The sequence below is a fragment of the Calypte anna genome, chromosome 6, assembly GCF_003957555.1.
Source record: "Calypte anna isolate BGI_N300 chromosome 6, bCalAnn1_v1.p, whole genome shotgun sequence".
NCBI lineage: Eukaryota > Metazoa > Chordata > Aves > Apodiformes > Trochilidae > Calypte > Calypte anna.
Window position 1 is genome coordinate 5,580,139 of NC_044252.1, and position 71,373 is coordinate 5,651,511.

Below are 71,373 nucleotides of genomic sequence, written 5' to 3' on the forward strand. Positions count from 1 at the left end.
GTCTGTATATAGTCCTACAAATTTAAACCTTGAAATGCTTAAAATACTTAACAAGCATTTCAGTTTATTTTATATTAAAGATGCAAATTCTGCATGTAGGAACTGATTTTTTTTTTTTTAAATAGACAGAGAGGTCAGGAACAAGTAGAAACAGAGCAAATCATTTCTCTGTTATTATAGAATAAATAATTTTGATAAAATCTTTCCTTAAAAATGCAATGAGCAAATATAATCTCCGGCACATAATGACCACATCAGAAAATTATCCAGGTTAGGGGTGTTTTGGTTTTTTCTTATTTTATAATAATTTGCTACAGAAATGCAATCTAACAGTATGATCTTTAATTCAGGAAATAACTTATTCACTTCTCAAATGCTATAAAGGCAGATTTTGAGAGTTAAGATATTAGTGCAAGTTAAAAGCTCACAAAAATCCAATACCTTCTGAAGAAAAGGGATTGTGTATCATAAGGGAAATTTGTTATTACACTATTTTTAAAAGTGAGAGTTTTGTCTGGCCATAAAAATTATGGATATTGATTTCAGAGATAATTCTTCCAGGTCTAGAGGAATATCCTCTTTTTATAACTGTATAATTTAAGTGTTACAGCTTAAAAACACTATTAGCAATTCTGAGCACTCAAAAACCTCTCCCCCCCACCCCTGTCCACCCATACCCCATGTAAAGAAATTAACCCCCTATTTGAGTAAATAAGTATTGTACTGTGGGTTTAGGGGAATTTTATTTTAAAAAAGAAAGTCCCATGGTTCAAAATCAACCTTTTGTGATCATAGTGACTGACAGAATGTGACACGGGCTGGCAGGGCTTCCTAATCTTGGTTAAACTGGGACCAGTACATCCTGTGCCTTATTTTTTTCTTTTTAAAGCCAAATATAAAGAAAAATAATTTTCTTATTCCTCTGTTTTCCACTTCTATATATGGTGGAAAAATAAACAGGTTTTGCTCTCCAGAATAACCCAGCAGTGCTGCAAGTAATACAAAACAGAGTGAAGCTGAATCATCTCTTTTACATTTATTTGCAGCTTTTTTTTTTATTATTATTTGGAAGAACAATAAGTGCAAATAGGAGAAGAAATATTTGCCACTACAATATTTGTTAGCTGGTTTTGAAACCAGAGCAGGAAGTGGTAGAAGGACTAATGGCTCTATTACCACTCTCAAGAACCAGAGGAAAACAATGTTCTTGGGAGCATTGTGTAATGGTATAACAGACATGTTTGCCTCCACCTCAAATAGTGTCAGATTACAAGTGATTCTTGTTAGCAGAAGTTGAAATTTACTGGTAAAAAAATCATATTAACCTCCAATTCTGCTAACATACCTGGCTCTAAAGCACAATCGATACTTGATGCTTGGAAATGGGAGTAGCACTTTTAAAAATTATAAGAGGACGTGGATTTCAGTTGAAATCCTTTTTTGGAAAAGAAGTGTTGGGTGGAATTTGCCTTAAGGTTGATAAGCCAGGTGACACCTGGAATGAAACTTTCACCCATCTCTGCCCTTGTGGCCCAGGAGCCAAAAAAACCTGCCCAGCAAGGGTATCTTAACCCTTGAGGAGGCTGCAGCAGTGGCACTTAAGATTGGAAAGACAATCTTAAAGAACAATAAAGCAACAAAAAGAACAATTAAACAACAAAAAGGACAATTAAACCTTCTTCTGCAGCTAATGGAGGACAACTACAAAATGTATGAAAGAATAATTTCATCTGGTTCATAAGCATAAGGGGTTTTCTCTCTCCCATTAGAATGATACTTTATTATCAGCAGCTATTGAAGAGAGGGGGTACTGTCTTGTTTTCTTTTTATAAACCCAAAACTTTATTTTCCTGTGTCTTTCAGCTGAACTGGACAAGGTTACACATCAGAGACATTCAGTGACCTCCACTTGGATCATTCTCAGGTAAGTAACTCCAGCAAGATGGCAGTGGGATTTATGAGCACCAATCACACTCTCTACAGGTAAAATTAAGACTTTCAGCTCTAAAAGGCAGATCACAATTAAAAGGAGAAATGTTCAAGTTTGCCATGTATATGTTGCTGAATACTTTGCATCCTGTTTTTAAAGCTCAGGAAAAAATGCCTTAGCCCTTCTTTGAGGAGGGGAGACACAAAATCCTGTAAAATTTATGCTCTTCCTGATATTCAGGGGCTGGGAACTGCTAGGGACAGTCTGACAATAATTAAGAAGAAAAAATGGAAATGCAGAAAGCACAGGACAAGGTGGTAGGCAAGGAAACAACAGCAGAGCAGAAGAAAATCAATATAAACAGAAAATATAAGTAGGGTTGGGGCCATTTAAAAATAAACAGGAAATAAGAAAATCTTTTTCAAGGTTATGTGAAGTGCGACCAGCACAATGAAGGAAAAAAAGGTAACTTTCAGGAGGTTAAGTATACAAAGGAAAGGCTCACAACCAGGCTCATGGATGGAAGACACACCTGCTTCCATAAACAGAAATCCAACTCTAGAGCCTGTATTTCTTGAAGCAGCTACAAAAGGAGTCTTAACTTTTGTCCTTAGTGTGTGTTGCTGTTACCTCCCTACGTTGTGCAATACAACCTGCTCTCAAAATATGGTTCATTTGTTTCACTAGCACTGAAATTTTAAAGCCTCTTCATGATAAATGTGGGAACACAGAAGTTAACTCAATAGTTAGTTAAAAATTGTTTGTTCTTTACCAGATCTGTATATCTGAACTGTGCTGAGCTTTTGTGATATAAAGCAAGGTCAGAAAATAGTTTACAAGTTATGATAGTTATATAGAACATTCATTCTATTAGCCAATCATAGAGAAGCATGGTAGAAATGTAAATATTTTTAAATATCTCTTTATTTTAGCTTGCTCCAACTTGTCAATACGCTGATGAAAACTGAAAGAAGAAAAGTTGAGAAATTACCAAATCTACATTAATTCTTCTCATTAGTCTATCACCCTCCAGGTTTGCCAGGCATCAGTCAGCACACGAAACCCACTGATAAGAGGCCAAAACTCATCATCTTCTTGCACTTTCCTATCCTACAGTTTCTCCTGGATGCAGCTGAAGTGCTAAAATTGTTCTCAGCACAGAGGCAAAAACCCACATTCTGCCAGTAACCTTTCCAGGACTCCTCTGGATTCCAGGTAATGGCTTGTCTCATGTTCTTTGGTGTGGTTTTTTCCATAAAACAATTAGAAAAATTCAGCCAAAAGAATCTTAAGAGCAGTAAGTCAAACACTTAAAAGGTAAGAAATAGGAAATTTAACAAGAAACTTGAAGCAGAGGTTACTCATGAAAATTTAAAACAGCCCTTTTCTGCCAAGGTACATACAACTGGGCACTGCTTATTTATTTTTCACAGTGTTGGTGCCTTTTCCAGGGCACTCAAAATGAAATGCTGGAGGTCTTAGGCTTCTGCGGGCACATCAGCATCACCACCAAAGGGCTCTTCATCAATTGTTAAGGTAAATACAAAGGTGCAGGGTACAAGTGCAGACTGCTTGTGGAGGTGAACAAGGCTTGCTTAGTTCCATCTTAGACTAACATGGATATTGCTCAAGTTCCCTCAAAGGACCCATTCTCAACAACTGACTCAGCCTGACACCACAGGGATGATGTGACTGCATCTTGTTTGCACTGGAACACAGCCTGAAACTCCTTTCCTAAATCTCTCCATTGACAGAAGCAGCTAAGAGTACCTTAGAAGTGCATGGCAATGAATTTCCACCCCAGCAATGCCCTGCACCTCAAGTCCTCTGTCCTTACAGACCAGGTTTAGAGCAGTTTTTTTTTCTCCACTGAAAGGTCACTGTTCTCTTGGATAAAACTTCCATAATCCTGTAAAACTGTTACTATTTATGACATATATAAGCTTCCCCTAGAATATTCTGTAGGTTACCCTAAGTATGTGCTTCTATGGCTCTTATCTCTGCAGAGGTGCCATTTGTTTCCAGCTTTGCTGCTCCAGCTATGAGATTCTGTTTAGTTACAAAACATCAGGAATTGTCACTGCCAGGTCCTCAGTCTCTAGTGAAATGATGGTGGTGTTCCTGGTGCATATTGTATTGTTTTGACTTATCTTCAACTTACAATTTAACATTTACACAGCTGCTCTCTGGAAATATGAGGTATTTCAAATATGTATTGAGAAATGGCTTTGTTCTGCTCCAGGGCTCATGTGTTCTTTAAATGTGTGAAAGTGCTTCTACAAACCAAGAAAGTACCCTCAAGTATTTTCCTCACTTTTTAAGTATGTTTATCTCTTGAAGAAAACAACCCCCTTATCAACCAAGTTAAATTTGATGACATTTCTATTCATATGCAAATTCATATCACATTACATGCTCTTTGTATTTTCTGTAGATAACAGGGTTAATCTCAAATTACAGCTCCTATAAATTAGATCATTTAATTAGTCTTTATTTCATGCTGGAGCTGCTAGGTAAGTTGAACATCTCGAATTAGGTTTGCATTTGCATTTTATCTTCTTAAACCATATTACAAACCTTTCATGTTATACTTTCTTTTTGTCTCAACAATTTTACAAAACTTTCTATTTTTTCAGACGATATTGCCTCAGGTAAAGACATTTAAAAACTGATGCCACAATGGAAGAATAAGAATTAACAATTGTTTTACTCTTAACCAACAGCTTGTCCCATTTAACCTGGCTTTCTCTCACTAAAGCAGACATGGCTTTTGCTCCCTTGTAACATAAAGACTGAAGCTGTAGCTTTTGCAAGGGAAAAATGGTGTACATCTGCTGTACACACACACAGAAAAAGCTTTAAAGGGGATGGTGGTTGTTGGTTTTTTTCAACTCTGTAGCTTGAAAGCTTAAGTAACAGAGTGAGACTCTTGGAAAAAATTATTAGAAATAACTCAGCTTTGCAACTACATCAGTGGCATGCATGGCACTGAGAGCAAAGCTTAAGGTACATAAAACTTCAAACCCAGACAACAAAATTCTGAAAAAATATCATGTTTATGTTTGTTGTTCATTACAGGATTCTGGCCTGGAGAGGACTGCTGTGGGTTTTACAATAATGCTGCCTCCACAGCTGTTCCACAAAATCCTAGGAGTGGCTTTCTTTGTGCTCCCATGGTGTGCTCAAGGTAAGCCAGCAGAAACTCATTCACTGCCTGATTCTGGGCTCTCGCCTAAATATCAGATAAATTCAGGTTTTATACCAAGTGCATGCAGTGACCATCTCCATTTTTATCTAGATGTACTGCTGTGTTCCATTGGTATGCTCTGTAAAGTCAGTACTATGCTGTATAATCTGATGTGGGTTCTGCTTGATAGAAAGAAGAGACCTTTATTAATTCTTTGTGTTTAGAATGTAGCTTAAATCTCTCCTGCTTAATGATGAAATGGTTAAGAAAGAAAACACCATTTCCATAGACACGTATGAAAAAATCTGTTGCTAGGTGTTAGGTTTTAGCTTCAAGTGCTTGAACAGCCTGAAGGATTCTGTCAAAAAGCCCAAGATACAGTTAAAAATCAACTAAACCTACTGTACAAGTGCCAATGTTTTTCCTGGACTGGCTCAGTCAGAGGGGGAACTCAATTTGCTAATTCAAGTTTCCCATAAACATCACTGCTCTGCAGGTGGTTTCCAGGAATAAATTCCCCATCCTTACAAAGACCCATGTGTAAAAATATCCCCAAGTTAAAACACAGCTGTTTTAGTAGACTAAAACAGGTCAAACAACTTAAATGTTAATACTAATTTCACAAGTGTTATCTTGAAAGCTAAGACTCAAACTGTAAGTGCATAACAGCTCTTTCTATCCATAGCTGTCCCACCACTGGATTATAATGAAATGGGAGATGTTGTTCATCAATTAGAACATCGGGTGTCCAAGCTTGAAGAAGGTAATTTATCTGCCTTTACTTCTGCTGTAGCTGAATTGTTAAGCATTAGCAAAATGAGCAACAAAATGGCTTCTAAAAAAAAATTTCTGCAATTTTATTACATTCCATTTATATTTTGCTCCCTGGTAGACAGGACAAGGATATGAACATTTAAAAACATAAACCAATCGGAACCAGATCATATCTGTGATCCTACCCACTCAATGATTTCTATACTTCATACCCTTGTATTCTGCAAACCATCTCTGAGAGCTTATACAAAGTCCAGGGACTCAAAGAATAATATACTTTTCCCAAATTTAGAATTCCTTACTCCTTTTCCTCCTTCTTCAAACTCTGTCATGTATCACCTGTTTCATTTTCTGTGTATTTGTTTTTCTTTCTTCCCCCCCATCTTTTCAGATCTCTTCTGGCTTTTGGGGGTTGTCTTTTTTTCTATTTTCCTTTTTTTTAATCTTTGTTTTCAAGTTTTCATCTCCTTTACTGTGTTCTGGGCTAACTGTAAAGTTATGGAAGGAAACAGCAGGAAGTACGATTGGCAGCAAAGAGACAACAAAACAATGCATAAAAGCTTAAAGTTTTCACCTCATCTTGCAGTCCTCCACTTGGAAAAGATGATAACAACATCAGGAGAAAAAGTATTTGCTACCAATGGGGAAAGAGCCGATTTTGATACTGCAGTGAAAAAATGCAAAGAGGCTGGAGGGTCTATTGCCAGTCCAAGGAACCCCAAGGAGAACGATGCCATTCTCTACTTTGTGAAAAAGTTTAATACCTACGCCTACCTGGGGATAAAGGCATCTCTGATTCCAAGCAAGTTCCAGTTCCTGGATGGCACCCCACTGACATACACTAACTGGCATTCAAATGAACCTTCTGGCAAAGGAGAAGAGGCATGTGTGGAGATGTACACTGATGGTACCTGGAATGACAAAGTGTGCAGAAAGAGTCGCCTTATTGTCTGCCAGTTTTAGTTGCTTCCCCTCACTTCTCTCTGGCAGGCTTGCTGGAGCAGGCTTTCCTATCCCTTGCCTCTTCACTTGTAGCTTGAGCTCAGCTAATGCAGCATGGAAAAGCCACACTTCTCCAGCCTGATTTGTCTTTTAAACACCAGCCATAAAGAGAAAATTACTTCTAGCAAGAATGGTGGTCATTTTGTCTGTTCTGTTATTCACTGCCCACAGGTTCCTACTGCTCTGTTAACCTGCTGACTCACTGCAAAAGTAAAAAAGCAGTTTTCTTAGGCACATATCTAAAGTTGCATGTGGCCACAAGATCTTCCAGCACCCCTAACTTGTGTATGTTTTGATCCTTCCTATAAATTTCCCTTACCAAACCTACCCATACAGACACTCCTGCTGCCACTGATGTTGCTCAGCCTGTGTCTCCTGCCATCCTCACCTCTAATCCCATCCCTTAGAGAAGAAATTAAGCAGTGCTGCTAAGGGTGACACTGAGCTGTGAGTGCTCAGCTACCTTGTATTTCCTATGGGAAACCTTTAGGGAAGAGGTCTCTAACCCTCACATGCCTGAAAAGTGGTGACAAGAAGTCACCTTGTCCTGAGCTGCTCCATCAACTCTTAATCCCTTTCCTGCCTCAGTGGTAGCAGCACAAGAAGCCAGAGGTCCCATGCCACATGGGATGAGCATGAAGAAAGCACACAGGAGCTGACATGAGTTTCGGAGCCCTGGGGTTTGGTGAGATAAGAAAGCCATTACAAGGCAAATATTTTTTCAAGCTACATTGTAGAGAGATTCAGCTACAGCTGGTTTGTGGGCACCAAAGAGCTGCTTGGCAAAACCTGATTGGAATTCCCATAGAGCTGAACTTGGTGTTGATGCCTGTGTTTTTAAAGCAGCCTATACTCTGCACTCACTGCAGAAGCTGCTCAGAGCTTGCAAACTCCAGGTGAAAATAAAGGATTAAGACAAAGCTTTGCTACTGGTATCCAGTCACCTACTGGAGCTGAGTAATTCCTAAGGCCAAAGGCACAGTCGTGCATCATAACAAGCACATCCAGAGTTGTCTAGGATTTATTTCCTTTCCTCTGGGGCAGTTGATTTCAACATAGCTTAGGCAATAGAGGTTCAGCTCCAGAACATGGTTCAAAGGCTGTCTAGGGCATGCCTCCATGTACAGCAAGCCAAAGGCCTGGCTCTCAGTCACAGACCCACACAAACTTTGCTAGATCCAGCCTGGCCGTGGAGAGTTCAGCAAGGAAACCTTCAGCTCCAGAGCCATCCCTGCTCCTCTCTCCCTCTGAGCTCCAGGAGGGCAGAAGAGCTGCAGTGTGCAGGTACCTGGGGAGGGAAGGAAAGCTGCTCCCATCTGGGGGGAGTGCAGGGCTCAGCACAGGGGCTGCCTGGAGCCTCACAGCTGAGCACATGGCTGGGATTTCAGAGCAGCAGCTGGCCAAGCACAGCATTCCAGCCCAGGCTAAAAGTCACTTACTCAAATACATTCTCACCACCTGCTCTGTGTCAAGGCATGGATCTTCATGCCTTGTTCATGGCCTTTGTTCAGCCCTCTGCTTCATGTCATGGTCTCCAAATCATTCTTGCTGCTATTCTCTGCAAACTAACCAATTTATCTTACAGGTGCTTGCTTAGGATGATGAATGCAGCAAGGCTAATGTCAAACCACCACACCTCTCTTCTGGAATAATTTGGTACCTGCAGGTGGTCTGCTTCACAGGTTAATTATTCACTTTAGCAATATTCACATCCTTCATCACAATAATGCATACTAAATGGGACAGTATTTCCCTGTTCCAGGAACCAACCCTTGCAGAGAGGAAAGCTGGGAGCTAAGTGCTTGGTTTATCCAATGCATCTAACTCAGCACAGAGTCCACAAGCTGTGAACTAAAGCCCTATTTCTGCACACCACAGCCAAAATATAAACCTCTGAACCCTCTATCAGGTAAAGTCTAGGTAGACTCACTTATGTTGCTATGTTAACCCAGCTGAAACAGGTATGTAGAGAGGAAATAAGGAGTTAGGAGTCCATAGAAACTGTTCCATTTTCAGGCTCTATTTTTACTTGCATGTTTTGCAGCTCATCAGTATCTGCTTGCACCCATCAGCTCACCCACCCACCCACCCACAGTCTGCAGCCTTGCATGACTCCTGTTGTGAAACTACTCTGCAACCAGGAAACAGGAACACAGGCATCACCTTGCACTGTAGTTTTCCACTCATCATATTCCAATGAAGATTAGGAAATTTACTTTAACATCAGCCTGAGAATGAGGTTGGACCCCCCTCAAAACATTTAAAGCCACATTTTTGTATATCCAGGAGGTTACAGAGTCATCTCAAAATTACAGTTAATTGTAAGTATGTGAAAGAAAGTGGCTGCCTGTGATGTCAGTGTAAAAGATCACAGAAGCTTTTCTGTGAAGAAAGAAGTGTTCCCCCATCAGCCTGCATTTGGGCATTTTCCCCTGTAGCCTCCCAGGGAAGACTGTGAAGGACTGAATGTGTTACTCCACAGCTACAAGACCTCATTCAGACCTTCTAGCTACCTGTGGCACTAGTACCTAAAACTGAGAGCACCTAAAACTCCAAACAAGGGAAATATTTCTCACACTGCCTGGAGCTGGTCCCTCCAGCAACCCTGCTGGCACAGCAGGTAGGTCCAGAACTAGTGGAGCTGATGGATTTGGCATTTGGGATCTAATTGATTTTGTAAATCTGAGGGCAGCACAGCATCCTCTGATTTGCAGAAAGACTCTGAGGCTGGCAACTCTTTACTGCAGAGTTATTTTCTGAAGTACTTATGAACTTATTTAAAAAGCCTAATCCACTCTATCCTATCCTTAAAAGCTATCTGTGCCTTATAAGACAGCCACCATTTGATGCTATTTACCACTGCTTGTGCATTTACTGGGCCACCCAGCTTGCTGACAAACCAAACTGTGTCATGAGGTTCAATTTTCAGCCAATGCAGAGCATCACTTCCAAAGGTAAGAGCAATGCCACCACTGCCAGGATTAAAATATTATTAATCTTACAAGTTTTTTAAAGGCAGATAAGCAGATTTCTTGGAAAGAATCTTTAAAAGAAATTTGTTTTGGCAAGATCAGTGAAATATTAGTGTCAGTTATTTAGAGATGCATAACTCTACTGGGGGGAAGGGTTACTGAATCTGCCTCGTACAGTTGAAAACTCTTTTTCCCCCCAAAACAAGTGTTCAGAAAATAGTTTTTAATTCTATAAAAATATACATCATGTGAAAAATTATTCCAAGCAGGTTTTTTCTGTAAAAATACTGGGTTTTTGCCACTTAAGCCACCTTGAGGTCTACAGGGACGTGTTTGAAGTCTGAACTTTGGTTTCAGTGGGTGTAAACACACATCCCTTTGGACACAGCCATTCCAAGACAGAGTTGCACTGACTTCAGTGTCACCACTTACAGGTCTTCAAACGAGGCTGCAGTTTGGTGTTCACATCTTTCCTTGGGATCAGATGAGTGCCAGATGCTGTACAGTGTACAGGTAAGAGGGCCAGACCACATAATGCCACCTCCACAACAGGCAGAGATGGCTTAGTAAAGCCTCTGAAAATGTTTGTGTGCTTTTTCACTCCATAAAATAGATACTGACTGTAGCCATGATTTTAAGTATTTGAATACAGCCAGACTTGTAAGTATCTAGTGCCTTGTTGAATATATGTAGTCAGAAGAGAGCTGAAAGTAGAAACCCTTTAAGTCTGCTATAGCATTAGGGGTATTACCCCTCATGCTCTGAAGGATGCATGTGCTACTCATTAAATAACTCAGATTCTGACTGGTTATTATTATCAGATCATTCACTTCTGAGTAAATAAGATGATATAGAAGAAAAGGTCAAGTGGTTTCCTGAAAAAAAAATGAAACCCAACACATTTTTCATGACAAGTGACTGTCTCCTAAAGCAGCTGATGCATGTGGGAGCAGCCAGCTATTGTTTCAGTGATCCTGAGCAAACTGTGATCAGCACACAACAGCTTCACCCTTTCTTTGAAAGGATTGTGCCACTTTAAGAACACCAGGTGGGAGGTGATAGAGGCACCACTGTACAAACAAGTACCTGTGCATGCTGCTCACCTGAGCCTCAGAGCTGAGGGAACACAGTCCCTGCCCTCCCTGGTCCCTCTGGCAGGTTGAACACCACCTCCTCTAACACACACATACACACACACTCGTTGCCTGACAGAAGGAAGACACCTAAAGTGGCTCAATTTTTTATCTGCAAGACTTACAAGACACCCTGAGGACAGTGAAAAGGTAAGAGTGGGCAAAAAAAAAAAGAGCTGAGTGGCTGCAAGACCATTGCATCTTTAGATAGAGCCAGGACACATTTCAAGCAGTCAAGTGGACAAAGATGCAATCAACTCAAATTCAACCACTTGCTGTCCTTTCTGCAAAAATAAGGGTTAGATAAATGATTTCTAATTTGATTACAAGGTTGCCAGCAGGAAGGGGATGAAGACGAAAATATAGAGTTGTTATTCATGTAATTTAAGCTCACTAATAATCAAAATAGTCTGCTTAATGGTTATGGAGTTATGTCTGTTAAGTTCACTGCATAATGCAATCCTTATTTTTCTTTCAAAGTTAGCAAACCATCAGCTGGTATAGATCTATGCAAAAGTGTTTAAGTATTCCAGAAGTAAATTATTTGACTTAGAGGTGTATATAACCCCCAGTGCAATATTCTTGTGAGTCAGAAAACTAATAGACATATGCTGGGAACTCCAAGATAACAAAGCTGCCTTATTAGATGAAATTAAAAAAGCAGAATTTACATGTCCAGAAAGAGAGACTTCAAAGAGCAGTAGAGGAATACTCCTGCTGCATTTTATCTTGCATTGTTGTCACCTGCTTGCTTTGGGAATGAGGTGAAACATACTGCAACTACAGCCATGATCAGCATAATCCTAGCATTATTATACATGTATAGAGTACTTTTGCATTATTATATATGCCCTGTCTTAATTATACCTTTCTTTTAAGATCTTCTCCCAGATTTTATACCTCTGATTTCAGCACCCAAACTTCATATTGTTTTTAAATTTTTAAGGTAGATTTGCACACTGTAGTGACTTTACTCACAGAAAGCTGAATACACGTAAGCTTTACTTACCAATAAACTGACACAGCAAGCTCTATAAAGCCAGAAATAATTTAAACTAATCTGCAAATATTTCTAATTAGCACTTTGCTCAGTTGTTACCTGCAGAGGAGACATTGATTTATAATACAAGTAAACTCTGATTTTTTAAAATAATTTATGAATTCTCATCACACCCTTGGTGTGAAAGGTTTGTCCTCTAGAGATGAAAGCTGTGGCATAATACCTGAGGTGTTACATAGATAAAATATAGCCTTTTCTATAAGGTACTAAACTCATTAATTTGATTTCTAGTTATTACAGGAGGCTTAAGGAACACTTTGAACTTCAAGTAGTAGTTTTCTTTATTATCACCCTCATTTTGAGTCAGTTACTGTATGAGAACTCCACATCTCAGAACTTGCCCCATTCCTACGATTTTCTATCTCTGCTTATAACATAGTCACAGAAGTGGCATAGGAATTCACTCTTCTGCAGCTGCACACAATTACTGGGCCCACTATGGGTCTTCAGTAGTGATGATTTCAGGAAACTAGTCCAGACATGTGTAACCATCTTAAAATATTACTAGGAAGCTGGCAGTTATCTTAGAGAAGAAATACACAGCAACACTTGTTTTTCCCCACTTGAAGGCTAAAGATTTAAATCTGAATGGAACAGGAAGCAAAGCAAGTTCATTGCTGTTGCTGCTTTAGCCCTTTTTTCGTTCTTTCACTAAATCAAGTACATGCATGGGAGGTGTTCACAAATCTGCAGAAAGTGTTCTGCAGCTCCAGTTGTATTAAAGCAACAGAGAGTAAATACATAAGAAAACACCTCACCACATTAAGTGCTATAAACCCCTTTTGTATAAGAAACCAGAAATTCCATATCACAGATCTGGTTTCATCTGATACACTCAGTGAGCACATATTTGTGGAACTGCTGACCTGCTAAAAATAACTGCATAGAGATAACTAAAATTCAGCCTTTATTTCAGATACAGGTTTTCATCAGGTACCACTGATGGTGGGTTTTTCATTGAATCTGAATGCATTAACCTCCACCAGGAGATTAATCTCCACTTTGCAAATTAGGGATTGAGCACTGTCACTTGATGACACAAAGATAAGTCTGTGAGCAAGGTATTTCCAGAAGTGCTAATACAGCTACATTGTGTAGAAGTTGTTTTGTACAGTCTGCTTCAGTAATAATGAAAATGCAAGGACCCTGCCTTGGGGGATGGAGAAGGAAAAGGGAAGGGTTGGACTCTTAAGTATTCCTGAACACAACAATGAAAGGCCCAGAGCTCTTGTAGAAAATTCATCCTGGCTGATTGGTCTGTCTTAAAGCCATTATATTTTCTTTGCTGTAGGAACAGGTTTTTTCCTTTCCTCCCCCCAACATGGAATGTGGAAGAGGCAAACAAATTGTGATGACAAGCAACACAATAAACACCAGTGTCCTGCTGCTTCAGGGGCAGCACTGAAACCAAAACTCCCAGCCCCTGTTTCCAGCCAGGTCTTTGCAAATGATATCACTGAGATCCACGTGCCTGCATTTGTCAGGATTTCCTTGGCTCCAAGAACATCTGGGGTAGAACCTCTCACTGGTGCCAAGATTTTCAAGGAACACTAGAAACAAAAACCTTAGAGCAGGCCACCCAGCACAAAGTTAAACGCTGAATTCACCTGTTTGAACATCAGTCAAGGGTTTTATTTCCTTGATGTACTTCCATAAATATTCAGACATGCAAACATAAGCAACTCTCAGCCTGAGGCATGTTTATGGTTGCTTTACAAATATTTAGCAGCAAGGGTTTTACTCAATGAGAGGAGCACAGGGTAGTTCAGCAGTGGGGAAGTTGTTCTGTGGCAAGAACCAAGGTTCTCACTTGCCTGAAGTCAACAACTCCAGAAATCATTTAAAAGTCACAGGCTTTACACAGAATCAGTTCTTACCAACAGCATTTTAATACTGATGTAAACCTGAAACACTGTTTTAGGGAAGATGAAAGAACTGCAGCTTTCCTGTTGGAACCCATGATGGGGAAAGACAGTTTTTGCCCATATTTCTTGTTTGATTCCAACAGAGTATTTTGCACTCAGGTGCTTTCTGATTAACATTAAGTGGCATAGTTACTAGTCAGAATATCCTGATAGGAAAAAACTTCAATTCACTGAAATGAAGCAGGCTTATCTGATTTTGATGCATTCTACCTTTTAGTTTCTGCACTTAATTTACAAGACTCACAAATATTTTTTTAACTTGTTTTTCTGTTCCCAGAAGTTAGCCAGAAGGACTAGATTCACAACCTTTCCAAGTAGAGAGAAAAAAATTAGTACAATGGTAAATTATTTCAAAGTTTGGAGGGAGACATATGAATAGGTTCAGACAATTCAGACCCAGACCATCTTTCTGTCCCACACGTGACAATCAGAAAAATCAACTGAGAGCAAGTAACAGCCTGGGAGGCCACCACCTCCCACAAGCATCTTGTTTGGGTATCTTCTCATGTTAAAGTCACCCCATAAGCTTCTTATGGGGGCTGTCTTGAAGCTTTACACTACATAATGCAAATCAGAAGATTCATACTTTTTTTTGCATACCAGTAATTATACATTCAGAATTTGGCCTCATCATACAAAGTAGAGCTTCCCCACCACAACCCAATTGTAATGAGAGAGAAATACATCTGGGTTTTTAAGATTTTCCCTGCTGTTACTTCTCTAAAAACAAAAGATACCAACGAGTAACTTGGAGAAAAAATATGCAGGATTAGTGGGGGGAAAAAAATATTTTACATAGGTTGATTACAGCTGAATCATAAGTTTACATTCCATACTGCAAGGCCTGCAGCAGGCAGCACAGGAACTCCTAAAGAGCTTTGGCTGCTGGGAAAAGACTGGGCAGGTTCCTTGTAGGGCAGAAGCCACAAGGCAGCTGTCTCAGCTGCAACCTCCCCATCCACGTCACCGGAAAACCCATGTCAAAGAGTAAATCACCTGTCTGTCTATATGTGGGTTGTTTGGGGTTTTTTTGGTTTTTCCTAATAATCAAAAGTTAAGGTTTAAAAAAACTAGCCGACAATATTTTCTGGCTTTTTTTATAGAGCTGGCAAACATCAGCTAAATATACTGTAGTGCAAATCTTCTGTTTCCTGCTTACATGGCCCTCTGCAACAGTTGTGTGCCATGATCTTAAAGATATTAAAATTTATAAATGGATCTGTGACAAGATAAGGGGAGCAGTGAAGCAACCCACAGCACATATTTTTCAAAGGCCTTTTTTAGACAGACATCTGCAGATAATGAAGAACAACAGCTTCATTTCCAGAGTTATGCAAGGTTATAATTTTGTTTCCTGCAGAAGGCTGTACAGATAGAATTCTGATTTTTCTAGGTGCATTCTGCCTGCTATGCTAAGATGACCCCTTGTTTAGCACTCAAAAAAATCTTCCGTAAAATACAACTCAGAAAAAACCAACCAAACAACTAACTCATTTAGCTCTGGGAAAATCTTAAATGAAATATTGGAAAAGCAAAGTACAACCAGAAATTACACTTCTAATAGGCCTCTTTTCCCCCTGCCCTTCTCCCCAAATACCTTCATTATTGTATACTTTTGTAAAGTAATATATTGCTTTCAGCTCCAATTGTTGCAGAGGCCTTTACTCTTCTACCCAGATTTTAAATTAAGAGGATAGATCTAGAGCATTCTTTACTGCAAAATATTACTGTTCAGAGACTAACTTGATATGCTCACACAGAGGGTTTCAGTTGAGATAAAGAACTTGCAAAGCTTCAGTGACAATGTGTATTTATTCTAGAAGAAACACCATTACTTTTGTATTTCTAGAGCTGTGTTATGTTTGACCACTATTTTTATTTATTCTTGCCCTTCTGCAATCAAACACTGTCAATGTGGGAAACACTTCTTTAACTGAGCAGTCCCAGAGCTATTCCAGATGTGCTGAATGCAAGAGCTTAGAAGGGTCTGAGCCATGTCCTTGGGCACAGCACCTCAGTGTAGCAGACTCACTTTTCAGGGCATCTACTTTGATTAGGAATGGATTCTGCTGTCATGAGTGTACCTTATTTGCAATGTATCCGACTTAAAAATCTGCAATACTGATGTATGGCATAACTCTCTTGTCATAGAGGAGAAGTTATGGAGAGCTGCTGATGTATTCAGCCCCCAACCAACCAAACCTGCACATCACCTTTGGGCTCTGCAGGACTCACAAGCTGAGAGCCCAATGAAAACATGAGCACAGAAGGAAAAGCATAGAATAAGTAAGTGAAGAAAATAGTTTAGGGACATCATAAGACTTACTATCAGTTATGGGCCATCAGCAGCTTTTCCAGCTGAAGCCTTTTTAGTCAACAGCTCTGAGAGGCAAACAAGGCCTTTGGCAGAACTGTTGCTTTTTACAGCCTTCACTTCTTGAAGCTTTCTCCACACTGTCATAGACCTTTCCATCACTTCCCAGTTGCTTCTGCAATAGCACCCTCACCATTAATTTCAGACTGCAGAGCATTTCAGCTCCTCAGAAGGAGCAAGGCAGACAGACACCCAGCAGTGCTTCCCAGTCAGTGTTTTTCCTAGCAGACACACATATGGCTCTTCTGTCCAGCCTTTTTTTCACTGCCAGTGGTATGACTCCCAGGACAGTCATCCCTTATCCAAGAATAGTGTCCCATTGTCTTCTTCCCCAAGGGACAAAGCAGAGATGCCTTCCCTGAGGTGCTTCTCTGTGTGCTCCAGCCCACCTCACCTCTCTCACCCCAAACCATGGGGTTTACTTTCTCAGCAGAGGAAGAGAGCTTTCCTTCATCCTCAGCACCCAGGACCTGTTTCTTACAAGAATGTTATATAGTTCAGCTGAAGATTACTCAAAGTCTGTTTTGTGGAGGTTTCACTGGTGTGACCTTCCTTATCAGCTAGGATTTAAGGAAAGGGGCAATGATCTGCTCTCCTCCTCACCAGATCAGGCTGCCAGAGAAGCAGTAGGTGCTCTTACTGGCTTTTTTTCCCTTAGCCAGGTGCTAGTGAGGGATCAGTAGAGCAGAAAATAGAGACAGGGAATTCCCCATGCAATCAATTGCTGAATGACTGCTTGTCCAAACGGGAACTACAGTGAACTGAAAAAAGGGAATGAGGAAGAGGATGAAATAAACAAGAACTGAAATAAAAGCTGGAGAAGGAAGCAAAAGCAGGAGCAGCAAGAGAAAGAAAATTGAATTAGAGGACAAGATGCCCACCTCTGCTATTCCCAGCACAAGGGAGGTCCCTGAGCAGCCCTTCTCCCACAGCTGCCTCACATTTACCTCCCACAGCTGCCTCACATTTACCTTCATCCACCAACAAAGAAGAAGGAGGAAAATCAACAGTGCCACAAGAACGTTCAGAACATCACACAGCCCCCATCAATCAGAGCTACAGGTCTGAGCAGGTGAAGGCCAAGCAAAATCAAGCAGCCATTTTGTAGCTTGGCGTGGTCAGCTGCAGGGAACAAACCTGGTGGACAACATTCCAGCCATAGTTACCAGTCCTGCCCTGTTTCAGGTATGTGACTCAGGGAGGCAGCAGCCCTGAGTTAGGGATGCTTCACCCTCCATAGTTTTCTCTAGTTCCCAAGACTTGTCATTAACCTGATCTGTAGAAGTCAAAACAGCTTTTGAAGAGATGAGGCTTCTGGAAAGATCTCTGCACTGCTGCAAGGCAGAGACAGACCCTGGCTGGGCTCTCTAGCCAAGGCTGGAGAGAAAGCTTGTTTTTCACTGTCAAAGTCTGCATCACTCACTCAAAAAATGCTGAATCAGCACCACAATAGTAAGAGGACAAGGTAAAAACAAAGTTTAAACTGAATAGCAGAGCCCAGTTCATTCAGCAGTCAAGAGAAACTCCAGTACCTGGAGTTTGCCTGGCAGACACCTGGGCCTTCATCTTGTGGGAGCATCACCTAAACCCAGGCATCTGCTACTCCTCACAGGCCACAGCAAAAAACTCAGAGCTGAGAGCAATTTTAACAGTGCTAAGCCACAAAAAACCCATCAGCAACTCACTAGCTTCCCATGTACACTCATATTTTTCTACTCTTTTCAAATAAGCATATTCTAGCAGCCCTGTTTCAGTCTTCTCCTTCTTGTAAAGGTCAGGATTTAGTGACAGAAACCCATTATCCCGCTGCCTCTGAAAAACAACAGACTAACCTGAGATCTCCTCTGGTGAAATGGAGGGTAAAGTCCTCAGAAACCCTCCTGAATCCAGGGGACAGGGAAGGGTAAGAAGTTGTGAGGAAAAAAATATGGCTGGGTCTTTGGCCACCACCTTTTATACACCCACCCACCTCGTGGCTTCCTTATGGCTTTCAGGTGTGTGGCTCCAGTGCCGAAGGACCCACACTGAGCCCTTGATTCACCAGGACACAGCTGGGAACAATCCCAGCCGGATTTAACTCCTTCCTAACTGCTCTGCTCTTTCTGTTTTGGAAAACTTGAAAAGACTTGAAAATTACTAACTCTGCATCTCTTCTGCACCTATACCCCAGTGCCTGGCTGCTAAAACCTCTCTGCAAACAAGCTCATGCTTGCTTGATTAAACCATTTCAAATAGAAATCAGATTTAAACAGATATACCATTTTTACTAAGCATTTCGTTCACCTGTAGGCATTCTCAGACCACATAAGTTCTTTATGAAGTGTTCACTGAAGCTCTCTCACAAACAAAAATCATAGGAAAAAAAAAAAAAGATATAGAGAACACATTCTGATGGCAGATAACTTACATTTTGCCCTTCTTCTTGTTAATGCTTCACAGAGACTCTCAAGGGGACAGAGAGAGAAAGAGCAGGAGCTCTTCTGGGGCCTGCAGCCAGAGAAAATGGGTTTGTTCTTCAGGATATGAAAATAAAAGGCAAAAAGCTGACAGCCCTATGCTGGGTTTTAAAAACCCCAAACATATCTCTACAGTCCCGATGCCTATTTTCGAGGTAGTAATGCAGCGGGGTTTTTTTGGCTTTACAGCTTCAGACTCTTGACATGGAGGAAATCCTGGTGGAAACGATCCTGCCCCCCTGGGAAATTCTGCTGGTCATTTTTGCTGCAGTGCTGGTCATGAGTTTCCTGATGATTCTGCCTCCTGCTGCCGTGGTCATCTGGAGAATGAAGCGTGTGCCAGAGATCTCGCTGCATGGCTCGGTGTGAGCCAGCCCTGCTACCAGCTGGGTCCCCACCATCCCATCTGGGGACAGGTCAGGATGACAATAGCTCTCAGGATGACAATAGCTCTTGGGATGACAATATCTCTCAGGATATTACTGCCTAGGATCCAGCCAAAAGCAATGGGTTTCCAGGTCCTGTGAAAGGAGGCTGCATAGAATTTTGTCTTCATGTACAAAACTTCTCAGCACTTTGCCTTCCATTTTTTGGCTTCATTTGTAATTCCTTTTGTTGTAATTACTTTTACTTGTAATTACTTGCAATTACTTCTGTTGTAATTACTTTTGTTCCTAGACTGTCTTTCTTTCTTGCATTATAATGGACTGAAGAGAAGACTGGAAGAGAAGTGAGCATTATACAGCGTTGTATTCTCTTAGCTAATATTAAGAAATATTATTTTTCTATAGCTATAAATATTATCAAAACCTTTTTGAGTTGACTAGCAGCTCTGCAGGTGCAAAGGCATACAGTACACACTGGGCAGGTAGTGGGTTGGTCTGGTTGAAAACTAGAAAAACCTAACGTGGAATGGTGCAATAAATAAGCATCATGTGTTTCTTTGGTCTGGTCTGAAAACTTAATGGCCTAAACCAATTTTTGTTTCTCTGCTTCTGTATGAATTTTCTCCTTCTTTTTTTTTTTTTTTTTTTTTTTTTTTTTTTTTTTCTCTTTTTTTTTGCAAAAGAAAAAGTGCCAGAACACAAAGCCCTCCTGATCCTGGGGTTACAGAAGGAGTAGGAGGGATGCTTGATGCTCAGACATGCCTAGCCAGACACAAACTCTGAATTAATGCAAACATACAGCAACTTTTGCCTGAATTAAATTATGTAAATTTACTCTGGAAAGTAATGTGGTTAAGTTTACTTTAGTTTTTAACTGTGTTGTATAGGCTTATTGGTTCAACTTCCCTTTCTCATATATAAATAATAACTTAGGTGGTGGGCATAGAACAAAATTGCTTCTCTACAAGTTTATGAAAAAAAAAATCTCCAGCTTATTATCAAATTCATGCCACATCATATTAAAGTTTTCCAGCCTGATTCTTCCACTTTATGAGGCACTCATTAACAGGATTTCTAATGTATAGATTTAACAGTTCCTCTTAGTTTACAATTGGTTTGATTTCCTCATGAAATCCAATACTGGCTTTCTTTTCTCTTCTTTTCTTTCCTTTTCTTTTCTTTTTCATTTAAGAGTTAGACTCAATCATCTTCAGGGTGTTTTCCAAACTAAATCAGTCTATGATTCTGTAATTTCATTTGATATAGATTATTCGTTTGCCAGAAATAAGCAAATCCACCAGTGACTGAAAACCAGTTACTTTTCTTTAAGACCACAGCACTCCTGTCTCCAGCACAATGAAGTAACTGCCTCATAGTTCATAAGCAGCCAAAGCACCCAGCTAATCCCTTTGCTGGTATAATTCCCAGCTATGTTCATAATCATATGACTGTTTCTGGGGCCCAAAGAAATCCATGGTTTGTTTGTTTGTTTGTAACGATTGGATTCTGAGTCTGGAAGAGACTGTAATTTTACCTATCTGAATCACTTAACCTATTAACAAGGTAAAGGTCAATTAGATATCATGAACCACACAACTATGCTGTCTGTGTCATTCACAAGAACAGGGAAAAGGTATAGAAGAGAAAGGAAACAAACAGATGAGCTGGCTGTCCTCAGATCTACAGCTTCAGTGTTTGCTCAACAGAAGAAAATTAAAATAAAACCTCAAGCACAGGTTCCACTGAAAACCATGCAAGCAGTAACTAAGCATCTTGTTTAGATTTCATAATAATTCTCATGCACAACTTTTCTGTAGCTAAAGCTACACAAGTGCACTGAATCTCCAGTGCTGTTATCTTCAGGCTTCACTGACACTGAGTACCCAACAGCCTGAGTTTTCTGCCCTTCACACTTCTCACTCTGTGCCTTTGGTTTTCCAGAGCAGACACACACACGTGGGGGATGTCCAGGGGATGTAAAATAGTGAGTGCTCACAGGAGGAAGAGGATTGGAGCAGGAACAAGGTTTTTTTTTTATATTTCATAAGGTGAATCAATGACAAAATATAACCAGCAAGCACTTGGATATTCAGTGATGTTTAAAGCTGTAACCTATATTAAAGTAGGTTGTATCTTTCTGTGGGATGCCCTCTAAGTGAAAAATAAAGGAGATTCTCCTTGAGTTGTCCCACCAACAAACTGCAGTGTTTTGAGTTTGCACCTCATACAAAACATAGCACCTTGGACACCTGTATTTTAAACCTACTTAAACACAGACCACCTCCTCAAGCAGGCACATGAATAAAGAATAATATAGCTACAGTAACTGTTGTGCCTTGCAAATGGTCACAGAAGCAACAACAGGGATTGACTGGTAACTGTAAAGACAACCAAAATTATGGCCCTTTTTTCAGTACAGATGCTCCCTGACAGATGATAGTTTCTGTTAACACTCATTGTGTTTGACTAGTGGCTGCATTGCATGGCTGTGATTCCAATTGAATTCCATTTAGACAAATTTAAACCATAAAAGTGACAATTTTTTTTAAAAACACCTCTACCATAAGATGTGTGATTAAGTTTAGCCTATATATCTGTACCTAAGAGCTGAAGTCCAGTGATGACCTCTAGTTTTTTACCTAAATAAAAGCTGTAGCTATGATTTCAGTGCTCTGCTTCTCTTGTCAAAGTACCCACATCAAATTGCAGATAGCTGATGATCTGTGGAACAAGCACTTTTTTGCTAGTAACCACAGATGATACAATCACCCTCCTTGTCATGGTTGGAGCCATTGATGCCTTGCTCACCAAGCTCTTTGAGGAAGATGTTTGGCTGCTCTCTGAGTTGCAGAGAAGGTTAATGTGTGCAGACACACAGTTGGTGGGGAAATAGGCAGATTTAGCTCCACTGATAGCCATCTCAGAGGCTGGAAAGATCAAAGACAAAAAAAAAAAAAAAAAAAAAACCCAAACCAAAAAAAGCAGGTGAATTATTTAGCTTAGATCTGTCTCGATTTTAGACATGCACTGGCATTCCCATTTTTCCAGATTAAAGAGTGCAACTTGGAATAAAAGTGCCTAGATTACATTTGTTAAGCCTTGGGAAACAATTGCACTAGCAACTATGCACTGTGAACAGTAAAATATCTTCCATTAGCCATAGGGGAGATAAGGTAGATAAACTGGTCTTTTTGTGTGTGTATATATATATATATGCACAGTTATTTTTAAATTCAGGCAACAACAACAGAGACAGACAGCCTGTCCAGTCACAAATTGCTCACTGGTTGCAATGGGAAGAGTCAAACCCCTTGGGCTGCCACATGAAAAAGATCACACAGCCCTTGTTCAATGTACGAGTTTTGTTAAGATGATATCTGTTTACTGTTTAAAAGAAAAAAAAAATTCATTTCCCCACAAACATGGCATACATGTTGTATTTGCTATCCCAAGCTGAAACAGTGATGCTCACCAGCCCACCACCTTCTTTGGGCTGGGAAGTGTAAAGCTGTCATGATTCCTCCTTTAGCAGTTTGCCAGCCCAGCACTGGCTCTCTCAGTGTCACACATGCCATGGTTGTCACACATGCCAAGAAAAGAGCAACTTTTCTTTCCTTCTCTTTTTTTTTAAACAAAAACCAGACCAAGCCTCCTGCCCCTGATTCCAGATGTGTTTGAGAAATACTCACGGTTGCAAAACAGAGAGTGTGTTTCCCACAACATCCTGTGTTGTCCAGGAAAACCCAGTGGCATTGTCACATACTTCATACAGCCTATTTCCTCTGAGGAACTGAAAGTCATAACCCTTGGGAGACAAAGATGGGGAAAAAACACCAAACAAACAGTGTCTTAGGCTACATCATGGTCACATTCAGCCTCTGAAGCTCAATACAAACATTACAACCTCTCCCTACCCTAAGGAAAGAAAAAGTATTAAAAAGGAAAATTATACATAAATTCTTGTAAATGAATTAATAGATCGAGTATTAGAACAGCAGTAAATAATAATTATCTTGTTGCATATGGGTTTGCAATACTGAACATTGTCAATGGTGACACCAGCCATTTCTAGGGGCTAGTGGGTGGGGGCACAAAGGCAGCTGCTTGCAAACTTTGGATGGGTTAAAAAAAAATAAATAATTACTTGTTATACTCAAGAATGGCAACATCTTACCCATAAAAAGAACTGCTAAAGTTATAACAAATAACGTTTTCCAGAGTGAGGAGGAGTTGAACAGCATCTTGTTTCTGCAGGAGATCAGATTACTTGTTGCTTGTGGATCCTCAGAGCTGAGGCACTGGACTCAGGCACAAAGCTGCACATCTGTGATGGGTTTGTGCCATGTGCCTGTGATAAGGCATCAGCATTGGCTTGGGGGATGCACATAGTGCCCAACATGCTGGGAAGCCAGAGGGGAGCTCACCAGCACAGCTTAGGATGGGCAAAGGGAGGGTTCTTATTTCCACACCAAGGCAGTCTGGCTTCCCTGCTGCTGCTGCCACCACCACTGGGAAATTTTCAGATCAGCTGGTTTACTGTCAACATGTTTAGTGTATACACACTCTCTCCCTCTACACCTCTGTTTCTCTGCAGTTGTTTGCCTTAGTCAAACATGCACACACACACACACACACACACACATACATATACATATATATATATATATATATATGCTCAGAGAAGGCCTAAGTACACCATACTTACATACTTTTTCCAAGGAAAAGCTCAGCACAGGTGATGGCTCAGCCAGAGTTTGGCTGCTCAGTAAGGAAGGCAAGTTATGGGTTCCAGTTTCCAGCCTCTGGGTCATTAAATACAGATTAAACAAAGCAGCAAGAGGGAGAAAAAGTCCTGAGAACATGAACCTACTTTCTGTGTGTATGTTATCTCACCAACCACATACCCACTCTCTGTGTGTACATTATATCAGAAACTATTTTTATTTCTACTTGTAGTCTGTCTTTTGTTGTTAATGGGGCCAGGAACCTCATATGCTTCTATAGTGAACCAAATTGCCACAAAAGTTCAATCATTTCTACCCCATCTGTTTACTCTGCTCACATATTAGGGGTGTGACAGACTGACCCAATCTGTAAACTGCAGGTTTCAGAGTTTTCAGAGCTTTCACCCAAGAGCCCATCATGCTCATGCCATTGCCAAGCCCCCACACTGACCTTGCCTGCCCACCAAGCCAGCCAGCCATACACATATTCCTTCTCCAACAACTTCTGTCATGGTTTGTTGTCACCATCAGAGAAGAACTGTTCATTTTGGCTGCAGATGTTTGGCTTTGCTTTCATGGTAACTTTACACAACCCATTTATTTTTATGGCACGTTTTTCAGGTTTCTTTTTATTTATTTTTTCAGCCACTTGCTTCTGTTAGTCACAGTATAACACATCCTGTCCAGAAGATCCTGGAGCAGCAAAGCCAATGGTGAGGCCTCCATTGCATTAACAAAGCTGTGATGCCTCAGGGACTGCTTGATAACCAGGGATGTGCAGAACTCTAGCACTGCCACACAACAGTTCTGTGGCACCATGAACAGCAACTTCCTAATTAGTAGGAAAATGCTTTTGCATACATTGCTGACAGGTAAAAGTTCAATAGCAAAACACTTCTTTAATAATGAAGGTCAAGATTTATATTTCTAGGCAAGACTTGGCTCCAAACACTTTATGTTTTTGAGGCTGACACACAAAACATCTTCCTTACAAGATGAGCAATGTGCTTGGAAATTTTTGCCAATACATTCTTTAAGGAGCAGTTTAATTTAAAGATACTTGCCTGCCAAAAATTATCCAGGTTGGACATAACAAAGGCTCTCTAAGTCCTCGTGACATCAGGAGCTACATAGAAACCTACCTGTTTGTCTCAGTTTACACAGTATATAGCACATCAGCATAATTAATAAAGTGGATAAACTTCTGGCTTGAACAGATAAAAGTTGTGTTTGTGACATACTTGAAGGGAATGAATGGTGAAGCTATTGATCATCACAGCCAGGCACTCTCTTTCCACCTCAGCAGCTGTTTGGGAGACACCACAAAGGAACCCAGGAGAGAGAAACATGGCTTTGCAGCATTTCTCCAGTGCAGAAGATCTAATAGGATGCTGCTTAACCCCTAAAGCTGAGATCAAGGGAATCTTGGGAACCACACATCAGTAGCCCTTGCATTGCAACAAAAATTTCATCCTAACTCTTGACAAAAAAAAAAAAAAAATTATCACAGAGGATAAATGCAGTCTCACACCCTCCTAATTTAAACAAACCTGGCATCAATCCACAGTTCTGGGCAAAAAGTAGCTTGCCACTTCATAGGGCAGTATAGCACATGAGCAAAGAACTTTGTCAGTCGAGATCATGGCCAGGCCACCATGCCCAGCAACATCCAGAAGGAGAGGCTGTGACAGGTACCGGTACCCAGCCCGAGCAGCTGAGTCCTGGTACCAACACGGACCTGCTTCTGATCGGGGAGGGACACAGCCATCTAGTGGCTGGTTCTTTAGTGACAAACTTCTGAGCAGGATGATGGTAAAAATATTAACCTCATGCTATGTAGAATTGTTCATGTGTTGCAGTTATTTCGATGGACTTAATTTCATTCCAAAGTTATCAAACCTAATAAGCCAACCATGTGGGAGCAAAAATGATGAGACAATACTGCATAGCATGAACCTCAGGGTTAAAAATTAAATTCTAATTTAATAAAAATTAAAATCTAAGATTTTTTTCATTAATTCTCTATTAATCGCAGGGACTAAACAGTGATCACACACACGTAGAGAAAGGTAAATCCATGTAAAAATTCCAGAATCTAAAAAAAAATAAATTATATTGGTAAACTAAAATCCAACAAAAGTATAAGAGACTGAGGAGAGCTGGACCATTTTCCTGCAATATTAAAAAAAGAAAAAAATTGGAAGAAGAGGCACTTTTATATACATGGTAGGAAAAAGATTTTTATTCTATCATTCTTTGTTTTATAGAAGAACACTTGTGTTTCAAAACCCCAGGTAATTGAAACACACCAGTAACAGCACATCCCCAGTGAATGTGATTTAAATATTACATACATGTTGACACCTTCTACAAAAGAGGCTGCCATGCAGTTATGTGATATCCAGCCTTCTCCCAGTAAAGCAACCCCCAGCTCTATGCAATGCTAACACCAGTAAGGAAATTGGACCCCAGAATTTCCTTTTTGTCTAATTAGAAGCAAGAGATCTGCTGATCCTTAGTAGAGGTGAGAAAGTCTTTGCCCATGAAAGGTTTGAGGCTCAGCCACAGGTTTGGGTATCTGAGTCATATTTTGCCTTTATCAAAAGAAGCAACAGAGTGGCAATAAAAGGTAAACTGTATTTTGCTGTCTTCTGCTGATTAAAAAAACAGGCTCTGTCCTTTACATCTTGGATAGTGAAAGACACTGAGGGTTAAAAAAAATCAAGTTCCAAGAAAATATCCTTTTCTTTCTTTCCATTTAAAATCTAAAATTCCTTTTGTTGAATACAAAGGTGTCAAATTTGATTTTTGGAAGCATCCTCATCATTAGTGGACTTCTCTTGCTTTCTGTTTTTAAAGGGTGACTGCTAATGTCAAAACACAAGTTTCTTAGGCACCTCCCATGAGAATTCATTTCTTCCAAAGTGACCATAACATGCAGTCTTCTGGTAAATGGGCTTTTTCAGGTCCAAGTCCCTGTGTGTAGAAAATGAAGAGAAAATTCTTCACATTAAGGCACTTCACAATAACAACCATTAAAATCCTGATGTTGATATCCATTCCAGTGCCCCTAGCTGAGCAGGTATATTCTTCAGATGCAAGCATACCAGTAAACATTTCCAATGGAGAACCATGAGAGTGACAACAAAGCTTAAATATGAAGCACTTCAAGGCTACAGAAAAAGTCCTTATTATTGAGAATTATTACTTTTAAAAGAAAATATGAAATAACCTTCTGTTCCTCTCGTAAAAGAAAGCATTATCTTTTCTGACAGCAAATTAACTTGGAATACAAAAAGTAATTTTATTTTATTTGAATTCCACATACTATACAGAGACAAATGCTGAAAGTACATACTTCATTTGAAACTTGAAAGTACATCTATTCTCTTAAATAAATCCATAAAAAGTACCAGCTGTGAAGTCTGACAAATTGAAAGTCTCTTTTGCATTTTATGGAATAACTCCAGGATAGTTCAAGAAGCTGATTTTTATATTGTAACTTCTAATGGTTTTGCAAGAAATAATTTCTATGATGTGATCAAGATATCTTCCTTTTTTGTGATTTTCTTTACCTGACAATGACTCCAGGCCGAAGATCAAAGTTTTTGTGCACAATGTCCAGCAGCTCCTTCTCTGTTTTTTGGGAAGTTCCATAAGTGAATAGGGAAATGGACAATGGATGAGCTACCCCAATGGCGTAAGAAACCTATGGCAAAAAAGACACCAGAGGAAATAAACACAGCATCTCAGTGGACAACAGTGAGAAACAGAGGCATTTACTCATGAACCACCTTAGAAAATGAAGGTTTCTGCAATTGTACGTGTAGGAAAAAAGAGAAAACTTTGAAAATACCAAGGTCTCTGGATAACTCTCTCCCCCTTATCCAGTCAACCCATGCTCATGCCCATGACACTAAGTGTCAGGGGGTTGAGGGCTCAATAAATGTCCAGAGAAACAGCCAAAAAAAATGAAAGCTAAATGGAAAGATCATCCTCAGGCTATTAGTGACCTTACAGTAGTCTTGAACCAAGCACATCAAGGTCTTTTTTTCTTCAATGCCACAACATCATCAAGACTGCTTCTACTCCAGTGTCTCATATGATGTTTATTCAAGGTAAAAGTTGAAAAGGAAAAACCTTTTTGAGAAAAGCAAGACTCATAGCAAAAGCTACCTGCACCAGAACACGGCGACAGAGCCCAGCTTTCACAAGAGACTTGGCCACCCAACGGGCCGCATACGCTGCCGATCGATCCACCTTGGTATAGTCCTTGCCAGAAAAGGCACCACCTCCATGGGCTCCCCAGCCACCATAAGTGTCCACAATGATCTTTCGACCAGTAACACCAGCATCACCCTGAATAAGAACAAGAATTCATCCGTTTTAGGATCTATTTTAACATAACTCTCAAACAAGGCTATGTACCCATCAGCAGACTCCAGACTCAGCAGACTCAGCACGTAATGAAGTTCACCAGATAGGGATGGATGTGAGGCAGCTGAGGGAATGAACCTGTATCATCAAGTTACAACAGTAGCTATAAATGTTCTTTAAACCAAATTCACAAGACAAGCCATTCACAAATAGTGTTTGGTAGTCCAGCAAACAGATTTACACCCAAACAGCTAAAGAGTACACTGCCTGTTTCAAAAGTAAATATTCCAGAAAATATAGGAACTTTGGTTTAAAAAGTTACCTGCCTAGCACATCCAAATTCAATGTAGAATATTGCTAACAACTATGTACCAAATAGAAATCACTGTGAGATCTGACACTGTTAAAAAGAAATTAAAAATCAGGCTTTCACAGCCTGATTTCACTTCTGGTCAAATCTGATAGTTGTGCAAATGTTAAATATTATTATATATCTTTTCTGTATTTAACAACATTGCTAACTTAGACACAGTTACATGGAGGCTGACACCCAGTGCTTCCAAATAAGTATTGTTACAGAGACTGTCATACAAATATCTACTAAAACCAACATTTTCAGGTCCAAAATATATATAGTCTAATTTAAGCTGTACACAACATGTATGGAGTAGAAGGCAGGTATAGGTAACTGCAACTGAGAAAGAAGGATTACTTCTCTCTAAGAACAAATATGTATAGATGGATATTCTAAAATACTAAATAAGGGAGTGCAGACAACATTCTAGCTGCCTACATAACTATCCTGATGATTGCTCCTCCTCATTTGATGTTGGTTAGCTGATTTGATATTGATATTTGATTTGATATTTGATATTTCATTTTATATTGGTTACCTGAATAACTGTCTGCCACTTGATTTACTAAATATTTAAGCTTTCTGGTGTGAATGGAAACATGGTCCTGTTTGAATTTCAGTCTCCACCTTTGCAGGCAGGTTTGAAATCCTTTGTAGAACATCATGTAAAATTCAACTTCTGGAATGCTTGCACAGCAAACACAAGTGGAGAGTCAGTTTTTCTTAGAAAGAATGTGCATATACACAGAAGTAAAAACCTTTGGCACTGTTTGTTCCATTCTGCTCAGAAAGCAGGGAGATACAAATCTGAACTGCTGATAGCTGAGCTTGTCTAAAGGCTCCTGTTCTCCTGGGCTTCCTCTGCTTGACTCAGACCTTCAGCTCTGGTGGCACAGAGATGCAATGAAAACACCTTGTGTGCCATCGTGGCTTGGCTGCAGAACTGAGTGATGGAAGATAAATGGGTGGGTGAGAGGAAAATAAACAGGTCTTTTTTAGAAGGTGTTGAAAGAGAACAAATAAATGCATTTGTAAAGCATGTGGAAGTCACTTTTGTCATAAGTTGTAATGACCTCACTGTGACAGAGCGTGTTGCTGTTGGGAAGACAGTGAGAGCAGAAAAATTACTAATTTTGGCATAGCCAGAATTCAAGGTATCACTGTCCTTGAAAACATAAGGTGAAAATCCCAAATAGAATACATGTGTCTTCTTTAGATGAAGTGAGGTGCAGATTAAGACAGCCTTACATAGACAGCCTTGTTAAAAATAAAACTTAGTAACACTCTTTTGAAAAGTAACCAGAAAGTTCAAGGTGTAAAAGAGAATTAAACAGCTCTGGTTGCTGCAGTGCTATTGTAAATTGCACAAGTGATGATAGCAGTTGTAAGGCCATGGACACACAGGCAGATTGGCCCATACTAAGTAAACATGCTTAAAAAGCTACAGACATCACTACAACATCACTGTGCTTGTGTGTGCAAACATAAGCAATACAGTTCCACCACAAGAGTCAAAAAGGTATTTGTGGTTGGCTTACCAAATGTTATTATATTACATTATACATATAATATAATATGATATAATATTTGTATATTATATAGATTATACATATATATATTTTTAATGGGTGCAGTTCAGTGCACATCTAAAAAACTTTTCATTAAGCCCTCTTTTTGCACATGGCTATCTATGTTGCTTCATTGGTTCACCAAATTACAGCTCAAGTTTGCCTCTTCATTTTTCCATAGTCTAGGATGTCAGTGTGCAAAAGTACAGTGATATAACCAATTTAACTAAACATTTCTGTATAATCATTATCATAATAATTAATCCAACCACCTTCCTACCTGTTCCATGATACCACTGTAAAAAAGAAACAGCACCCTAGAAATAATTCTGGGAAATTCCAGTAAACTAATGAATTTGAACAGCAAATGAAAAACAATACCTATTTGGATTTGTTGTAAATTTGGACTTAATGTCAGGAAGGGCCTTTGCAGTTTTGCTGTGATAGTTCTGAAGGGAACTGAAGACTAAAACATTGGGAATGGTGAATTTCTTTTCAAAAACTAAATCTCAAATGTCCTGATCCTACCAACAGCTGAAGTTCTGCTTGACTACGGTACGTGCAAGTTCAAATTATAAATCCCAGCTCCTGCTTTGCCTACATAAAGGAAAAGCAATATTTATTTTCTCACCAGAAGTATACCAGGGGCTGATTTTCAGAACAGATGAACACCCTCACCTCTCATTGGTGACAGATAGAACAGGGCAAGCTATACAGATCTGAAGACCAGGTTTGCTGTAAGAGAAGCAAATCCTCTCTTGTCCATCTCCCTGTAACACGTGCTCTCTGTGAGAAAGGATTTTGTGTCTCACTCTTGGACTTGAGGACACCCAGCGCTGGGCTGTCCATTCCACGCACAATGTCAGACTCAGCTCAACTTTTCTGCCTGCCCATAGCACATGTATGGTACAACCACACTCTCAGAGGTTACTCTGGAATACAGCACATGAAGCTCTGGGTGTTTCTCTGATATACAACTCCACTTAAAACCTCCACACGACATCTCACTTCTCACAGTTGAGGACAGACATGCCACAAAGCTGCATCTTTTAAGATACACATCCAATAAGAAAGGCAAGGTGAAAAAAAATAAGCACCAAAATAACACAACACGAACCTGAGGTCCTCCAATAACAAAACGCCCACTGGGTTGAAGGTGATAAACTGTATTTTCATCCAGGTACTTTGCAGGGACGACGGAATGAATGACGCGATCCTTCAGCGTCCTGCGCATGTTCTCCAGAGTAATGGTCTCGTCGTGCTGCACAGATATCACAATGGTGTGAACACGGACAGGGATCACTGCTCCATTCTCCTGGATATACTGAACTGTGACCTGAATAGAACAGGGACAAGGAGGAAGAAAAAGATGGAAGAAAAAAATGAAAGTTTCTATAAAACATGTTACTGGCCTTCACTGAAGGATGAAGAGCATCACTGGTCTTTACAAGTCTTTTCCTGAAAGAAATTTCTGAGAAATTCCATGGTTCTATGGTACATCATGCTGTGCTGTTCCAAGAGAAAATCTGTAGCAAAATGTCAATTTTGACATGGTAACTATCACTGCTCTCATTGTTGCCAAGGTAAGAAAATGAGAGTCCATCTTCTCACTCACTGGTTTTGCAGTGCTAAAAGGAACATGGATAATATGCACAATCTCATTTTCTATTAAATTGTCCAGAATACCATAATGTGTCTTCCAGTTTGGATTTCCACCCAAACCCTCAGACCTCAGAAATTCACATTCCCAGTGCACCTACAAAAAGGCCAGCTCAGATCCCTAAACACAGATAAATCCTTTGGATCTCCTGTCATTTTTTGAACAACCACAGACCACTGAGGTTTGAAGGGTTAAATGTTTCTTCACTTGTAGGTGGTGAAGTGCTCTTAACACTGATCCAGGTTAACCATTTTCCAAAGGCCAAGGGAACAGTATCCTAGCAGTGGAAACGCTTTATCTGCTACTTGTAGGTTACGTAGTAGGAATCCTGATCCTCTGAACATCATCAACTGCTGTTTTAAAAAATATTTAAGATTTCTGGAAATAAAAAGTGCAAGTTTCCAACTGTTTGGACTAGCTATAGCTGTATTTACCTGTGTTTTAGAATCAGGTCTCAGCCAAGGAAGTTCTCCATTTCGCCTCAGCTCTGCTAACCTGGCATTCAGTTTATGAGCAAGAATAATTGTTAGAGGCATACATTCTTCTGTCTCATCTGTTGCATAACCAAACATCAAACCCTACAGGAGAAGAAGAGAGACTTCAATCAGTGTTAAAAGCACCACAACAATAGGCAAAGAGGTTTCATCTGAAGCAAAGAGTGAAGAGTGCCCACAGGCTTAATTTCTACTGTGTTACATTACAGTGCAAGAAGCCTAAACTCAGATCAGGCTTCAACATGTTACAGTCCAATGAGAAACTAACTGTGTGCCTAGAATTTTCACTGAAAGCCTGAAGGTTTACATACAGAGCTGGAATCCTGGACAAAAATGGAGAAACATCTGTGAAAAAAAAAAAAACAAAACAGGTTCTTACGCAGAAAAAAAATCTGTGGAGCAATTTCAGGACTATTCTGTCATAGGAAAGGTGCTCTCATTAGCCTGGAAAGGTTGTAGAGGCTTCCATGTAGGAATACAGACACTGATGTGTGCATCAGTGCAGCTCACATCTGACATTTCAGAGGAATGGGATGTGAATACTCCCTGAAGGCCATAGCATCATTCAACCTGCCTCAGATTTTCAGTGCCACATGATTCCAGTCACAGCTTCTACTGTTAGTTAGTTGTGTTCCCTGCATCTTATTATAATCTCTTAAACAGAGTTTGCAGCATTTTCTTTCTCCTCATCCAGTGTGTGTTGTGTTTAAAAACCAAAGAAGACAGGAAGGCACTGTGCTATAATTGCAAAGGAGGCCATCAAAGTGCCACAGAAATTCAGATATCTTTAAATCTTATGCAGTATTGTGCCTTCATGACAGCATAAGCATATTTTAATTTAGTCTTCAAGGTTTTTTTTAACAATATTAGCTTGGCTCCTGGACTCTGATACATCCACTTATGGTTCTCAACAGGATTGTTATGAACTAGATATTACTACTAATGATAACTACTTTAAATGTTAAACTCACTCATAGTGGCATTCTTCAGATTATGGAGTTTTCATGTTGGCATTTTTCTCTTGATAACACCCCATAATCATCCACATATGTTATTGAGCTCATAGAAATGCAGCTTGAACAGCCTTAATTATGTGGAAGGCCTATTATAGTTGCTGCCTTTGGGAAATAAGTGAGAATTAAAAGTAATCTTCCATGTTTGCCATCATTGTACTAATGCTGCAGACAGTTGAAACATTGCCTAATTTTTTGCTATGAAAAGTCTCAAGGGCTCTGTAAAACAAAAATATCTTTTCTTTATTCCATCTTAGAAGACAAGTCTGGCTGCAGGATGGATGTTCTAATGAATATAAAGCTACTCAATAAAAACATGACATAGATAAGTAAAAAACAACAAACACCAGGCAAAAGCCTGCCCTCAAAGAACTTCCAACTGCTTTAAAAAGAATGGTTTTTATTCTGGACTACCCCAAGGTGGAAGTGTGGAAATCTTCACAAGGGTTTTCAGTTAGAAAATAGGGCCACAAGATGGGTTAAACTTCCCATTAAAACAGTTTTGCTGGTTTAGCTGTGATGTGAAGTGTACCTGATCTCCAGCACCAACATCCTCTTCATTTCTGTGTAGATGAACACCTTGGGCAATATCAGGTGACTGCTGTTCCAGTGCCACTAAAACGTTACAAGTCTTGTAGTCAAAGCCTATTTGGAAAAAAAAATAGCAGAAAATCAGCTCTATCACGATTAAGGAAAGTAACATGGAACCATCTGACCAAATTTTCAATCTGAAAAGTATCACATTCAGAACTTACAGACAAACTGCTATTTTTCAGTCAAATCTTTTTGTCAATACAACACTTAATACAACCCCCTTTTTTTGAGAGGGGGTGGGTCATAAAGGGTTGTCTTTATTGCTTGTTACTTCTTGTTTGCACTTGCATGGGCACCCTGTGTCAAACCAATTCAGATTATGAATTATTAACTGCAGAAAACTGGTTAAAAAAGTAAGTAAGCAGCCTCTCTCAAATAGATAGCATGAAAAACCACTATGTAAATTCCTAGGAGATGATGTTTTCAGCAACTGAAGGCTCTGCTCTTGATACACTATCTGTAATACATGCAAAGCAGTGTCTGTACCTAAATCTTTCGAGGGAGAAAAAACCAGACTCAAGTCTCATAGCAAATCTGGAAGTGGGAATTTACTTTACATCACTTTCAAAGACCAAAAGGAAGTCTTTAAAAAGAACCTGACTTACAGAAGATTGTGGCAAAATTCTCCACCTGTCCCCAGTATAGTAACTTGCTTCTCTCCACATCCAACCTTTACTACTGGCATCTGCTGACCAACCTCATGTTCACCCAGCACAAAATACAGACATGTCCATATGCATATGACCCATTTCAAGAATGCTCTTCACCCTTCTTGAAGTAGGCTACGTGGAGAAGAAAATTATATTTCTGTGTGCAATTTTTTGTTTTCTCATTTTTGGCTGTTAGGATAAAAAGGAGATTTATGACCTACTAGATTTGCCAGTATTTTTTAAAGTACTGCTGATCCATGATGGTGCAGATTTGTTACTATAATATTATCCTATCACAACCTCACTGTAAATTCAATAACAAATAAAGGACTGCAAGAAACAACTTTTTTTTAACCAAAAGCTCTTAAAAGATACACTTCACTGTACTTGGAGTATTTGTAATGTGTGAACAGATGCATGGCAAATCAGAAGGTGCAATGTGTCTGGTATGTAAAGCATTTTGTCTTTTTTATCATTTGTACAGTAGATAAAACAGATTTGGACTGCACACACCTCAGTGCAGCAGTTGTTCAGAGCTAACAGAACATCTTGCACAGTGAGAACCCTCTTTACACCTGGGAATTCCAGATGTTGCCACAGTACAAATATGTAAGGGTACAACAAAATGAACTGGGTTTCTTTTTCCACCTCTTTTGGATAAGGAGGTATCAATCAGCTTGCCAAATTAATAACTGAGATTTGAGTTCTTGTAAGTTGGGATGACTGGTAGATTTTCTGACTTGAGTTGCTATTCTGGCCTAATACCAGAGTTCAAAGCATATTCTGCCTACTGCCTTTCAGTTTTAACTAATATACAATGTTTTTTCTACTTACTGGGATAAAGCATCTCACGTAGCACCATATAAGCAGCTTTCCTACAGGATATTCAGTTTTTATCAGGCTTGCTAAAGCCCATTTATGGAAGCAGTGACAGACCTATTGCCTATTGCTTCTTCTTCAAGGATTTCATGAGTTTTTCCACCAACCTTTAGCTGAATCATCATAGCCAATGAGTCTAATTGCATCTCGGACAACTCGTTGGTAATCCACAATAGCTCGAGATGTGATTTCCCCACAGAGCAAAACCATCCCTGTCTTGCACACTGTCTCTGAGAAGAGAGATGAAAACAGGATTATAAAGGCAGAATAACCCAGCCCATTAAGACAAATGTGCTTGTGATGATAGTAATTTTGAGGTATCTGCTGGGTGTAGATAAAAGAAGAGCATGTCCAGCCTAAAAATGGAAAAGTCAATATTAAGGATGATTCAGTTATATGCACAGATTTTTGTGAAATGTATCAGGAAGCTGTGATTTCTAAATCCACTTAATTTTAATCACTCTAAGATATTTACTGAGGCTAACTAAACTCAATCAACTATTGAGTGATTAACTGTTTTGAAAACTTGCCCCCAGGCCAGGGAAGAAGAATCTAAAGATGGGGTTAATTACATGCTACATGACCTGGGGTGATGATCTGAGGGTTTGCACTACCACTTCTTCTGATTTTAAAAACAAGCAATTATGGGGATTTGGACTGAAAAAACATTAACTTATTAAATACAGTAAATGAACTGTTCAGCAGAACATCCCAATACTGTCAATAATCCAGTGTAATGAAGCCAACTTGCTTCTCCCAGGAAAATTCATTACACCACAAAATTAGCTATCATAAACTTCTACAGGTTGCTTCTACAGGTTTCAGTCTGTGCAAAATCTTGATCTCTCTTCTCATCTCCCCTTCACTTGAAGACTATTTATATAAATTATGACAGTAAAATGAGTTAGCAAATGATAGCATCAAGCTTTTTGCAAACACCTGAAAAAAAAGAACAGAGACTGGGTGATGATGTAAAGCAGCAAACTCACCACAAGCAACCTTGGCATTTGGGTCCTGTTTGAGATGGGCATCTAGTACAGCATCGCTGATTTGGTCGCAGATTTTATCTGCAAAACAACAAAGTTGTGTTTCAAAACCATAGCACTCAACACAAAACATGGACTCTTTGCATGTCTTGGAATAGGCAGGTGTTTCAGCAAGGAATTCTTTTATTGCTAATTACTGGAATATTTAAGTTAGCTAAAGAGAAAGACACCTGAAACATCCTCCAAGCAAAGCCAGTAGATACAACAGGGATTTTCTTACTGCTGTAAACTGAAGCTGACTACAGATTTACTTGTAGTGTCCTACACTTAAGTGTGTCCTTCACACTTAAGTGTGAAATAAGTATGTTATACATAGAATTAACAGAGGCTTAACTCCCAGCCTTCTCCAACACCACAAGGCAATACAGCATGCTCCACATCAATAATATTCTAACATGAAGGTGATGTTCCTACATCAACTTCCATCTCCCCAGTGGAAAGTTCGAACGTACCTGACCACCACTGCTGGTTAAACCTGAGAAAGTGTTTAGAGTAATACAGATGAGAGCCAAGTCCTTATTTCAAGTTTTCTGCTTCTCACTGATTCCTAACATCCTGCAGTGCCATCTCCCAAAAATCCCTGCAGCCCACCTAAGAGTGAGAAGAGCATAGAGAAGCAAGAAGGGGCTACCAGCTGAAGTTTGCCTGAGGTAAATCTTGAGTATATCTTCAGTTACATCCCAAATACAAAGATTTCAGCTCAGGTTTAGCATAATAAACTTTTCTCTTTTCTTTCTTTCTTTTCATACATTTGTAATGAATAATGAATCTTAATCAAACAATGTAGCTAATCTAATGAACACAAAGAGGCAGCATCCATAACAATGCCTTCCACATGAAAATGGTAATTTTTCTGATACATTTTAGTGCTATTGTTCTTAAAAAATGTCTAGTACTGCATACTATGTTTATATGTTACCATAGAATGCTGTCTGGCAAAATAAATTTATCTCCTCCCTTGCCATTTGCAACACAAGCTGTTGGAAAGCAAGGTTTTGTAAAGTATTTAATTAGAGACTTTTAATGCATTTAACCTCAAGTTCAAGCAAATTCTTGTTTATTTTCACAACAAAGGTACTCATTTAGCTATGAGGGACAAATCATAACTAAAGAACTAATGTGACTTTGATATCTCATTTTAACCTCTTCAACACAAAAAAAGAACCAGCAGAAAAGCCAATTAGTAGACGGAGGCTGCATGGGAACCTTCAGCCTTGCAAGAACTAAATTTTCAGGACTGCTAAATTCAGGACAACTATCTCCAAACAGGAATCAGACACTATTCTTGCAATTTAGAAGTCCAAATGAACTTTTTTTAGCAAGACTGGGGACAAAGGTGGCAGGATTTTATTAAAACGTATCTCTGCTTATTCTCTTCAAAACTTCTGTTTTTAAAAAGAAATATAGCTATATTTTGAAGAATAAAACAAAAAATTAATGATGAATATACGTAATCTTTTATTATCTCAGTGGGACAACAGAACAACTGGGTTATGATGACCTTCTCAGTGCATGTCCAACATCCTGCAGTAAACTCGTGGTGACTGGAATTGCTCTGTAGTCATTTTTTTCCACCACCCAGAGTTTCTATGCCAGGAAAAACCTTCATCCCTGTACTGGCTCCACATGAAGCAGGTCTCACCTGCCTTACATGCCAATGTCCCATGTTTGTCTAAGTTTCCTGTATGGCACATACAGGGATATTGTATGCACTGTACCCAAAACATCCAAGAAGAGTACAGGTAATTCATCTTCATTTCTCCTCGTGGCACCTATCTGGTATAAAGAACCTTATGTTGGTTTTGCATGATATGGGTGAAACTAATCTGGGAACTAAAACTTTTCATGAATGTCTCAAGGGAGCATTAGCCACAGCAGGCAGTGAAATCAGTAAGTGAAGATTTAACGGGAGGGTTTCATAGGTTTGGGTTTTTTTCATTTATATCATGGATAGCTGTAGATAGAGTATCAGCTCTCTTGCTTCTTTTTCAGAGAGATAAGCAGTAAACATTCATAAGCAAGAAGCAAAGTCCACATTTACAGAAGAGTTTGTCTTACAAAAGTGTTACTCTGGAAAGTTCGTGGTAGAAAACCAGATTAAGTCGTCCATGAAAATTAAATTATCTGCATCCATTATTGAGACTGGTACAGAAATACTTGCTTTTGGTGGTGGTGTTCCAAATATGATGTTAAGAAACTGTGGAAGGTTTAGGACAGACTGACAAGCATGCCACAAATTCAGAGAAACCTATTTTATAAGATGAAATCAATCAAGCTCAATCTGGTTTTGAAAGGCTGAAAGAGCAGCCTTCCAGTTCCTGAAGGGGGCCCAAGGAAGGCTTGTGAGGGACTTGTTACAAGATGATGTAGTGAGAGGTTGAGCAGGAAAAGTTTTACACTGAAAGGCAGCAAATTGAGATTAGATATTAGGAAGAAATTTTTTACAATGAGTGGTGAGACACTGGAACAAATTGCCCAGGAAAGTTGAGGATGCCTGGAAGTTGTGTTCAAGGCCAGGCTGATGGACTTTGAGCAGCCTGGTCTAGTGGGTGATGTCCCTGCCCATGGCAGGGGGGTTGAAACTGGATGATCTTTAAACTCTATCCTGACCCAAACCATTCTATGATGCTGTGAAAGGCAAACTACCAGAGGAAACCCTTCCAAGCATTGGGATCACAGACTGTAAGAAATGGAAATAATATGCTGAGAGAAAACTTTTGTCTGATGGACAATAATGTAACTGCAGTTGATAACTGGAAAGGCTGGAAAGTTGGTAACTGGAGATACAGAGAAGGATTCAAAAAGAAAATCTTTTAAGGGTTAGGGCCACTGAAGTCATTCCTCTAGAGGTACATGGAAATCTTTGTTCCTACAGGTCCACATCAGTTTGACAGTTCATATCTAATTGTTGTTGCAACAACCATCAGTTCTAGTGCAACCAGATCCAAACCCAGATACAGACACAACACAGATCAAGACTGAAAAGAGAAATCCAGCTGGACCATTGGCTGATTAATGCATTAAGTTAAAGCCACATCTGTTAGTAAAAGTCTCTGGTGTTAAATAAAACCAGGTGTTCTATTTTTAGCAATGCTTACCATGCTTTTTGCACCCTTCATTTTGTCACTGAAATTTAAGTTTATACTTATTTTATTTTAAATGCATACCTCCATGTAGTGAATTACCATTCTATTGGATAAATATTACAGAACAGATGTTCAGGCTGAGGATTTCTTGACTGAGCAGGAAAGTATCAAATAACCATTAATTCTTTTCATTAAATCAAATCATCCCACAGACCCAGCCTTATGGTAGAGATGCCAATCAGATGTAATCTATAGCTCTTGCCAAGTGTATAAGGAATTAATGGGTCTGTGGGAGCTGATGATAAACTCTGCAGTTTTCCAGATAGTTGGACATAAGTTTGTTATGTGAATCTAGATTATATAAGAGCCTAAAACAAGCCATGACATCTGCAAGTTCTCAGGAGCTCCCCAGGAATTCAGTTTCACCACACACACAAACACGGGCAAAATCTATAAACAGGAGAAGCAACTGAAGATTAAATTTAAAAGGTACAACAGCACCTCTGGCTTTGATGGTGCAGTAAATATAAGAAACACTCAACATTCCAAAATGTAAGGCTGATGTTCTTAAAAACCTGTGATCCTCAAAATAAATTCAGTATTTTTAATCACACTTTATTTAGATTAACAGGAAAAAAAATAAACTAGAACGTTATACATTAAAAATATGATAAACTGAGTAATTCTTAGTTTTTGGTAAAAAAATAAAACAGTCAAGAAATGTAGGTACTTATAATGAGCATTTCATAAAAGAAATATCTCCACCAAAAAACATTTTACTGGATAGACTTGGATTAGGTGAATTGTACTGTGTTATGTTTTTCCTATTTAAAAGCCTCTTGATTGCTTATTGATAACTGCAGTGGTACTGTTTATATGTCTTTCACATCTGTTCTCTTTACTCAAGACATAGTTTACTGAATCATTATGTGTTTAGTTAAGTATATACAATGCTACAAGTGTTAAGTATATATAATATTTTATACAAGACACACAAGCATCAACTTACTGGAAAGATCTGTATTTTCTGTTCTTTTTTTTTTTTCTTTTGTGATTTTTTTTCTGTGAATATCCAGAAGATAAAAATATGTTTTAACTATGGTTGAAAACCAAAGTGTGCTTTTAGAGATCATTTTCTCTTCTATTTTTTTTAGAGATTCCTTGATACTTACTGGAAAACTGAATTCTGTTTGCAGGCAATTCCACCTGAAGTCACACCAAATAGGGGAGGGAATTAAATCTGAGTGGTTTGGCACCTGTAAGACATTGTGGGTCAGAAAAACACACAATGCCTTTCAAAGCACACTGAAACTGTCATGCAGCATGGACAGACACCACTGGACAAAGCAAAACGAAGCAATGATAAAAAACAACTATTTTTTTTTAAAATGGTTTTTTTTCCTCCCTTTGCTGCTAACCTGTGTGCTTTTATTACAAGGAAACAAAGAAGGTCACTTGTAAATCTTCAGACAGTTTGGAATTTACTCCACTAAATGGCAGCATTTAAGGCCTTCTGGAATAAAGTTCCAGATCTTATACCTAAGTTATTTTGAAGAATTCGGACTGAGAAGATGGGGCTAACAGTCTTCTATAAAGTCTTGGGAGAGCACAGGTAAATCCTATACATTAATTATGGCCAGCTATTACTTTCTTTATAGCATTTGGGCTTCTCAGTGATACCCACTTAGGCACTGCACAGATATAAGGCAGTTCTTTGTATAGCCAAATAAATCAGCACGTCTTTTTTTCTGTTTTATTAAGATCTCCATTAAAGCATTGAAACCTCAGCTAATAGAATCAGAGCAATTCAAATTTCCACCAGACAAAGATCTGGTTCAAGATCTTTACCTCACATAATACCCTTTAGCAAAATTATACTATCACATACAGAAGAGAAATAATCAAGAGCACTCGAATTATCCATTTGGTACTAAACAGAGGAAGCAAAACATCAAAAGAAAATTCTAGTGTTCCTGATAAGATCAGATGTCCAGCTACAGCCTTCAACCTCCATTTTAATAAATAGCCAAGATTTTCCTGGGGGATCAAAACAAAATTGCATGGCTATACCCCTCATGTAAAACAACAGGCAGGGAAAAGGGAGATTGGCCAGAATGTCAGGTGAACAAATTGCTATCAGAAACCACGGCTGCTGCTGGGCTGTGTTCAAGAACAAGAATTTGCAAAACTGCCCAGAGTTATCTACTGTCAACCTGTCCCCTGGACCTGGGAAATTTTCACCTTTCCTTCAGTACCCAACATGAAGGCCTTGAGTGTTTAGGTAAAAGCATCAGAGTCTTGAAAATGTCCCAGGAAATGTCAGCTGTCGACTCCCTCAGGTGGTGGCATCGTGTCTCCAAGGCATGCTGAGGATTTCAGAGCAGGAGGAAAATGTTCATGGAACTTAAAAGAAGGCCTACAGGTTCTTCAGAAATAAAGGTAATGTGAATAAGAACTAAAAATTAGGCGAGATTCTAAAGCAAGAAACCAAACAAAAAGAGAACTGGTAAATGAAGGAAACAAAGGGACAAAGCTAAGCCTCGGGACTCGGTTGAACTCTTCCTGCTCAGAGACTTACCTATTATTACTACAAGGGGATTAAAGGTAATTATTAGAGTAGCATAAATTGTGACCTGTCATCTTTGGCAATGTTGTTTTAATTTTTAACTTACCATACTGTAATGTTCTTTTTCCTATGAAACTACATTGCACCACAGACGCTGGATATAATTATATATAAATTTGAGATGAGACCTATACCCCAAAGGCTGAATGTGGTCATCATTTTCTGATTGTGTTACATCAGAAAGAACTCCAACTGGCTTAACTTGATGTAGCTGCCTTGACATTGACAGAAATGTACTCAATTGCATCAGCCATGGATGAACAACTAATAAGTTAATATTACAGAGGATGATCAGAATTATAAAATTATCACTGGTGACATTTTCACTCTCTGCTATGTCATTTCACCCGTTTATGATTTACTCATATAACACAAGTACAGCCTTAAAAGAAGTCTTACTATACAGCAGAAGGTACAGGATGCCAAATTGGTTTCTAAAATAAATACACTCTTCAGGACATCAAACAGTCTATAGTCCCCTGGACTCATCTGGGGCAACAGTTGCTGTTGACATAAGGTACATGTTTATGGTGGATGAACATGTGTTTTCAATAAAATTGAACTAATCTCTGCTGACCACACATAAAGTTTAGCAATTAACTGTCCAGTGTTTGCTTAAGCAATTCCATATATTGCATCAGATGATGGAATGGGGGGGAGGGAGTAAGGAATCAGCAACTTTGCTATGTACAGCTGCTGGGACCATTGATTTTCAAAATAGTCTGCTTCGAGATATTCCTGTCATGACAGTTTTTGAGCATAGCATATATGCAGGACAGTTTCACAGGAACCATTAAGATATGGAACTTGAGAAGCAAGCTGTGCATTCTTACCCATCTGTGAAACTCGAGTCTATCAGACACACAGTAATGTCTCTACAGTAATACTGAAAGAAATTCAGATGAAAAGGAAGAAGCAGCAACCACAAACCCCCTTGCCCTCCTCATGATAACACACACCCAGCAAAGACACGTGAACTCCCTTTGGAAGCACATAGTTGTAATGGTTCTATAGTCTATTTGGATAAGGTCCAATAGACATAAAATTAAAAACACTGCTACAAACGATTTCCATAATAAGATCAGTAGCAGGTGAATTCTTTTTAAGGCTTTTCAAACATTTTAAATGAAAATATTATATTTTTTTACACATTTGCCAGAGCTGGTTTCTTACCTGGATGTCCTTCTCCCACTGATTCTGACGTGAACATGAAAGCCCCTTCATCATCCAGCGTGTAATCACATAAACCATCCACTGGCCCATTCATGATTGTGATGCTTCTCCTGATGGATTCTTACAAACAGTGGCTGAAAAGTTCTACCTTCAGTATTCTCTTTTAAGAGAAGGTTCTTTGCTGTCTTCACCTGGTACCTCTGACACTGGCTTGAATTTCAGTGTATGAAATCAGCATGGGCTTTCATCTGTGTACACATGCAAGGGGCATGCATGCGCCTGAGGTCTGTATCCCTACCTATCCTGAGCTGTCAGTCCCTGGGCTGCTCCTATATATGGAAAAGTGAAAGTGCCCAGATAATCATGTGAGGAAAATGGGAGAGACCACTTCTTGGCAGGGGAGTTAGTTAACGTGAGGGTATTTCACTAATTAACTCAGTTCTTGGAAGCATTCTGGATTCAACCTGTGCAAAGTTGGTTATCTTAGCAACTCAACTGAACATGAAGTAACCCAGGAGTCCTGGTGACAGTTCAGGTCAGCTGCTTCTCCAGTTTGTCTCTCCCCTAATCCTGGGATCTATGTCGTGCTTCCAACTGCGTGTTGAGGTTTTACAGGGGTAGGTAAAATATCTGTAAATGCATGTCTTACCTAGCAAGAAACTGGAAGGTGTTTGCTCTGTACCATTTAACTGTATTGTACTTCTACTTCTTCATTTCCTGAAAAGTAGAATTCTCTCCTGAAACGTTTGCTTTGTTTTGTTTTTAATTCACTCATTCTTCATGCCCTTTTGAGAGACGAGGCATCTGATAAGATCTAGCATGAGTGTTTCTCATCCCTGCAGACCTCTCCCTTCAGCCTCTGCTTTTCTTTGCCTCTGCCCTCTATTAATTCAGATCCATCTTCTCTTTGTTTTTAGTGTCTTTTAGAAATACATCGTCTGCTGCATCTGAGTACTCAGTGCTGGTACTGAAAATGTCTTCTACAGTCAGACTGCTGGTGCTGATGGTATGACAGGTATGAAGGCAGAAGCTGTTTTGTGGGTCTCCGTGCCATTAAGTGATTCTACAAAGAAACAAGTAAACATACCTAAGGCATGGATCCAGGAAATGCCCAGGGCTATTGCAGAATAATTTAAAAAAAAAAAAAAAAAGAAAAAGTAATTATTCTTAATTCCTTTATAGAAGCCATTCTAGTCTCAGTCTCAGACCAAATCATTGGGCTGCCAAAATAAAAATTTCCATTTGGTACAGTGAGCATTGAATCAGACTCTCTTAATCATTCATTTAGAAAGTCCATGATCCTTGGTTTGAAATGAGTAATGTCCTGCTTGTTCCATAGCCCATGCAGTTTTGACAGCAATGAAATCCTTATCACTCTTCAGTTTAAAACCTGACTTAGTTCACCTCAAACCCTGGGCCACTGTTCTTTTAAAAGATCACTTTTTGTGGCTCTTTGGATTCATATTTCTGCATTGCTATATATTTATGTAAGAATTCATTAGAATTTTCACTTTCTGCCTACATTCCTGGAAACAATAACCAATACCTGTGAATGTTCACCAAAAATCTGCCATAACTTTGGGCCCTCTCTAATTATCATTGACATGGAATTGCTAAAGTCAAAGAAATTGTCTTCATTTTCTGTTCTACTAAACACATTTCACAGAATGAAAAGCCCTGGCTGCCCTTAAAAATGTGGAATTCAAACATCAGACACATATTATGAGGCATAGCTTTCTCTGGAGTAAAGAATCATCACCATGCTGACACTAAGATTCTATCCCAGTCTGAACAAACTATGCATTAACACTGCCCATTTTGTAAAAAATAAATAAATAAATAATAGAAGAATAAATATTAACTAGATATATGAACTCTAGTTAAAGGGTAACATTCAAAAATTATATTAACTTTTAAAGTAGAATAACACCGATAAGCATTCATTCTTATATGCAATTATTGTTCTCAAGGAAGCACACAAAGACATGGTGGAAACGGATGAAACACCTCTGACAAAAGGCTCTTTTTGTACACATAAGAGTTTTCTATGAACACTAATTCTATAAACAATCCTCCAGGAAAAGCAGAAAAGACTGAATATTAGCAGCCTGTGAGTTCCACTGTCTTGCAGAAGAGGTTTTGCTTTTTCTTGAGTTTTGATGCCACTGAAGGACAGAAGTTGAAGCTGGGAAATCAGCACTTTTTTTAAGGCAACATGTAAGCAGAATGCAGAAACAAGCCTCTTATTCCATATAAAAATTAAAATACACAAACTCTTAAAGTGCTACAGAATGCAAGTAATTTGAAGTACATGAAAAACAAGCTTGCAGGCCCATCATTCATTTTATATTTATAATTCTTCCTTGTGGGCTCACTTCTGGCTAGTTAAATGCATTGGTCCTTGAAACTTCTGTAGTGTCACCCTTGATTAAAACAGCCTCTCTTCTAATAGTATTCTAGAAAGGCTGCTGTTCACATAACTTGTCTGCAGTTTGAACTGTTTCTGGGTTTGGTTTTCCTATCAAGACCAACACTCTGCATCTCAGCATGTTCTCTCCTAGGACATCTGTGACCAACTCTAAACCATTGCAGGGTTAGGTAATGTTTAATTTGGCTTTTCTTCCCAATTTGACTTGTTAAATATTTGTAAAAAGGTAAGCTAGTGCTCTGCCATCATGTCTTTTTGGCACAGATCTGCCAGGGTTAAAAAAAAAAAAAATAAAAAAAAAAAAGGAGGAGAAAGATGGTATCGTAAAATAGTGATTTATATCTGCATTTTCCCCTATTTAATTTTATTGATAATGACTCATCAATCAATGTAAGACACTTGTTAACTTTATTGCCATACTCAAGAGCTTTGTGGTCCTAAAGCCTAAGAAAATCTGTTTCTCTGAAAATCTCTTTATAATTCCTGTATTGCCCACTGTTAGATGAAGTGTATTTTGATCAAATCTTATGACCTTTACTCAGAAGATACCTAATGGCAAAATCCTCTCAACCAGGATGACTCCTCTGCTTTGAAATGAGGTTAAAGATGGAAAAATAACCTGGTCCTTCTGCACTGCTGTAAGGATTTATTCATATTGATGATAGTGTCAGTCCCAACCACTAGAACAGCAATGAGAGTCTGTTAACTGCAAGAATCTTTATATTTGGCACCATCCTCTGGTTTTGCTACTTTTACTCATAGCAGTTCTGCAAAACTATTCCCCTTCTAGTTCACTTACCACTTATCAGCTGTCAGAAGGCAAGGTTTTACTGCAGCCTTGAGAAGTCCTGAAAATAATGAAGTGGACTAGACTCAGCTGAGAAAAGAACTGGATGAATTATTGCTATTGCTGGTTCTCTAGACAGATATGGCATAAATTGCCCTGACCCTTTATATCTCATTACATATTCTCAGATCATTTTACTTGTTCACCTTCTCCTTTCCTATCCTGCTGTTCTCTTCTACTCCCCTCATTCTGTCTTGCTTATATCCTTTTGGTTAAAGCACATTGCCCTTTCATCTGTTTATTTTTCCCCTACTTTACTTAAACCTTTTACTCTTTTTTATCTGCCTACCATACCTGAGAGATATATTTATGTTAAAAACCACATATAAGATGGAGCCAACATAGACAAATGATATTCATAGAAATGCAAAAAACAAGTCTGAGCTAATAGCTTACGGATAAACTTCTAAAATATCCTGGCAGAAAGGGCAGGGAGAAAGTAGGTACCTTACCTTGCTATTTTATTCTCATTTTACAAAGCCAGGCAATGAATTTAGTCCTAATACCTGTGGAAATAAAATAGTTTTGCAGGTGTTTACAAAACCTACTTTAATACCAGTTTCATTTGTGCTACTTAATAGGCGGAGTTCATATAACACAAATAGTGTGTTTTTAATAAGTTACTGCAGTTCATCTTCTTTCCTATTGGAAATAAAAATTAAATTATGGAAGCCTTACAGGGACACCTTTGAGAAGCTTTTAGTTTGCTGGTGAAAAAACTTGATTTAGCCTGTACCTTTTGACTTGGGGAGATGGACGTTTTATTTTGGTTTTAAAGCCAACACAAGGAAGATTTGTTTATTTCTTTTGCATGAAGCCTGGTCAGAGCAATAGAGGTTGAACACCAGGAACTCAACACAGAATTCCCACCTGCTTCAGAACTCTCACCTCTATTTATTATTACCTGAAAATGAGAGTGGCTCAAGGCCTCTCAGATGTGCAGGTGGAGAATTTCACTGGCCCACAAAGGTTCAGAGCAAAATAAATGTTTTGGGGCAGAAAAAAACACGGATTATGACTGTAAAAAGAAAGGAAGTAATATGTGTTCTTAAATGGTTGCTTATCACCCAGTGTTTGTTACTGCATGGCACCTCTCCTCTTCTCTGGAGTATGGGACCTCCTGCAAGCTCTGTACAAGACTGTAAGCAATGAGTGCTCATTCTTCAGTGTTATTGTGGCTTTTTGAGTACATACCAATACCACCCACAGCAGTTTCTTGGTGTATGTGCTATGTAACTTACTCCCCAGTTACTTCAGCTTCAAAGAGCTCCTCTGCTTTGTCTCCCATCTGCCTTTTCTTCCACTCCCTAAGAAGTCTTTCCAGGTTCTCTCATTATTAACATCAAAATAATTTTGCTTTCTCTCTTGTCCTCTTTGCTTCTGACACATCACTAAATCATAGAACTTTATGGCTGGATGGTCTCTAAGTCCAACCCTCTATTCAAACAGGACCAGCTTGAACACTTTGCTCATTGCCAGGTCATGAAGTAACACGTACCAGGGCATTAGACATGAAGCATTCTGTTGCTTCTTAGGAAATCATTAAAGCTACTCTGGGGGCTAAATTCTGCTTTCAATAAAGTTAAGCCTTATTTCCTCAGAACTGGGACACTAGGCAGAAATAATGCAACTTAATTTTCTCTTTATTCATGTAATAAAAATTGTAGCTGTTTATGTCTTAACCCCTAGATCATTCCTCAAGGCTCTGTACACTAAACACCTGTGTGCAAATACGGGCATTTTAAACACCTCATAGATAGACACCTCAATACCCTGCATAATATAGATAAAGAAGGCTCTGTTTTCTAGTAAGTCTTCATAAATTAGCATTGTTGTACCAAAAATAGTGGTAAAATAGAAAAATTTGTTAAAGTTTAAGGTTTCCCTTACACTGACTGTTTTTCATTGCTTCATTTAAACAGCATTAAACCATACAACCGTATAATTAGTATATAAACAGCTCTTTCTGTTTAAGTTAAGCTCAGCAGAGCAATGTACAAGCATTTTTTTTGTGTTAGGTTCTTACGTGGAGCCCTACACAGCAGAACCACAAACCCTCTCAGTCCTGCATAAACGATGAGGGGGTAGATACAGAATAGAGCCCTTATTCCACCCTTGCCTCAAAAGAGCAAAAGTTGTTTCAGTTTGCAAATGCAACAGTGTATAACTTCCAGATTTAGCATTTTGGTAATGAGCTATTATGATAAATCTAATAAATTAACCCATTCATTGCTAAAGTTATGTCTTGGGTGGGAAAGGAAAAGCCTTCAGTTAGAAATGGTCTCCCTCTTAACTTCCTGAAAGCCATCTATGTATTTTCCCTGGATATTTTTTTTTCCCAGTTGTTTGGCTAGGAAAAGCTTGTCATCTGACATGTAACAAAGTACAACCCTTCATTTCAATTGCCTGGGGTGTGACCACACACCAGACCCACAGCCAAGCCACAGCTCCTGTCTGGGGGAAGAGTGAGGCCTCCTTGCTGCTAATGACAGCTCTGATCACCTGCCCAGACCAAACCCCATTGCAGCCAGAGATCTCTATCTCAAAAATACTTGGGAATTTAAGCTGTCTCCCAGCACCTTGGGATTTGTACAACCTTCTGCTTTCACGTGTCACGTGGCATTCTGAGTGCATACATGTAAACCACTAGGATTTCCTCAGTGCCTTGGAAAACAGACTGATGGATTTAAACAGACATTACTCAAGAGATTTTGCTGCAGTGTTTCACAGATGTTTACAGTACAGGTGGTCTTTGGACTTTGAAACAAATATTGACTCTAGTCCATGAAGTCAGGTTTCAGGAACCTATCTCTGCAAGAACAGTTGTGGAATTCGTAAATTCTGGCTTCCTGACAAGGAACATTAGGTTAAATTCAGACACTTTTGACTTTTTTCTAGATATATAATGCTAGAAGAGACTTTTCTTTCCTACAGTATAGAACTGTAATTGCTTTTCTGAAAAATGTAGCTATCAGAAGCCTTCATAAAAGTCTACTCTAGATGCATAGTGTATGTGAAACAATAACCAGTGTTTGCAGATGTACCTCTTTGATGCTCACAATGAAAATATTTACTTACTGGAATTGATTGATGCAGGCAAACACATCCATTTACACACTTGGTAATGATCTAGTAAATAATGCACCTTACATGAAATTTACATTCATTTTGCATGACTGAAAACGACTGTAAAATGCTGTAAGTTCCAGAATTAGGCTGGTATGGCTATCTGGAGAAAAAGATACCTTCAGAAACTTTTTTAGTCAGGATTCCTACCCATAGGTTATCCACAGCCTTTTCAGAAATGCTCCCACCATCATGGCTACAAAGGCCAAATCCTGAGGTCTGCAGGGAACTGCTAACTAAATAATCTGATTGAACCCATCTTTCAGAAATCCCCCAACCTGACCTTGTTACCACAGTCAGGAAACCTCACCATCTAAGTAGAAATTTCACAAACTTCACCTGGGCAAATATATTAGTGAACAGCAAACATAGTTATCTTCCATTTCTGTCTGAAAGATTTCCCTGCAACTAGCCATCTAGCAGTTTCAGATAAGCAAGTCTGAAATAAAACACAGGCAAAAATATTATTGGATATCTGTCTAAACAGGGAACATGAGATAATGGATGCCAAGAATATAGCATCAACCAATACCAGTACCTAAATGGTACTGGACAAAAATGCATACAGTAACCAGAGCACACAAGCATTTCCATAGATTTCCATTAATAGATGGAATATGGAATAGAATATTTCAATGTCTTCAAAAGATCTTTAGGCTCATAGACAGACTTGCAATCTCACATTATGTGAGATCTCACATTCGTTATGATACTGAACTTTTTCGAGTTATTTACCCGGAAAAAATGAAGTCTCAGGATTTTGTTCAGATCTGTGAATAAATTTTTTTCTTAAAACAAGGCAAATTAAGAGTCTAACACCTATTACTGTGCCCTGTTGACAATTTAAATAGAATTCCAGAAATGCTACCTTCCAATTTTTTGCATTAGTTTTGAATTCCATGTTCAGAGGAAAATCCAGGGAATGGCAGCAAATACTCACAAGATGTGCAGTGCAAGATATCACTACATCCCTCCTGCCCTCCCCCACCTTTCTTTTGGCTTTATTTCCCTAAAAAAATATTGGAATTATCAGGCTAAACTTGATTCATAACCAACTAGAAAGGCATAAAAAGAGATCTCTGCAAGCACTTTTTTCATGTGGTTATATATATTTGTCCACATACTTTTTCTACAGCATAAGGAATTTTTCCTAATGTTTCTCTACGAGTACTTTGACATCACAGGATGCTTGAAGGCACCTAATACTGACTATACTTTGAAACAAGATGGATGAGTTGAAGGTGCTTAGGATAATTAGACTCTAAAATTTCAAGATAGCATCATGGAGCTTATTACAATTATTATTACAAACTTTCATATACTCTGGGATACTGAGTCATGTAATCTATGCCATAGTTTTGGCAACAGAGGTCTTATCATGTGAGCAAAACGCAAATAATACCCTTTAAAAGTTATTTTTTAAAAGTCACATGCAGGATTAAAAAGAGTAGAAAGAGAATCTCTTAATGATCCTTTCAAAACTCTGAGTTATAAGGCTATATGAACCTCGTGGTTTCTTATTCCCCACCTTGTGACTTGTGGCCTACTCACTCCCTGCTGGAAAACACAGAACCACCAACAAATAAAGCTATACCAATGCAGGCATTTCTGCTAGAAGATCTTTACCATCCAGAAGGTCTTTACCATCCTGAGCCCTACCCCACAGGGGTACAAAGAGTACCCACACGTAGTACCTCATACCTAAATGTGCAAGAGATGCTCTTTTGGTGCATCTCTTCCTTCATCCACTCCAATGTTTTCTCATCCCTTGGTTCTTTTTCCTTTTCCCTCCTCCATTATTTCACACCAATAGATTTAGGGAGTTCCTTAATTACCCAAATCCATGCCAACCATTGATTCTGTTACCTAGGAAAAACAGTTTCCCATTTCAGAGGATGACAGCTTACAGGGTTCCTGCTGTTGCTCCTTTATTATGCCCACAATCCCCACTGCTTGTAATTAAATACCAGCATTGCCTTTGGCATCTCAACAGTTAGCTAAGATGTCAACCAGAAATAGAGAATAGGGCAGACCTATAACCAAAACCTATCAACTATTCCTGTCAGCTCTTAAAAGGATTTGACCTGTGCAAATAAGAAGGTACAGAGAGTGAATTAAGATGACATTTTCTGCTTTTAAAAATCAGTAGTGAAACTGGCACCAGTCACTAACCAGCTCCTCTAAGCCATCCTCTTTTCTGTGTCTTTAGAAATGAGGAAACTCAGGGTAACTCTGCCCTAGGGTTTATTATTAACCACTTCCCATATGCTACCAATGGCTTAGCATCCCAACAGGAAAACTCAGAGAACAAGGCATGTGGAGGTTTGGGGTGATCAGTTCTGTTTTTGTGTCTCTCCAGCTCTGCAGTACCCTAAGCTATGTCACTGAGATTCTGTGATTCTTTAGAAACAAGGTCAGCAAAGTGATTGTAGTGAGTAATAATTTTTAAGACACATACAGACAAGCCCTGGTAGATAGTGTGAATATTTTGCCAGGACTCAAATGGAAGTCTTTCCAGTAAGTTCAGTAAGTACAAACCTGATCTCCTTAGAAACTAAAATATTCTCTGCATGGACAGAAAAATAGGATTACTAAATTCAGTCCCAGATATTGAATTCACAAATATTTGAACCTACTCAAAGCTGCAAGTTTAATTTAATTTAAATTTAATTTTAAGCTTACAGACTTTTTAATAATTAAATACTGTAAGCAACCACATTTTATTTTACTTACTACTAGGAATTTACTAATTTCCTACCAAAAAAAAAATACAGAGGAGTCAGTGGATCTTTTTTTAAATGCTAGATGGTCCTTTAAGAGTGGAAAAGAGTATTTGTGTATTTCTCCCAGATGCATAAGCTTACCACATGTACAAATGGCATCGGTCTTGTTGTCTTGGAATAATGGAGAGACATTGAAGAAACTTTAAAAAAAAGAAAAAGAAAAAGAAAAAGAAAGGAAACCTGTCCTTTACAGTACGCTGTGTCAAGTACAGAATATAGAAATATGTGGGTATGGCTGTGTTCTCCTGATTTTTTGTGCCAAGCAAAGCTTGGGCAAATTCTAAGACAGATTCATGTAACATGCAACTATGCCAAGTTTCCAAGTGACAGTTTAAAAAAGAAAAAAACTACATTGAAATGTCACATAAGATGGGTAAGGAGAATATGTGTTTGAGGTAACAATGACCTGTACCTGAGCAGTGGCCAAAGCACTTGACCAATTTTTTTAGGTTTTGTTTTTTTTTTTATTATTTTAGCAATTCACTAGAGGTAATGGTTTCAAGCTGGAGGAGAGATGATTTGGGTTAGACATTTAGAAGAAATTTTTCAGTGAGAGGATGGTGAGACCCTGGCACAGGTTGTCTAGGGAGGCTGTGGATGCCTCATCCCTGGAAGTGTTCAAGGCCAGGCTGGATGGGGCTCTGAGAAACCCGGGCTGGTGGGAGGTGTCCCTGCCCATGCAAAGAGGTTGGAACCAGATGATCTTTAGGGTCCCTTCCAACCCACATCATTTTATGATTTATCTTAAAAATATTAAGAGATCAGTGGCTATAAAAACATGATCTATGGAGACAAGAGAACTTCAGAGGGATGACTGATCTAGTTCATATAGAGAAACCTGACTAAATAATTTTGAAATCCAAGCAAATACAGTAAGACTTAAGTTCAAGTGAGAAAAAAAATGATGCAAATTTTCTATAGGCTCCCCCTAGATAGGGAAATATGTCCACTGAAAAAACTTGAGGAACATCTGCTTCAGAACCTCACAGTAGTCCCAGCCCCAGAAATTTTCAGCTGTCAGTGCTGAAGGGTAACTTTTCAGTGCAGCTATGAAACAAACAACAGATCCTGTTTCCAGGGTTACAATTATCAGCTAAATAAATAGCAGTTTTTAAACTTATCTGCTAAACACATCAGTGGCAAAACCACAATTGCTTAAGATGATAATGAACCAAATAGAGGTGTGTCTGCATGCAGCCAGTCATTCCTGGAAGACAGTACATTCAGGAGGTGGAGTAGAAATTAAGCAGATTCATTGGAGAAACCCAACATACTCCCAGGAATGTGGCTTGAGAGTGAGCAAAGGGGGGTTGCAGTGCCACTTTCCTGCAATGGGATTTACTATCTGAGTATTTCCTTTCTCCTGCCCTCCCCACAACAATTAATCTGCTTTCTTCTGCTGTATCATCTTTCCCTACATGCAGTTTTGCATCAATCCTCTCATGTTTCAGTATTAAGCATATTAAAAGTTGAATATATATATATAGGAGATGGCTTCTGAGAGATGGAACTCATGCTCATGTTAGTAGAGGGTTCAGTCCTCTTATGATTTCAATCACAGCTTTTTCAGCTACTTCAATGAGAACAAAATGGAGATTCTTGGGGGACTGCTTCTTCAGTGCACCAACAGAAAGCAAGCTAGCCAAGGTACTGATCAAGTTCAGACATACTTCTTCCTCCTTCCCCAGAAAAAGCCCATTTCTTTATCTAGAATCTGCTAAACTATGTATAAATTACAGAGGAACCACTGAGAGACTTAATTTATTTTGTCCAGATTACAGTTTGCTGCACTGAAACACCAATGGGTTCTTGCATCAGGCTAAAATAACCTATTTTTCACACCTACTTTCCTACAATTACAGAAAAAATACAATCTTTTAAAATTGCAACTTCTGTTGAGACCCCTGAGTGACCACATGAAGAAAGTGGTGAAATCTCTGTGGGAAGTTTGTGGAAAGATTCCTAAGCCTTCTAAATACTCCTTAGAGAAAGACTATCCAGATAACTTCAGTTTGATATTCCTAATTATTACTGTTTTTTCTGAATTAAACCTGAACTCCACATTGCTATTTAAAGTACACTGAAATTTTAAATTATGCCAGATGCAAAATGATGTGGAAGGGGTTTGCTTTTTCATGAGTCTACATATTTTGGAGTCAGTAAGGACAACAGTACAGCCTTTGTAAGAGGCAGCAACTCAAAAAAAGATTAATTAACAAGAAGCAATCAGAAACCCTCTCTACTTACAATATTACTTGACCATTTCCTTGTGGACTTACTTTCAGGTGATAATATAAGCATGCTTGGCATTCATAAAACTGTTTAACCTAACAACTTTTTTAACCTCTCCCTCAATTAACTCATGTCCACATCCTCAAAAAAGTAACCTAAGGAAATGGTTGTCTCTTTTTTTCAAAATGGCCATTGACTCTGGGTGCCCTACAACTAAAAAGAAAATTAAACCACTAAGTATCTTCCACACAGGCTCTACTAAGGGTTATTCCTCATGATGTAGCATCTTCTAGATTAACTTCATAACATAGTATAAATGACAAAAAATCTGACTTTAAATTGAAGGTAAACACTGATTTTGGTTTATGATAATGACTCTGCAAGGTGGAGGTTAACAGGATTTAAATTGAATATACATCTGAAAGCTCAATTCCCTGAATCAGTCTTCTGCTTCTTAATTTTCAGTTTGCTGCACTGGGACAGCTCAGTTAAATGACATTCTACACCTTGTCTTTTTTCCACCAGCATTAGCCCAATAGTGCCTACAAAAAGGTTTATAGTAGACTAGCTTCTTCCATCATATGATTTGAAACAAAAAAGACAGGTATAAAGCACAAACAGTGTATATAGGGGTTTATAATAGTAGTACCAGCAAACAAGCAAAAGCTGAAAAAAAATCCAAGAAGTGTACTGACAGGGTATTTTTTGAAGTAGATCAGTCTTTATCAGCAAATAACAGGATTAGACTCTCCTTTCTAGCTGTAGTCAATAGTCACCAGTTCTTCATCTAACAGAAGAACAGAAAAAGCTTCACAGCAATAAATAGCTGACTTCAAATTTGAGTGATCTGTATTGGGAAAGTTCAGAGGAATTCAATTTTGCATTGAATGTAGTCTAATCCATCCAACTCTCATCACCACTAGCAAATTACTGTATAAAGGTTTTGCTTATAAAAAGGCAAGTTAATTCCTTTAGACTACAATGGAAAATCATCTATCATAAGGGAGGGGACTGCAAAGTTAATAAAGTTCTGTTAAAAGATAACATTAAAAAGTGTTTGCTGCAACATGTGTATCTCTAAGAGACAAAGGAGAAAAAGCTTCTCCCATTGCAGAGCTGAGTTTCAGTCCTTGTGAACACACTGATATTTATCTGATTTGTTTTGTCCTATTCTGGGCTTCATATCCATTTTCATCCTTGCACTTCAGCATTGCTGGAATGAGAACAGCTGTGAATGGGCATGTTACTAGCAGCACATTCTTTGGAGGATCTGCACATGGGGTCTGATAATAGCCTAAAGAATTCTGCTCCCATTCTGAAGAAAGGAAAATATGACAGTTTCATAAATCATCTTTCAGTATTTAGCATCGTATTTTCAGTAACATTTTTCCATCATCTGCCTCTGAATTCTATCTTCCTCATTCCACAAAAATGTATCTGAAGAGAATGCAAGCCATAGCTTAAGTTTAATTAGGTAAATGCATATTTAGTGTTTTTTCCAATATATGAGGTTAAATTGTATCAACACTTCTGGAATCACATCATGTGCAGTAAAAACAGAATAGTATCTTACCCTCTGTTCTCTTCCTATTCCAGGCTCTAGCTTATCATACTCCAAAGAAAGTTAAAGTTCAGAAGACAAAGTGGATTTTAAGCTGCCTTAATTTTCCTCCAGGCTGAGACACACAAGCAGAGGTCATCATTGTTTTGAACTTCATTTCCAAGTTACATCCAGGCTTCTTTGCACCTTAAAAGAGCACTGGACAAAGACTGCTTTACCCTCTGGTCCCATAGCTAACATAAGCATTCCCACAGAGCTGCAAAAGGTGTTCCATGCACATCAAAGGTCTATGCACATCAAATCCTGAAAAAATGGGAATTTCTGTAATTTTTTTAACAATTTATATCTTTTGCACATTAATATTACAGCAAAGGAATCTACCATTTTCTCTTGAGCCTTGCTAAGCAATCTTCTGATAAAAGTTTCCATACAAAAATTCAACTCCTATCTGGAAAGAGAGGAGGAAATACCACAAGTGAGCTCACAAACAAAAAGTGGAAGTTAAAAATAAGCTGAAACAAACTGACAAACAGAAGTTGTAGTTTTCATGGGTTGTAACTGACACAGACTCCAGTGTGTTTATTTAGGATGCACTCTAGTGGACACACATGTAACAAAAGACAAATGTTATGGAAAGACAAAAAAAGAAAGCCACACCTTGGAAGTAGTAATTAGAATTATTCACCAGTATGTTTTAACATGCAGTCTTATAATTTGAATGTATTTCCTAATTAAATATGAAGGCTGAAACGTTCATAGTCAACAGAATTGGACATAAAATGTAAATGGACACAACTCACTCGTTTTTGAAAATTTAAATCTAAATAATGATATATAGTAATAATATTGGCTGAAAAGAGAAACTCCATCTAGTTATTCAGTTGCTCCATCCCTTTTAGACCAGCACAAGAAGGTGTTGTGCATCCAGGGCTAATAGGTGTAATTAGAACTGTAGTATTTTAAACTGTGGCCTTAAAATGCTACTGGTTTAACTGTTACTCATAAATATAATCATAAAATGTGACAAAAATCAGTTTACTGGCATATCAACCATAAGGGCATATTTATTCCACAGAAAAGGTTCTTGACTGTCATAGAAATGGCAAAATCACACTGATGCAGAATAAATGTGGGTAGATTGCAAAGCCTGACCACCTAGGCACAAAAGTAGTTAAATTTTTCCTTATTTAAAACTTGCACAGGCATTTCTAATTATTTATCCCTGAAATTCACATTTTTCTCTTTTGATTTTAAAGAAAGATGTTTATATAGGACATGCCAATTAGCACCGTCCAAAAAGCAACATGGCAATAAAGAGGGCAAAAGGATTTTGAAAGTAAAAATACTTTATTATTTTTAAGGAGAAAGGAAGATATTACTGTATTAGAAATCAATAGTGCTTACCTTTTCAAAAATTGACAGGATTGTGCCTACTATGAGCTACAGGAACAGCACAAGCTATTTAGAGCAGAAAAATATTTATTACCTGATAGACTTTTGCCTGTTGGATATAGATATTTTTAACAGTTAGCCAGATAGCAAAACCCTTAAAGGTAGCTATAATATAAACAATTTAAGTGAAATTACCCAAAAAATCTCTTTCATTCCAAAACTGAATGCAGTGAATGTACTATGTCTTGAATTTATAATGAGGAGTTTTTCACTATATGATATTATGCCTTACTGTTAACTGCCCAACTAACCTGCATCTATAGAAGACACTGAGATGCAAAGACACATTTTAGCCAAGAGGTGCAGGGATTCTTATTGCTGGGGTCTTTCCCATTTATAATGAACAGATATGGAACATTCTTGACAACCTGTACTGAGATATCAGTGATTACAGAAATGTGTTCCTACAAAAATTAATGCAGTCTTTAAGGATTACAAAACTTATTTTTGTAGATAGGTACAGAGCAAGCTAAATACTCTTATTTTTTATTTCTTAGTAATGATGTTTTGAAAACTAATAATGGTATTTGGTAAAGACAACACATGTAATTTATTGATTTGCAAATTGAGACAAATGCAGGGAAGATAATTTTAAGACTTGACTAATCAAAACTGATATGCAGAATCACCTACTATCAGGGTAATATAAATCCTAGAGCAATGACTAGTGGCACAAAAAGCAATTCCTGATTCCTACCAACAGCATATCTGTGTAGTCACAGAGCTCAATTTATCTCTTCCAGATAAAGTGGCAAATCTTCTGATTCATTTTTTGAACCTAGTTTGATGTGTAGAACATCCCCATCTTCTAATCTACACAGTGTTGCCTCTTCCTATCAGAAACTATTCAAACTCTTGAATGGAAATCCTTTCCCAATGATCTTTTATTCTTTTAGCGTTAATTTAAATTATCATATTGTAGCCTCTACTTAAAAATCATCTTTACACATTAATTACATGTAAAATTACTGTTGTTACACTTCAAGAATCAATGGGCAATAAGTAGAATATTTATTTACTGCTTTAATTTCAATTTCAGTTTTCTTTCACTGAATTGGCTGTGCAATGGTTTAAGAACAAAAAGGAAGCATCACATGCCAGAATTAACAGACTTCACACAAAGAGCCAGAAAGCACAGAAACTGAAACAACAGGTATGTAATCACTTCTATAAATAAAATACAGGAATTTGGACATCACACTTCTGGATCAGCAAGTAATGAGCAGAAAATATATTTACTGCTTTCAGATTAGTTAGGGAATCTCTCCTTCTGATTCTGCCAAGACATCTGTTACACTCTAAAAGGAAAAAAGAAATTGTATCAGTTGCCAGTAATAACTGAACTTTGTATAAAGAAAAAAATAGAAAAAGAGAAAAGCCCACATGACAGACAAGTCAGTATTCATCAAAATCATTGTTTTCTTCCATTCAGTTAAATATGATGAAGTTTATTGCCATATTTTTGTTATGAAATTCAGTGAGTCTTCATGAAATATTATAGTCCTTAGATTAGAATAGTTTCAGCAGAAGCCTATATATTTTAATCTTATTAACCTGTTCCTAATGTGTACCTTACCTCAACAAACTTATTACTGTAAACCCTGAAATAACATCACCAAAGGCCAATGTAATCCAATTTTAAATTACTTTTGGCATGAAGACTTGGAAGATGGCAAACATAAGGGGAAACACAAGTTTGCTACTCATTTTCACTTGTGGCTTTGCAATTCATTTATTTAAGAAAACAAAATATGCCTGCAGCTTCAAGACTATTTTTAATATGTAATTATCAGAAAGATATTAAAATTGGGGCTATACAAGATCTTGAGAACTCATCTTAATTTACCTCAGTAGAAAAAGCACCTGTGAAAACATGACTCTAAGAATAGTTTTAAGTTCCTAAGTATATTTAGACAACACTTATAAAATAGGCTGTTATTAAAATAACCTTAAGCATAAAGCATATCAATGTATTAATATAAAATCTGAGCTAGAATGACACTATAGCAGAAATTAAGTGAGCAAATTATTAAGGCTAATAAAGGAAAAATGGTCTGATAATGATGCACTTAAAGTAGTATATCAAAATCTTAAATCACAGCCTCTCATTTCCCCAGATTATCAAGTGTAAAAGGAATAAAAATATTATTAAACAACAAAAAGCTGAGCATAGGAAATATCTGAGGATCACAGTATAGAGCTCTAGTTGTAGTACTGAAAGCAGAATATTCATGTTGGCACAGGGCTCAGCTGACCTGCTTCTCAGCAGGTCCTAGCCTTAGTGAGAACTGTGTGTTGTCAGTAACTGGTCTTTTATGTTAAATGTTTGCTCAGGTATCTCTGCACAAAAGTGCCTTCTGCTGCACAAAAAATATACTTCACATCACCTAGAAAATGTAAGTTCAGTAACATAAAAATTATTTTTCTTTTGTGATATAGGACGTTGCATATGGCTATCTGTTCACATGGCAAAGGATGGCTTCCTCCTCTCTGAGAATATTCACTTTGATTTGCAACATAGCTGAATACAAAAGGACATTTTAAATCCTGAGGATTTACTGAGCAAGCACCACACAGTCTTCTAGAGAGGCTTAACCTTGTACCAGAGAACTGACCAAGGGAAGCCTGGAGGTTGTGGCCAAAATACTATCCCTTAAAACCATAGGAGAGAACCAGCAGTCTTAATGGCAACAATTTTAACCTTTGAAAAGCAAATCTCTAAGAAGCAATCACTTACAATCTCCTTGTTCTTTCTAAACACTTACCTCAAACTGTACACTCTCATCTAGCTCCTCAATTGTTGTCAAATCAGGTGTGCCAGGTCCATCTGCAAATTCAGATACCTTTTCATTTTCCTGTGGTAATGACAACATTTTCAGATAAAAGCACTCCATGTCACAAATAATTATCTAGAGAATATTTCAGATGTGTTGAAATTGCATTACCTACTAATATAAAGATGATACTTTCCATGCATGTTAGTATGTGAAGATGGTCTTTTTATGCTTGCTAAGATAATTTTATCAGGTTTTTTTACACAACAGGAATTTTGGTTTGAATTTCTACATACTCATCTTCCCAGTCACTTTCATACTGTCATCCTTCTACAGTAATGTTGTCAGTATTTTAACAGAGTAATCTAAAAACATACATATCTCTAAAATATTATGTGCTTCACATAGTAAGACATATTCACATTTAAAAGCTTTATTGTGATAAACGAGCCAATTATCAGTGTAAAATTTTACTGAAACAGCATTAGAAGACCATGTATTTACATGGACATCTGTATATACACAGTCTGTTAGTATTAATTCCTGTGCATCAGGAGGATTTCAGAATCAAAAGGCATCCCCATTCCAAACCACAGTCCCTTTCCAGATACAGCAAATGGACTTTGTGCTGATGCACAGTAAAACATTATTGCCTGCACACTTAAAGTGGAGATGCTTAAGTTATAATACTTTCTCATAAATACCATCAAGGAATGGAGAAGCATTAAAGATAGCATAAGCTAACTTTATGCTAAATTTTGCAATAAATTTCTCTTCTGTTCTGAATATAAGCTCAATAAAACAAATAGAACAGACTAAAATTCAAGTATAAAACCCAAAGTGTTTTAGACATGCTTCCCCTATTTTCAATTTATTTTTTTTTTAAATCACGTGTTAGTTAAGTACCCACGGACTTCTGCCTTGGGTTTCATATTTAGTGCCAGCATCTAGAAAAGATAGATGATTAAAAACATTTTCAAACCACTGGCTAAATTTTGACTTAGACCTCTTGAACATCCTGTTGCAGCAGTTTGTCTTCTTCATTGTTCAAGTCCGGCTCCTTGTGTTCCTCTTCCACCTGGCTCTGCAGAGACTTTAAGAAAGGATAAATAAAAAAGAATAAAACATTCATCTTCCTCACCCAGTTGCTCACAATGTATTTCATTTAGGTTAGATATTAGAAAGAATTTCTTTACGAAGAGAGTGATCAAGCATTGGAATGGGCTGCCCAGGGAAGTAGTGGATTCTCCATCCCTGGAGATATTTAAAAAGAGACTGGATGTGGCACTCAGTGCCATGGTCTAGCAACCGCAACGGTGGTTCAAGGGTTGGACTCAATGATCTCTGAGGTCCCTTCCAACCCAGCCAATTCTATGATTCTATGATTCATGTCTAAAATCTTAAATAAAACCAAAAACAGGAAGCATAAAACAGAACAGCAATGTCAGTAACACAAAACCCTTTCAGTATCATCTGACCCATTCTCATAGGGTTTTAGACTTGTAAGGACAGAAAGACTTTACTACCAAGAGAAAGAAGAAATAGACAACTGCAGTTAGTGTACAAACTCAAGATACTGTCTCATTGCTCTTTATCAGCCTGTATTCATTATCTCCTATACTTTGGGTTAAGCTCTTTGATATTTCCTGCAGTATCCAGCACAAGCTGATGTATCCACACAGAATCAAATCTACAGAAAAGAGTGGTAAGCAATGCCATTAACATTAAACAGCTTAATTGTCAACCTTTAAATTTTCCAATTGGAAATATCCAACAGAAAGCATTTATTCTCTGTGAGCCTAAGTCCTATTGCATCAAAACTTCAGGAACTGCATAATTTAAGGCTTCACATTCAACAACAGTAGGGCCAAGAGAATACTGTTTGTTGTAGTATTTTGTGAGCTGTTACTACAAACATTGCCATACTGTAGTAACTAGATTTTACATTCTTTTTTGGTACATATAATTAAAACATGCATCTACAAAGGACAGCTAGAAACACAGATGCTATCTTTATTTTTCATATTTCAAGTCCACATAGTATAGGATAAAAATTGTTTCATGCTAACAGAATGCTCAGGTAGGTAAGAAAAAAGGCACCTCACTGGATCAGGCTACAATGCACACTCTTCATTCACTGATTCATAACCATTTTCAGGACTTCCACAATCATGAGAATGTGTATCTATTCTCATTACTTTTTTTTGTCTTACTGATACTACAAAGCAGTAGCTTGAGACAACAATCAGTTATTATTCCCATGCCTCCTAGGAGGCCTGTCAGCATTTTTCAAATGATTTCTAGCTTTATTTGCACCAGCTCTTCTCCATAATTTACTATAAAAGACAGTCTACTTATTTTACATTACTTCTCGTGTAAATCTTATATTGCTTGCTCTTTATCTTAAGCACCTCAATATTTTTATATAATTTACAGCATAGTATGTAGGCTTTCCTTCTCATGTGCAGATTAATAATTTCAGTTGTTATTCAGAAAGGTGAGATTAAAATACCTGGTTTATATGACCTTCTATCAAAATCATTATAGAGGGATTATAAGTATACAGAGTGCTACAAGATATCCCAGCATCACATTATTTATAATTATCAAGTACTATTAACCTGCTGCTGTTCTTTAAGTTTCTGCTGGATCATTAATTCTTCTTCCTTCATTTTTCTTTGCATTTCAAGTTCTTGCAGGGCTGCCTCTCGTTCTTGTTCCAGCTCAGTCCTCTCCAACATTCTCTATTTCAGAGGTAACACAGAATCAATTAGAAATAATAAAGAGATACTAAATAGCATAAGTTATATTGCCATTAATTTTTTTGCCAAACATGGATCCACCTTTTTTTCTTCATCCAAGATTCTTCTGTAATTGTAAATCCAGTGAGCCAGATACTCTATTGGATCTGCTGGCCGATGCTCTACAACCTCTGCCAGTCCCTTTTTTAAGCAATCTCCCAGGCATCTCTTCAGATACTGAGACTCCATTCACACCTACTAACAACAAACAGATGTCAGCCATCAATATCAGAATTAAATTAGGAGTTTTAAGAATTATTGCTTCAGGAAACAAATGCCAAGTTTGATATTAAGCACTTTACAAACCTGGCAATTTATAGAATAAATTTATTTTAATTTAATTTTGGTTTGGTTTTTAAAAGCTCCAGTAATAGGTCAGTTTTATTAAGCACAACAGAAAAAAAATCTTTAACCCACCCTCGTACTGTTTAGGCACATATAATTCAGAAACTGCTGGGAAATATGCTGGTAATCCTAGGGTAGCATGACACAAAAAGCCTCAAAACCTCAACAGGAGCCAGAAAACATCTACACAGACATCTGCAGAAGACTGAAGGAATTCTGTGAATGACTAAGGATAGATTTTATCTTGAAGTAATAAACTTGGCTTTAGGATACAGATATAAGACCAGGGCCTGAAACACTCACACTATACAGTTATGAAAGGCACAAATCTCTGGGTACACACAAGGTTCCGTTGGCCCTGCGCCAGTAAACACATAACACACCTGAAATTAAGGGGTTTTTTGTTTGTTTGCAATGCAGTAACATCCCCCGTTTGCTGGCAGCGGGTTTGATGCCGTGTCCCGCAGCCCTGGCCCGGCGGAAGCAGCGAGCGGACCCTGGCCAGAAACCCTCCGCAGGCCGCATAGCACTAAACCTCTATCAGCCTTTGCGTCCAACCCGGTTCCGAAGGGTTCTGAGGGCAAACCTTGATCACCCCAACCATTTTCACCTGAAGCCTCCGCCCACGTCCTTTGACCCCGGGCTCCATTTAAGGCCCGGGCGGGGCTCTGGCACTTTCCCCAGGGCCGCGCCCTGGAGTGGCCTGTTCTTTAGACCCGCTCCCGTGGTGCCGTTGGGGTGTTCGGGGTGGAACAGGCACATTACCCTCCCTTATCCCCTGCTCCCTGTCCTGCCTGTCCCTAGGACCCGGTGTTGTCACCACCCTTTCCCTAGCGCCATGGGACTGCGCGCTGCCGCTGAGGTAACGACCCGGCCCGGGCTGTGGCCGCCCTCGGAGGACCGTTCTCCTTCCCTTAGAGACCAAACCCGCTCCTGCTGCTCTCCGATGGGGCTCTGGCAGTCCCCACCCCGTGTCTCCCCGTTCCTACCGGCCGTCTGCCTCCGGCCCAGCGGCACCCGGGCACCTCCGCACCCGCCCCGGCGCCCTGACGGCCACGGCTTGCTGGGTTGCTAAGCAACGGCAGGAGGGCCCCGTCCCTCAGAGGAAGGAGGTGTGTGGAGGAGGGGGGGGGCGGCGGCACCCACCCAGCAGCCCGAATGGGGTGTTGTCTCTGTGGGGCTCTTCTCAGGGGCAAACCCGTTTTAAAAGCGTTTGATGCTGTCTCTCCGCGAAGAGTTTACTCTGGTGGATGAAGGGTTTCCATAGAAACATCTTCAGTCTGTCCTGGTGCAACCAAGTGGCAACGTCCCGACCTGTCCCGGATTATTTTAAGAGATTAAATCACTTTGTGGGCGTGTATAGAGATAAGTATACACACGTAAGTAAAGACAAGAAAACCATCGAGGAAGGCAAATATTCTTAGAATTTTATCTTCGGGAGCCTGAGTGAGGATGTAGCCAGGAACAAAGCACCTCTTCAAGCAAAACATTGGTGTTATGTGCTTGAAGTTCGCCTGGCACCATTAAAGACGAGGGACTTCGTCCTCGTTGACAAACTTTTTTGCCGACATGCACCTCAGTTTGGGCCATCTGTTTGTTTTCTTGGCAACTTCTAATCGGCTGCTTAAAAACCCCGCAAATAATTGCAGATGGAATAATTAGTTCAGTGTCCTCATGAATTCTGAAGTTAAGTGTGGTAACGTGAAGCTTTTCCTCGCCGAAATGTTAAGACTGCAGACGAAATCTTTCCGGAATAAAAGTAATGAAGCAAGCAGACGATAAACCTTGGATGGAGACTGGTAAGCAGTCAGCCACGGTGTTCCTCATGGAACACAGGGTGGGTGGAATTACCCCCGCAGGCTCTGGCCACGGGATGTCGCCGGCGCTCTGTGACAGAGTTTCAGCCGCCTTCACCCCAGGCTGAGGGGCGGCACCCACCCGTGACTTCCGCGGGCGGTAGCGGTTCCCCCGCCTCCGCCCAGCTCCCTTCCCCGGTCCCTCCCTTCGCATGCGCGGTACCCCGGGCTTGTTTCTGCGGCTGCGCGGCCATGGCGGCGGCCGTGGGGCAGGCGGCGGAGGCCTGCGTGGGGCAGGTGGTGCTGCCGGGGGATGTGCTGCTCCTCCCCGGCCATCCCGATGAGGACGGGGAGAAGCTGCGGTTGGCCGGCGGCGCAGCCCCGCGGGGGCGGCTGCTCTGCGGACCGGGCCTGCGGAGGTGCGCGGCCGGGCTGCTGGTGACCAAGTGCGGGTTGCTGCGGCACCGGCAGGCGGGCGGAGCGGCGGCCGGGGGCGCGTACTGGGTGGACTCGCAGCAGAAGCGGGTGAGGGAGACGAGACGCCGGGGAGAGGAGGGGATGGGAAGGCGAAGGAAAGGGAAGGGGGGCTCCTGACCTGTCGGCTCTTGCCTGACTCCTCTGTCCCTCAACTCCCGTTTGCAGTATGTTCCTGTCAAGGGAGACCACGTAATAGGAATAGTAACGGCCAAAACGGGAGATGTGTTTAAGCTGGACGTGGGTGGCAGCGAGCAGGCGTCTGTCTCCTACTTGGCCTTTGAAGGCGCCACGAAGAGGAACAGGCCGAATGTGCAGGTAATGCTGGTTTGGTGGTCCTGCCATGAAGGTTTGAGCGTTGTTCTCAGTTAAAGGTACTTTCAAAAGCCGTGGGTAAGAGGAGGGATACAGGTTTATTTGCTGGAGGTTTCCTGTGGCCCCTCCTTGGAGGCTTCTGTTTGGCTTTCTGAGGGTGAAGAGAAATGATAGCTGCCAGGATTTTTCCACTCCTTACACTTTTATCTTGCCTGTAAGACTACAAGAAGTAGATGCAGTTCCTGAGTAATGCACACCCGCAGGGGCACTTCATCACCCTGGCCATTTTCACCTGGAGCCTCCGCCCACATCCTTTGACCCCGGGCTCCATTTAAGGCCAGGGCGGGGCTCTGACCTGTTCCCCAGAGCTATGCCCTGTTCCTTAGCCCCGCTCTTGTGGTGCTGTTGGGGTGTTCGGGGTGGAACAGGCACATTACCCCCCCTCATCCTCTGCTCCCTGTCCTGCCTGTCCCCAGGACCCGGTGTTGTCACCACCCTTTCCCTAGCGCCATGGGACTGCGCGCTGCCGCTGAGGTAACGACCCGTCCCGGGGGACTGTTCTCCTTCCCTTAGAGACCAACCTGGTGGATGAAGGGTTTATTTGCAAGAGGTTTCTTGTGGCCCCTCTTTGGAGGCTTCGGTATGATCAGGCTCTGGGCTTTCTGAGTGTGCAGCTGCCAGGTGCCAGGATTTTTTCCCTCCTTACACTTTTATCTTGCCTGTAAGACTGCAAGAAGTAGATGCAGTTCCTGAGTAATGCACACCTGCAGGGGCACTCTGGATGTAAGGTTTAAAACAGAGTTGTACACCATCTAATATTGGTAGGAAACAGATTTTTAGTAGTACTGGTTTTGTAAAGAGCTGTGTGGCATTTGCATGCCACAGATTCTGGATTCAGCTGAAATGCCATGACTAGAATGTAAAGATGGACTTAAGATAAACAGAATAAGCTAGTGAGGTATTTATTGCTGTTGGTCTGGTAAAGGATTACAAGAGCATGTTGCCTAAAGTCTGAAGAAAGAGGAATTCATGTTTGGTATTTAGAAAAGAAGATGTCTTTGGAAAAAAAAATCTTGTACTTTTAAAATACATTTCAAGTTCCAGTAGTGAGACAAAATGTATAAAAGATGTTGCTTTTAGTAGAAAAAGAAAATGAAAATTCCTGTTATGCCAGTCTGGTTTTCTATCACAAATATTTTAAAATTGTTTTGTGGTCTTAGGGGGAGGACCTTGATCAGTTGAGTATTTCATAAAACTGTGCACTATGAATATCTCTACTAGTTTTGCTTTTTGACACTGTTTTCTTTAGGTGGGAGATCTTATTTATGGTCAGTTCCTTGTGGCAAATAAAGACATGGAACCAGAGATGGTCTGCATAGATGGCAGTGGAAGATCAAATGGAATGGGAATAATTGGACAAGATGGCTTCCTCTTTAAAGTTTCCTTAGGTCTCATAAGAAAGTGAGTACTGAGAAGAGTAAGTCACTAATGTAATATAGTGCATAGAAATGATACAGCTGTTTCCTTTAAGTAGTGTGGTCAGTTTGGTAATCAGTGTTTAATTCTTTTACTACATTTTTACCACTTTTATTGAGTATGGATATTGACCTAGGAGGAACATTTTTCTTTCCCTCTTAAGAGATTTAGATGGTCTTCTATATGGTGTTTGTGTTGCTGGTTTTAAAGTGATGTGGTTGCTAAGGCAGTATGGAAAATAAAATTATTGACCTGGGGAAATGAAGCATTTAAGGTGGTGTTTCAGATATGTACCTACTGTCTTGGAGTTTAATACCCAAAAGTGCTTACTGTCTTTTTTTGCTTAATTGGGGTAGTGGGTGATGTAAATTTGACTGACAGCTGATGAAAGGGGTCTTTCAGCATCAGTACATGTTATTTTCTGACTTAAAAATTAAAATAAATTGCACTGAAGTAATGCTGTTAATTACACATGAGGTTCTCATTTAAAATTATCTTGATCTAGGAACTCTTTCATAAAGTTTTAAATGAAGTGTGACCTTTGGAGTTGCTTATGCTCATGTAAAAAGTTTTTGCAACTATCAAAGAATACCAGATGATGGGTAAATGATACTCAAGCTTTGTTGCTTTTGGGTGGTGGCTTTTTTTCTTTGGAAAAGCAATCTAGAAATGGGGAGCTGCTGTTCCACACCTGTTTTTAAGTAACAATTTGTCTTGTTTACATTTCCCATGAGAAGTCAGTATGAACATAAAACAATATTTTTTAAGCCATTCTGCTTGTTTGTCAAACTTTGTCATACAGACAAGTAAAAAAATAACAGTATATTACAAGTAAAGTGCTGATTCCTGGTATGTTTTTCTTCTTTGCAAAAGCCTGTTAAAGCTTGATTTAATTCAAGTTGTGTTAGTTTTCTTATTTTTCAGTGTGCTATCACCTGATAAAAACAAGATACCATAATACTGTTTACTGCTGTTATACTGTCTCCTGAAGGGAGAAGGGAAGCTGTATTTTGAAAGACATGTTTAACCCTGGTGTGAAACTTATAAATAACAGCACTTCAAAAATGGAATATAATTATAATTATAATTTATATATAATGAGTATAAGAAAATTTATACTTTTTTAATCAGTTGTATTGGTTAACTTCAAATTTGTTCATGATTACTATTACATTATTACTTTTGAATCTAATTAGAAAAACCATGAATTGCACAAATGCTGTCTTTTTTCAGGTGCAGGTATTTTACATGGGAGAGGAATTAAAAATCTGATACTGCAGTGCTCTTTTGGATGCAAATGCAACTTCATCTTACCTTTTGGTGTCACTTTAGTAGCTCAAATAACACCAGTGCTGCAGTTTGGTTATTGTTTGATAATAATGCAGAGTCTATCAAATGTGAGCATTTACTTCTTCCTCTGTTTTAATCTCTCTCACAGACTCCTGGCTCCCAAGTGTGAAATAATTCAGGAGTTGTCACAGTTGTACCCGTTTGAGCTGGTGCTGGGAATGAATGGAAGAATATGGGTAAAAGCAAAAACAATTCAACAGACTTTAATTCTAGTAAATATTTTGGAAGCCTGTGAGTATATGACTGCAGAGCAGAGGAAACAAGCACTTGCCAAATTGTCAGGAAATCGATAAGAGAACCTTGAAGATCTGAGGTGGCTGTAGTGTGTTTTGGTTATTTTTGTATTCAGATCTGTATTAAAAGCCTTCTTCTAATGAAGTATTAGACTTCTGTTATTAATTTGTCCACTCAGCTTGTTTTGCCTTGTTTAGAAAGTTTGGTTTTACTTGCTTTTTATGAAACCCTTTATGTTGGTTTTCTGACTCATGTGAAGACAGCCTTTAAAAGATTCCCTTAGCTCAGTTTTGAGGTGTAACTAGTGCACTGGTGTAACTGGTACACTTGTAGGCTGCATATATTTGCTTTTCTTTGGTCAGTATTAAAATTTCAGACAAAATATGTGTTTACCTGGGGTGGTGGAAGGTATCCTGAAAGTCATTCATTCTGGTCACATGCTCTATTTATACAGTGTCAAAAAGTGATTATTTAATATTTTGTAAAATTCAGGAATGGATTTGCAGGTGCAGAATACTAGAAAAAGAATTGCAGGGTTGTAACACTAAATAATCATAGGGTGGTTAAGCCAGATGATCAGATAAGACCCAGCAAATGGTCACAGTGACCTTACCACTTCCCTAAAGGATAACCTGGCTGGTAATCTTAAGGAAGTGCTGATTAGGACATAACTTCAGTATGAACATTCAGCAAGCTTGATGGCTCACTGGAGGTAAAAATTATACATAGCAGAATTGCTGTTCAAATCACTTGCAACTTTTTCATAAGTACTTTTTAAACTAGAGATTAGGTAAAGACTGCTGCAGCAATAGTCACTTATTTCCCTCTTTTAGACCACTCTAGAATTCTCCATATATTTCCCATTTTGTGTTTATTTTGCTTAGCTACATCATGAAGTTTCTGTTTAGCTTTTCAGGTTTAACAAAATCAGCATTTCTGAAAAAAGCTGTATTAGCCTTTGTTGTATAGTTTCTCACATAGAAAAATGGTGCTCTAGGAAGGAAAGGCTGTCAGTGTGTTTTAATAAGTGAGTAGTTTGGTACTGTTCTGTATGCAATAACTGCATGGGAGCTGATTAAGCAGTTATTTAGATCTGTGATTGTGGTTCTTAAGCTAAACAGTATGGTAGCAATAATTAAATTAGAAAAAATGGACCAGTTAGAGTAAGCCTGAATACCATCTTTATTCAAGTGGAAACAAAATTCTTCATATTTATTCTGTATTTCATCCGAAGTTAAGCTTTTGGGATTTGATTATAGGGTTTTCTTTGGCATATCTCAGATACTGCTTCAATTCAGAGCCACTTCTCACTCATCTTTAATAAGCTTACCTAGGGCTTCCCCTGATTCAATAAAAACACAGCTCCAATGGTTTGCATATGAGTCTAATAGTTACAACTGAGAATTCTTTGTGGGTTTCACTGGCCTTCCTATTTAGCATTTAGGATGTTGCTCATCTGGCTTGGTAGGGTGTCATCTTTTTTTTTCCTGTCATGTTGCAGCTGAAGTGATTTTCATATCATAGAAGTTCTTTAATAAGAACTATAATTTGTCTGCTGATACAGAAGTATATATATGTATGATAGAACTATAATTTGCTGCTGGTGGTCTCAGGTGAGGCCAATCAGCTGATAAGGGGGTGACACCCAGCACTGATGAGAGGGATATAAAGGCAGGGCAAGCAGGTGGGGCATAGCCACCTCCCAGCTCTCTTGAAGGAGCAATGGTCTCCAAAAAAGCAAAACCTGTTAAGACACAGGGTGTGTCCACACAGACGGAACCCCTGAAGAGGGACAGCAAGAAGGACATAGATGTTCTGGCTGTGTGGAGTGTCTGAGCCTGGTGTTAGCACCAGAGGACAGTGTGAGTGGGGTCTGTGTGCGATGCCAGCAGGTGAATGACTTGCTGTGCCTGGTGGCAGAGCTGAAGGAGGAGG

General features: G+C 39.1%; 4 protein-coding genes across 5 annotated transcripts; 2 read left to right on the top strand and 2 right to left on the bottom strand.

The window, feature by feature from the left end:
* The first annotated feature begins 2,996 nt into the window (after window positions 1-2,996).
* Window positions 2,997-6,993, top strand: LOC103531464 (pulmonary surfactant-associated protein A2). The gene is made up of 4 exons (XM_030453254.1): window positions 2,997-3,145; window positions 5,009-5,117; window positions 5,803-5,880; window positions 6,478-6,993. The coding sequence occupies exons 2-4, from the start codon at window positions 5,048-5,050 to the stop codon at window positions 6,852-6,854; spliced, it is 525 nt and encodes a 174-aa protein (XP_030309114.1). The 5' UTR covers window positions 2,997-3,145; window positions 5,009-5,047; the 3' UTR covers window positions 6,855-6,993.
* A 19,157-nt stretch (window positions 6,994-26,150) lies between these two features.
* Window positions 26,151-43,776, bottom strand: MAT1A (methionine adenosyltransferase 1A). Of its 2 annotated transcripts, XM_030453494.1 has the most exons (10): window positions 43,445-43,529; window positions 40,818-40,901; window positions 36,503-36,580; window positions 35,621-35,743; window positions 33,923-34,035; window positions 32,318-32,461; window positions 31,341-31,559; window positions 28,100-28,282; window positions 27,499-27,632; window positions 26,151-26,899 (listed from the first exon to the last, which is right to left on the bottom strand). In XM_030453494.1, the coding sequence occupies exons 4-10, from the start codon at window positions 35,721-35,723 to the stop codon at window positions 26,797-26,799; spliced, it is 999 nt and encodes a 332-aa protein (XP_030309354.1). In that variant the 5' UTR covers window positions 35,724-35,743; window positions 36,503-36,580; window positions 40,818-40,901; window positions 43,445-43,529; the 3' UTR covers window positions 26,151-26,796. The 2 variants fall into 2 exon arrangements, with proteins under 2 accessions (XP_030309354.1, XP_008495325.1); XM_008497103.2 differs by lacking the exon at window positions 40,818-40,901 and having other exon boundaries at window positions 43,445-43,776.
* Window positions 43,777-60,519: 16,743 nt separating this feature from the next.
* DYDC1 (DPY30 domain containing 1) lies at window positions 60,520-63,637 on the bottom strand. The gene is made up of 5 exons (XM_030453170.1): window positions 63,491-63,637; window positions 63,269-63,391; window positions 61,654-61,731; window positions 60,639-60,728; window positions 60,520-60,525 (listed from the first exon to the last, which is right to left on the bottom strand). The coding sequence occupies exons 1-5, from the start codon at window positions 63,635-63,637 to the stop codon at window positions 60,520-60,522; spliced, it is 444 nt and encodes a 147-aa protein (XP_030309030.1).
* A 2,204-nt stretch (window positions 63,638-65,841) lies between these two features.
* Window positions 65,842-69,582, top strand: EXOSC3 (exosome component 3). Its single transcript, XM_030453495.1, has 4 exons — window positions 65,842-66,114; window positions 66,232-66,381; window positions 67,688-67,839; window positions 69,293-69,582. The coding sequence occupies exons 1-4, from the start codon at window positions 65,842-65,844 to the stop codon at window positions 69,495-69,497; spliced, it is 780 nt and encodes a 259-aa protein (XP_030309355.1). The 3' UTR covers window positions 69,498-69,582.
* Window positions 69,583-71,373: the final 1,791 nt, after the last annotated feature.

Excerpts from the sequence above, each read along its gene's own strand:
- LOC103531464 (XM_030453254.1), top strand. The coding sequence starts at position 5,048 with ATGCTGCCTCCACAGCTGTTCCACAAAATCCTAGGAGTGGCTTTCTTT. Across the intron at positions 5,118-5,802 it reads GCTCCCATGGTGTGCTCAAG|CTGTCCCACCACTGGATTAT; the intron begins GTAAGCCAGCAG and ends TTCTATCCATAG. Across the intron at positions 5,881-6,477 it reads GGTGTCCAAGCTTGAAGAAG|TCCTCCACTTGGAAAAGATG; the intron begins GTAATTTATCTG and ends CTCATCTTGCAG.
- MAT1A (XM_008497103.2), bottom strand. The coding sequence starts at position 43,538 with ATGAATGGGCCAGTGGATGGTTTATGTGATTACACGCTGGATGATGAA. Across the intron at positions 31,560-32,317 it reads GACCTGATTCTAAAACACAG|GTCACAGTTCAGTATATCCA; the intron begins GTAAATACAGCT and ends TGTTCTATTCAG. Across the intron at positions 28,283-31,340 it reads TTGTTATTGGAGGACCTCAG|GGTGATGCTGGTGTTACTGG; the intron begins GTTCGTGTTGTG and ends GTTCTTATTCAG.
- DYDC1 (XM_030453170.1), bottom strand. The coding sequence starts at position 63,637 with ATGGAGTCTCAGTATCTGAAGAGATGCCTGGGAGATTGCTTAAAAAAG. Across the intron at positions 63,392-63,490 it reads TCTTGGATGAAGAAAAAAAG|AGAATGTTGGAGAGGACTGA; the intron begins GTGGATCCATGT and ends CCTCTGAAATAG. Across the intron at positions 61,732-63,268 it reads AACTTAAAGAACAGCAGCAG|AGCCAGGTGGAAGAGGAACA; the intron begins GTTAATAGTACT and ends AAGTCTCTGCAG.
- EXOSC3 (XM_030453495.1), top strand. The coding sequence starts at position 65,842 with ATGGCGGCGGCCGTGGGGCAGGCGGCGGAGGCCTGCGTGGGGCAGGTG. Across the intron at positions 66,115-66,231 it reads TGGACTCGCAGCAGAAGCGG|TATGTTCCTGTCAAGGGAGA; the intron begins GTGAGGGAGACG and ends TCCCGTTTGCAG. Across the intron at positions 67,840-69,292 it reads TCCTTAGGTCTCATAAGAAA|ACTCCTGGCTCCCAAGTGTG; the intron begins GTGAGTACTGAG and ends TCTCTCTCACAG.